This window comes from Vicia villosa, linkage group LG2 (assembly GCF_029867415.1).
Source record: "Vicia villosa cultivar HV-30 ecotype Madison, WI linkage group LG2, Vvil1.0, whole genome shotgun sequence".
Classification (NCBI taxonomy): Eukaryota; Viridiplantae; Streptophyta; class Magnoliopsida; order Fabales; family Fabaceae; genus Vicia; species Vicia villosa.
Window position 1 is genome coordinate 228,139,194 of NC_081181.1, and position 60,948 is coordinate 228,200,141.

Sequence of the window (60,948 nt, forward strand, 5' to 3'; positions counted from 1 at the left end):
GCTGAATTGAGAGACTTAACCTAAAAAGTCTTGCTTGAGGGTCTATATCGAAATCTAACTCAAGAGACTTAACGCCTCGTATATGAGGGACTTAATGTCTCATCAAGCATGCTCAACGTACAATATCGCCTAAAGGACTTAGAGTCTTATCAAATAGGCTCATATAAACCTCTTGCTTTAGCGATTAAGAGTCTATTCAAACAAGTTCCAACCCAAGTTCTCACCCAAGGGACTTGACAAAAACCTGACTCGAGAAATTTAACCTAAAAAGTCATGCTTGAGTGTCTCGATCGAAGTTTTGCCCAAAAGACTAAACACCTCGACTGGGGTACTTAAAGTCTCATTAGACAGACTCAACATATAATCTCTCCCTAAGGACTTAGAATCTTATTGAACTGTCTCATATATACTCCTTGCTTGAGGGACTTAGAGTTTCCTTAAGCAAGGTCCAACGTATGGTTTCTCCTAAGGGAATTGACTAAAGTTTGACCATTGAGATTTAAACTAAAAAGTATTACATGAGGGCCTCAACCAAAGTATTGCTTAAGAGACTTTACGCCTCACCTGAGGAACTTAGAGTCTCATCATACAAGTTCAACATACAATATTGCCTAAGGGGCTTAGAGTCTCATTAGACGAACACCCTCAATGCTTAATCAATTAATGTACTTCGCCCTTTATCAAGCCCCTATGTTTTAGGGACTATGTTGTAATATACTTGTGGAGGAATTACCAAGGGTGAAAGGATTGTGTCGCTAACAAGGGGCATTATTCTTACACCATTTGCAATTAGGACAAACTCGCCTTTAACGCCTCATGCTCGCCCCGTCGTGGGAAACATTGAAAAGACATGTCTCAATTAGAAAGAATCCAGAGTCAATAGACTGAATTGCGTCTTCCTAGGAAGTAAGAGTTCAATCGTCCAATACCATGACTAAATGGGTAATTATCATTCTTGAAAAAACCTAACTACAAGCCCAAAGACCTCTATAAATACCTTAATTATAGGTTTGATGAAAGAACTCTGATACACACGTAATACCACTAAGAATACAAAGACTCTCACCTCACATGAGCTTACTCTTTCTACAGACAAAAACGTCATCAAACAGAGTTTCACACCACATTGAGCAAGCTCTAAACCATAAAACATACTTAAAACATTTGACCACTCCTATCTGCACAGTGGTGCGACACATTATATATTTTTTGACAAGCACAATTTCAAAATTATTAAATTTGACATGGAAAAAATACTTGATAGATATTATTCGACTTAAGAAACTTGTTTTTTCATAGTTTCAATCACATGCTTTGTTATAAACGGGCCGGGCCTAAACAACAATGAAGCTTGGGCTCATACTATTCAACCTAAACCATTTGACCAACATATAAATACACAAAAACCCATTTTCTACAAGTCTCCTAGGGTTTACGAATCACTCGTCGTTGCTGCAACCTTTCCACATCTACAATGGTAAATCCATCCATCCTCCTTCTCCATTCATCAAATCCTTGGTACCGATTTTCTCTCTTGTGTATTCTAACATGTTTTTATTAACGAATCGCAGGGTAAGGGAACTGGAAGTTTCGGTAAGAGGAGGAACAAGACCCACACTCTCTGTGTCAGGTGCGGCCGCCGCAGTTTCCACCTTCAGAAGAGTCGGTGCTCGGCGTGTGCTTACCCAGCTGCTCGCGTCAGGAAATGTAATTCTATATTCTCAATTTGGTTTCAAATTAGGGTTTATTAATTGCATCAGGAATTTGAATTACTTTATTCAATTCTGAATTTGGTTTCAAATTAGGGTTTATTAATTGCATCAGGAATTTGAATTACTTTATTCAATTCTGAATTTGATTTCAAATTAGGGTTTATTAATTGCATCAGGAATTTGAATTACTTTATTCAATTCTGAATTTGATTTCAAATTAGGGTTTGTATTTAGTTTATTGATTGAATTTGGTTTTGATATTAGATAACTGGAGTGTTAAGGCAATCCGTAGAAAGACCACTGGAACTGGTAGGATGAGGTACTTGCGCAATGTTCCTCGCCGTTTCAAGAGTGGCTTCAGAGAGGGTATTTACTCACTCCGTTTAGATCCTTAATCGTTTAATCTGTATTTTGATTGATTTCATTGTTGAATAATTTGTTGTGTGTTTTGCTTTTCTTGAATTCAGGAACTGAAGCTGCACCTAGGAAGAAGGGAGCTGTGGCTGCTTAGGCTTTTTTGAGAGTTGTTGTTTGGTTGGGTACGGAGTTTATAGAAGTAGTTTGTTATTTGTGATTGGGGCAAGTATTTTTGAACTACTGTTTTTACAGCCTCATTGTTTCAGTTTTGTTTTCTATCTGTACTGTACTTTCTTGATATTTCAATATGATTATAAAACTATTTCATTGTTCATTTGTTTGGTTGTGTGGCATTGTTAGTTTTGAATAAGTTATGCTTAATTATGTTAAGTTAGTTTGAGTCTTTTGGTATGTTTCTACTTTCTATCATAAGGTTGTTCATTTAGTTTTGTATGCCATTCATATTTGAGGCAATGAGTATCATAAGAATGAGTTTCTTCAATCTTGATCTAGCAGATGTTGATGGCATTTTCATTACATTCTGTTGTGAATTTAGTGGTGGCATCTGTATATGTTAATATGTTATGGTATAATGAAATATCAGTTGCTAGTTTTTTGCCTTCTGCTTTGGCCAATTTGTGAAAACTGTTTGTCACATTGTTTTTGAAATGGCATGTTAAAATTGCAGAATAATAGCCTTTTACGGCGGCAGGCCATTTGTAATATTTGAATTAGTGTTGCTTCATTTTAATGGTTCAATTTTAGTCGAGGAATTCAATTTTTATACTTTCTCCATTAGAGTACTACTATATTGGTATAGTTCATATAATGTTAATGCTCTTTTCTCATTTCATCTATTTGAAGAGATATCTATATTAATGTAGTTCATATACTTAAATTCTTACCTTAGAATAAGAGAAGTTTGCCAAAATATTGTTTTTTAGCTACTAAATAATCATTCAGCATATTCAACTGTTGTTTAGTCTTTGTTTGAATCTCATCAGTCCGTTTTCCAGTCTCCTAAACTTGTCTACTATTTCTGTGACCATATTTGGTTGAGTGAATGAAAATTTGATCTAACCAGTCCCTAACATATTATGTGTATCTTTTAACTTTAAATTTGCTATAGACAATAAATATAGTCTAACTTTAAATTTGCTTTTTTGACAATAAATATAGTCTAACTGAATTTTGTCTTGTAAGTCTTGTTATGTACATCTTTTAATTTGAAATGTGCTTAATACAATAGATATGTCTAACTGAAGTTTGTTTTGGAAGTTTTGTTATGTACATCTTATAGTAATTGAAATATACTTAATACAATAGATGTGTCTAACTGATGTTTGGTTTGTAAGGCTTATTTTGTACTACTACGTCTTTTAATTTGAAATTTGCTTTACACATTAGATGTACTCTAACTGAAGTTTGTCCTAAAAGTCTGATAAATTAGAGGGATAAAAATGGATTGTTAAGTATTTATAGTGATGCATGTTCAAGAACGATTATAATTGTAATCTTGGTTGTTTCAAATGTTAGTGCCATATTTGTAAGGTGTTTTTATTTAACTTGGCCTTCGATGACCTAACACGATTGAATTGGTATACAATTGAATCAATAAGACTGATACAAAAACCATTTTTATGCTCATACACCGGTTTAATATTCAGATGTGTTATTAGTATTAACTGATGTATCAGTATTTTATTGTTTATTTTTAAAACTTTATTTTAATATAATGTTTGTGTCGTATATTATTGTTTATTTTAAATTTTATTTTAATATAATATTGAGATTAAAATATGTTAACATTATTTTTAAAAGTATTATTTTTTCGCTAATAGTTTTTATAATTATGTTAGTAGATGATGAGTCAACTTAGCTAATTATAATTGTAGTGGACTAAATTTTCTATTATATAAATTATATGGATTGATTTTAGCGTACATGTCTAGGTCGAGCAGACTCAATAGACAAGCATACCCAGTTTTGGGTTCATGCCCAATTAGGTGCACGTCACCTGATGACCGTTGGAGCGTTAAATCTACGTGCCTCACGAAGAGCATGTCGTCAACCTGGAGCGTTAAACCTACGTGCCTCACGAAGAGCATGTTGTCAACCTGCTAGCGGAAAACATGGTCCTTGACCTCTGAACCTTACGGTCGCTTCATCCAGGACGTGAGTCATTTGTTGAGTCTGTCCTACCACGTAGGATCCTGTCAGGCTCTAGCTTATCACGTAGGATCCTGATAGTTTTCTATTTCTGGCCCTCTAATAATTCAATCCAAAATAGGGAATCTTGGTCCAGTATTGGGGACTATAAATTCCCTCTTTTGCGAGAGGGTCGCTGACTCTGCCCTACCACGTAGGATTCTGACAGTTTTCTATTTCTGGGTCTCTGATAATTCAATCCAAAATAGGGAATCTTGACCCAACATTGGGGACTATAAATACCTTCTTTCACTAAAGGGTCAAATATTCTTTCTCACTCTACATCTAAGTATTTGCACTCTAATTTCTCTCTCTTCTCACTTTGGCACCGCCTCCCCGATTCTCAAAAGATCACTCATTGTTGATCAGGTACGATCAGTGGCGCCGTCTGTGGGAATTCTTTGCTTTCCCATCTTTTCCTAGTACAAGATCAAATCAATTTCAACCAACTTACCGATCATCATGGCCAACAACAACAATGATGTTGACTACAAAGGCGATCCTTTTCGTCTCACCGAACTAATTGAGAACACCACAGCTGCCAACGACCAAGACAACCCGAAGGAAGGGCAAACTACTTCTTCCTCGATGCAACCTTCTATGCGCATTGTCAACCCACAAGATGACAATCCGTCCACCTATCGGAACATTAGGAATATTAAGGTTCCTATGGCCAGGAAGTGAAAAGATCACTAGAAAATCTCCTATATCATGGAAAAGAGTTTGTGCCAAAAAGACACAAAGATGATTGAACATCATAGAACTGGAAGAACGGGACAATGTAAATATGGCAAAGTTGATATGGAATCTGAATGGTAAAAAGAATAGCCTATGGATCAAGTGGATCCATTGTTATTATGTGAAGAAGCAAAGCATCATGATAATGGATATAAGGAAAAGTACTTCATGGATTCTCAAAGCTATTTTAAAACAAAGGCAAACTGTTACACAAAGCTCTGTTTGGTTTAAGTTGCATGTTGACAAATTTCACACAAGGAGCATATACGAGGTTATGCAAGAGTCATACGAAGAGTTGAAATAAAGGAACTTGGTGATAGGTAATTTGGCAAGACCTGTAGCTGTCTTTATCCTGTGGTTGGCATGCCATGGAAATATGGCAACCAAATATCGTCTGCATAATTTTGGTTTGATACAGGAGGACAACTGCTGCATCTGTAGTGAAAAAGAGACATTGAACCACATATTCTTTCAGTCTAATGAACTTCGAGAAATATGGATTCAGGTGCTACAATGGCTCAATTGTGATCACTCCCCGGATGCTTGGGAAGAGGAAGTAAAGTGGATGATATGTAGCTGTAAAGGAAAATGAGGAAAAACAAGATTTATAAAATGTGCCATTGCTGAGATAATTTATGAACTATGGAACTTGAGGAATCAGTCTTGTTTTGGGAAAACTGCCAGTGCTCAGTCTATAGGGTCCAAGATAATTGATTATGTTGCGTTTAGATGGGTGAAAAAAATTTAGGAAACATTTGAGCAGCTAAATGATGCCTTAATATTAGGTTTTTTATAAGATATGAACTATCTGGTAAGATGGATTCTTTTGAACCGCTTCGTGTGTAATGTTTTTTTTGCTAATAAAGTAATTTTATTTCCAAAAAAAAAAGATTAAAAAAAAGAAAAATGATAAGCTATAAGTTATAAGGTAAAACACAATTTAAAATAGCGTTTAGAAAATAAGTTATAAGATCGAGATGAAAAAACGATTACCAAATAGGTCTAAATTATTATATGAGCCTATAAGTTATAAGTTATAAGCTCATAATTGTGTCGTATGAAACAGAGCCTTAAACTATTAGAGTCTGTTTGGTAAGACATATTTTTGAGCTTATAACTTATAACTTATAAGCTCAAATGACAATTTAGACCCGTTTGATAACAATCTTTTCATCACAAGTTTATTTTGCTAGCCTTTAATTTATTTTTCAGACGCTATTTCAAACAAAGTTAACTTATAGAGAGAAAAAAAATAAAATTAATTATTAAAAAATTAAGGATATTATAGACAAAAAAATAATAATTGTTTAAAAAGTAACCACAATTATTAATTGTCTTGATATTAAGAAAAAGTCAAAAAATAACACTTAAAAAAGAACTCAGAGAGTAGCCTGTTTGATTGAGTTTTGATTTTCTATTTTTAAAAATAGTTTTATAAATTAATTTTAAGAAATTGTTTTGAAAAAATAAAATAAAATAAAATCTGCTTGGTAGTTTTATTTTTAAAAACTACTTTAAGAATAAAACATTAAAGACTTATGAGCTTAAAGGTAAGTGCACTGACAATGTAAACTAACTTTACACATATAACCAATCAAAATTCTTACATTTGCCATGTCATATTAGTGTTTTTAAATTAAAATTGTGTTTTAATTGAATACATAGTTATGATTTTACACTGTCAGTGCATATCCCTTTTGGCTCTGTTAGGTAAGACATGTTTTCGAGCTTATAGCTTATGTCTTATGTCTTATAAGCTCATTTGATAATTTAGACCTGTTTGGTAACGGTCTTTTCATCACGAACTTATAGCTTATTTTATTAGCTTATAGCTTATTTTCCAGACGCTATTTCAAATAGCGTTTTAGCTTATGTCTTATAACTTATTATACTTTCTTCCTTTTTTATCCTTATTATTTTAATTAAAATTCATTTTTAACCCTTATAATTTATTTTAATTTAAAATAAAATAATTATATATTAAATATCTTTTATGTCATTTTACATTTATAAGTTAATTGAACCGCTAATTTTACCAAACACTTCAATGAGCTTATAAGCTATCAGTCTCAACCATCCGCTATAAGCTATAAGTCAACAGTTATCAACCATCAGTCATAAGCTATGAGCTATCAGCTAGCTTATCAGTCAACCACCATTTTTACCAAACAGACCCACTTATTTGAAAATATTGTTTCTATGTTTTAAATTTTACCAATCAACATTTTTAAGAACCTAAAATCTAATATTTTAAGTTATATATATATATATATATATATATATATATATATATATATATATATATATATATATATATATATATATATATATATATATATATATATATATATATATATATATATATATATATATATATATATATATATATATATATATGTGTGTGTGTTTAATTACTATGCACTGTCAGTGTAAAACTTTTTACATTATCAATGCATAATAGCTACTCAATTATATTACTTTTAAAAAAAATTAAAATAAAAATCAAACACTTCCAACAGATTAACGGTTGTGATTCACCGTTGGTTTAAAATTTCTTTACACCGTCAGTGTATTCCAATTAAATATATATATATATGGTCATGGCAAGAGCTAAACTTGTTGGAAAACTTACTTCTAAGAATTTTGATGTCAACATTCAGCCACGTTTGCCTAGAGTGTGCATTGATTCCATCTGTGTCCTCTTACTGTTGGGTGGATCAAATGTAACATTGATGGGACAACTGCTGGTACTCCACCTCTTGCTGCCAGTGGAGGAATTTTTAGAGATAACCATGCAAATCACATTATTAGCTTTTGTTTTTTCTTGGGTGAAAGACCTCCTCTCATGGCTGAATTCATGGCAGCCATTGTGGCCATTGAGAAAGCTAAAGAGATGCGTTGGTCGAAGCTTTGGATTGAAACGGATAGCCTTTTAGCTGTTAAAGCCTTCTCTAACCCTTCTTTGGTGGCGTGGATTATTAAAACTCGTTGGCTTAACTGTTGGAAGTATACGTTTGACATTGATTTTAAGATTTCTCAAAATTTTCTCTTGGTTTAGTTTTGTGTATAAGGACATTTTATCGGATTACTTGTTAGACAAGACGAGAACCCCTAGACTTAGGCTTTGTTCTTGAGAGGTTTTGACTTGGTCCCCCTCTTGTGTCTCTTGTATTCCTTTCTTTTGATTATTAATATTTAATTATTTTTTTGGTTTAAAAAAAATGAGATGAGTGGGTGAAAATAATTTATTAGTTATAATTTAATGCAAAATATGACATTTTAAAATTTTTACCGTACACTATAGAAAAAATAGTGCACCTTAATTATTAATCATTGTGGAGTTAAAATAAAATAAAGAATTAAAAGGACAAAACTTAGGTACAATTCTTTATGTGTGGTTTTTACTATTTTCTAATGAAAATACTATAAATATACTTAAATATCATTTAGTGAATGAAAATAGGAGAAATTTGCAGTAGTGTAAGAGGAAATTATACACTTATTATATTTGGAATAGCGTCTAGAAAATAAGTTATAAGATCGAGATGAAAAACGATTACCAAATAGGTCTAAATTATCATATGTGCATATAAGCTATAATTTATAAGCTCATAATTGTGTCGTACGAAACAGAGCCTTAAACTATTATAGTCTATTTGGTAAGACATATTTTTGAGCTTATAACTTATAACTTATAAGCCTAAATGACAATTTAGACCCGTTTGATAACAATCTTTTCATCACTAGTTTATTTTGCTAGTTTATAATTTATTTTTTAGACGCTATTTCAAACAAGGTTTTAGCTTATAGTTTATAACTTATCATTTTTCGTCCTTTTTACCCTTATTATTTTAGTTGAATCACAAATTTTATCAAACACTTCAATTAATTTATTAACTATAAGCTATCAATCATCAGTCACAAGCTATAAGCTATCAACTACTCCCTCCCTCTTTTCTTTTATAAGTGTCACTTTTAAAAAAAAATTGTTCCTTTTTAAGTGTCATTTCAAAATTCTAAGTAGAAATGATGATAATCTTGTCAATTTTACCCCTACTTATTTATTATAGAGAGAAAAAAGTAAAATTAATTATTAAAAAATTAAGGATATTATAGACAAAAAGTAATCATTGTTTAAAAAGTAACCACAATTATTAATTATCTTGATATTAAGAAAAAGTAAAAAAATAACACTTAAAAAAAACTCAGAGAGTAGCCTGTTTGATTGAGTTTTGATTTTCTATTTTTAAAAATAGATTTATAAATTAATTTTAAGAAATTGTTTTGAAAAAATGAAATAAAATAAAATCTGCTTGGTAGTATATTATATTTTAAGAAATCGACTCGTTAGGTTCATGAGTCAACTCGATTATATATGAGATATATTATATTGTATTTAAGAGTAGGTTTAAATATTTGTTCTAAATCTTAGTATCATATTTTATTTTAATCTAACGGTTTTAATTGATAATTTATATTCTCTAGTGACCAAAATATTTCTACAAATAATTATACAAATAAAATTAACATCGTATAAATTCCAATCTTATAAAATTTATTTTATTTCTATATTTTTTATTTAAAAAATGTTAATTTAAAATGTCAAATATATATGTAAAAAAATAGACTTTAAAAAATTACTTTTAAGTCCGTGAAATAAGCGAGTTGAACCTAACAAGCTAATCGAGATGTTCGTGAACTTCTAACAAGTCGAGTTTGACCTAAAAAAAAGTTCAAGATAAACTCGAACTCGAACTCAAACTCGACCAATTCTTAACGAGTCGAGTTTGAGCTGGAAAAAAAATTCGTCATGAACTCGAACTCGACCAATTCATAACGAGTCAAAATGAGCTGAGGCGAGTTCGACTCGACTCATTTCCAGCCCTACTGTCAGTGCACATCCGTTTTGTCAAAACTTATTTGAAAAAATTGTTTCTGTATTTTAATTTTTACCAATGAACATTTTTAAGAACCTAAAATCTAATATTTTAAGTTATATATATATATATATATATATATATATATATATATATATATATATATATATATATATATATATATATATATATATATAAAAAGTTTAATTACTATGCACTGTCAGTGTAAAACTTTTTACATTATCAATTCAAAACAACTACTTAATTATATTACTTTTAAAAAAATAAAAATCAAACACTTCTAACAGATTAACGGTTGTGATTCACCGATGGTGTAAAACTTCTTTACACCGTCAGTATATTCCAATTATATATATATATATATATATATATATATATATATATATATATATATATATATATATATATATATTGTTGTGAAAAACGATACCAATAACAAAGTATAATAGTGAATTATGGAAGAGAATAAGAACACAAGAATTGGTTATAACTGCTATTCTTTCACTTTCTCTTAGAACAAGATTACAAGTTTACAAGAATAACAAATAACCTCTCTCACCCTAAATTAGGATTTGCAGCTTAGCAATGATGAGAGACTAGTATGCTATTTATAATAAAACCTAACATACTAACTAATGGGCTTTTTCAGCAAGGCCCATTACACAAGCCAACTTAATAAACAAGCTAACTTAACAAATTAGGGTTTAAACACTAAAACCTAATTTAACATGCTAACAACCCTAGCATCTTCGACATCTGCATGCTAGACCCATCTTCGACTACAGCATGCACACTTCGACACCAGCATGTGAACAATCCTTCGACTTCATGCTTAACTCTGTCGAACTGTCGAACCAAGAAGCTACCCTTCGATAATACTAGAGTTCGATCCAATATCTCACAAATCTCCACCTTGGACCTAACTCTACAACGTCAAGGAACAGACTAGCTTTCTTCATGCAGCTTTATCAACTGCATACAGTGGAAAAACTTGCAACTCGGCAATGTCTTGGTGATCATATCAGCAGCATTGTCTTCAGTCGAAACCTTCAGCACTTGGACTTCTCCACGCTCGATTACTCCTCTGACGAAATGCAACCTCACATCAATGTGCTTAGTTCGCTCATGATAGGCTGAATTCTTTGACAGGTGTATTGCACTTTGACTATCACATTTAACAGTGATACCTCGACCTTGAAGTTTCAGCTCTTTCGCAAAACCTTCAAGCCACAATGCTTCTTTCACAGCTTCAGTGAGAGCAATATATTCCGCTTCAGTGGTTGATAGAGCAACAACCTTCTGAAGAGTTGCTTTCCAACTAATTGCTGTGCCAAACATAGTGAAAACATATCCAGAAATAGACTTTCTAGAATCCATACAACCTGCATAATCAGAGTCGACATATCCTTCTATTGCTGCTTTACTATCTTCACCCAAGGCTCCACCATAAATTAAGACTCTGTTTAGAGATCCATTTATGTACCTTAGAATCCACTTCAATGCTTGCCAGTGAGCCTTTCCAGGATTCGCCATGTACCTGCTTACAAGGCTTACTGCGTATGCTATGTCGGGTCTAGTACAGACCATAGCATACATCAAAGAACCAACTACATTAGCATATGGGATGCTATTCATATAGGCTCTTTCGACATCAGTACTGGGACACTGATCAATACTCAGCTTGAATTGAGGGTTTGTTGGAGTCACAACTGGCTTCGAATTCGACATACCAAACTTTTCAAGAATCTTCCGTAGATATGCCTCTTGAGATAGACATAACTTCGACTTCTTTCTATCTCTTCGAATGTCAATTCCAAGAATCCTGGAAGCAGCTCCCAGATCCTTCATATCGAACTCCTTATTGAGTTCAGCCTTCACCCTCATCACATCTTCAACATTGTTGCTTGCTATGAGAATATCATCCACATAAAGCAACAAAATAACAAATGAATTACCAGGTCGAAATCTGAAGTAAACGCAGTGGTCGAACTGACTTCTAATGAAACTTATGCGTGCCATGAACTTGTCGAATCTCCTATTCCACTGTCGAGGAGATTGTTTCAGCCCATACAAAGATCTCTTTAACTTGCACACATAATCTTCCTTCCCCTTTTCGACATACCCTTCAGGTTGCCTCATCAGGATCGTTTCATCTAGATCACCATACAAGAACGCAGTCTTCACATCCATCTGTTCCAGTTCAAGATCGAACTGTGCCACCATGGCAAGCAACATTCGAATGGACCTATGCTTCACAACAGGAGAAAACACATCATTGAAGTCGACACCTTCTTTCTGAGTGAAACCCCTTGCAACTAACCTTGCCTTGTATCTTTTCGACGTCACTCCTTCAATTCCTTCCTTAACTTTGAAAATCCATTTACAGCTGACTAACCTTGCCCCAACAGGTTTCTTGATCAGTTCCCAAGTATGATTATCATGAAGAGATTTCATCTCATCATCCATGGCCTTCAGCCATTCAGTCTTATTTCGACTCCTCATAACTTCCTTATAGTCTCTAGGTTCTTCGTCTAGAACCTCACTTGCAGAGATTAAGGCATAAGCTATAAGATCTGCATATCCAAGTCTCTGAGGTGGCTTGATGACTCTTCTCGACCTATCTCTCGACAATAGGTAGTCATCGTCAGTTTCCTCAACTTCAGCATCTTCTGCTTCTTCTTCGACTTCATCTGGGATATGCAATTCAGCATCAACATGCTCCACCTCAACAGGAATCTCTACCTGTTCCAGCTCTTCGTCTGATGTTTCTGTACTTTGACCAACATCATTAGTTTTCTTAAAATCCATTTCAGCTTCATTGAAAACTACATCTCGACTGGTGATACACCTCCTGTGACCTGGCTCTAGGCACCATAGCCTATAAGCTTTGACTCCTTCAGGGTATCCCATGAACATGCATTTCAGAGCTCTAGGTTCGACCTTGTCTTGCCTAATGTGAGCATAGGCTACGCAGCCAAATACTCTCAGTTTGTCGAGATCTGGTGGATGTCCCGACCAAACTTCTTCAGGTGTCTTCATATCTAACGCTATCGAAGGACATCTGTTTATCAGATATGTTGCTGTCGAAACAGCCTCAGCCCAGAACACCTTTGTTAACCCCGCACTAGTCAACATGCATCTGACTCTCTCCAAAATAGTTCGATTAAACCTTTCAGCCAAACCATTTTGCTGTGGAGTACCTGCAGTAGTTCTATGCCTTGCAATACCAGAGACAGCACAAAAACTGTCGAATGCTTCATTGCAAAATTCAAGGCCATTGTCGGTTCTCAACCTCTTGACCTTTCTGCCAGTCTGATTTTCAACCAGAGTCTTCCAACTTTTGAAATTCTCAAAAGTTTCATCCTTAGTCTTCTGGATGAATACCCATAATTTTCTGGAATAATCATCTACTATGGATAGAAAATACCTTGCTCCTGAATGTGATGGACACCTTGCAGGACCCCAAAGATCAGCATGGATGTAATCAAGGGATCCATGTGTTCTTTGTTTGCCTTTGTTGAACTTCACTCTGCAAGATTTTCCAAGTACACAGGGTTCACAAAACTTCAGCTTTTCGACTTTGTCTCCACCAAGCAGATTTTGTTTCCCTAATTCGACCAGACCCCTTTCACTGACATGGCCCAATCTCATGTGCCAGATTTCTGTTTTCGACAAAGGTTTCGTGGATGCAACATTTGTCGAACCACTTACAACTTCAGCCTCAAGGGTATACAAGCCTTGTTTCTTCACGCCTCTCAAGACTTCCTTCGAACCCTTCATGACTCTTAGGATACTTTTCTCTCCTTGGAAAACATATCCTTTCTTGTCGAATTCACCAAGAGAAAGCAAATTTCTCTTCAAATCAGGAACATACCTGACTTCAGTCAACAACCTTATTGACTCATCATAGAGCTTGAATCTCACAGATCCAACACCTGCAATCTTGCAAGCCTTGTTGTTTCCCAGCAATACTGATCCACCATCTTGATCACATAATTCCTCGAACAAGTCTTTGTTTGGAGTCATGTGCCAAGTGCAACCTGAATCCATAATCCACTCCTTCTTAGAGTCACTGCTTGAAACCACAAGAACATCAGATGATTCGAAATCATCTTGAACAATGGCAGCGTTGCCATTATCCTTACCTCCATGATATTTCAAGCGTTCAGGGCACACCTTTCTTGTGTGACCCTCCTTCTTACAATGGTAGCATCGAATGCCAGATGCTTCGCCACTGTAAGTCTTCGACTGGCTTTTGCCTTTCTTCTTGTCGAACTTACCATCCTTTCGTAAGAGTTTTCCTTTAACGGCCAAACCTTCGCCAACAGTCGAAGGTTTATGCTCCTTTCGTTCATTCAAGTCCTTAGAGTACAAGGCTGATTGAACTTCTTCAAACGTCAGGGACTCCCTTCCATACAAGAGAGTTTCTTTGAAGTGAGCATGTGATCGAGGCAAAGAACACAATAGTAACAGCGCTTGATCTTCATCATCGATCTTCACATCAATATTTTCAAGATCAAGAATCAGCTTGTTGAACATATCCAACTGCTCAGCCAATACTTTGTCTTCAATCATCTTGAATGAATACAAAGCTTGCTTCAGGTAGAGTCGATTTACCAGCGATTTGGTCATATACAAACTTTCAAGTTTCACCCATAACCCTGATGCCGTCGTCTCCTTTGATACCTGCCGGAGAACCTTATCACCAAGGCTCAACAAAATTGCGCTGTGTGCTTTCTCGATCTTATTCGTCTTCTCCGCTGCCGTCAATTCTGCATTCATGGCTGCCTCTCCCTTCAACGCTTCCAAACAACCCTGCTGAACCAGTAGAGCTTTCATCTTCAAGCGCCACATACCGAAATCATTCACTCCGGTGAACTTTTCAATCTCATACTTTGTTGAAGGCATCTTCTCCACGCTCACCGCACCAATTTGTTGTGAAAAACGATACCAATAACAAAGTATAATAGGGAATTATGGAAGAGAATAAGAACACAAGAATTGGTTATAACTGTTATTCTTTCACTTTCTCTTAGAACAAGATTACAAGTTTACAAGAATAACAAATAACCTCTCTCACCCTAAATTAGGATTTGCAGCTTAGCAATGATGAGAGACTAGTATGCTATTTATAATAAAACCTAACATACTAACTAATGGGCTTTTTCAGCAAGGCCCATTACACAAGCCAACTTAATAAACAAGTTAACTTAACAAATTAGGGTTTAAACACTAAAACCTAATTTAACATGCTAACAACCCTAGCATCTTCGACATCTGCATGCTAGACCCATCTTCGACTACAGCATGCACACTTCGACACCAGCATGTGAACAATCCTTCGACTTCATGCTTAACTCTGTCGAACTGTCGAACCAAGAAGTTACCCTTCGACAATACTAGAGTTCGATCCAATATCTCACATATATATATATATAATTGGAATATATAATTATATATATATATATATATATATATATATATATATATATAATTATATATATATATATATATATATATATGGTCATGGCAAGAGCTAAACTTGTTGGAAAACTTACTTCTACGAAATTTGATGTCAACATTCAGCCACGTTTGCCTAGAGTGTGCATTGATTCTATCTGGTGTCCTCTTACTGTTGGGTGGATCAATTGTAACATTGATGGGTAGGCTGCTGATACTCCACCTCTTGTTGCCATTGGAGGGATTTTTAGAGATAACCATGCAAATCACATTATTAGCTTTTGTGTTTTCTTGGGTGAAGGACCTCCTCTCATTGAGTTCATGGCAGCCATTGTGGTCATTGAAAAAGCTAAAGAGATGTGTTGGTCGAAGCTTGAATTCATGGCAGCCATTGTGGTCATTGAAAAAGCTAAAGAGACGTGTTGGTCGAAGCTTTGGATTGAAACTGATAGCCTTTTAGCTGTTAAAGCTTTCTCTAACCCTTCCTTGGTGGCGTGGATTATTAAAACTCGTTGCTTAACTGTTGGAAGTATACGTTTGACATTGATTTTAAGATTTCTCATATCTTTCGAGAAGCCAATTTTTGTGCGGACATATTAGCTAATATCGACTTAAAGAGCAAAATTTTCTCTTTGTTTAATTTTGTGTATAAGGACATTTTATCAGATTACTTGTTAGACAAGGCGAGAACCCCTAGACTTAGGCTTTGTTCTTGAGATGTTTTGACTTGGTCCCCCTCTTGTGTCTCTTGTATTCATTTCTTTTGATTATTAATATTTAATTATTTTTTTGGTTTAAAAAAAAGAGATGAGTGGGTGAATATAATTTATTAGTTATAATTTAATGCAAAAATAGTGCACCTTAATTATTAATCATTGTGGAGTTAAAATAAAGAATTGAAAAATGACAAAACTTAAGTAAAATTCTTTAGGTGTGGTTCTTACTATTTTCTAATAAAACTATTACAAATATACTTAAATATCATTTAGTGAATGAAAATAGGAGAAATTTACATTAGTGTAAGAGGAAATTATACAATTATTATATTTTCATTAAAAAATAATAAAAATCACACATAAAAAATTGTAAATAAATTTTATTCATTAAAAAATTACTAAAATATCATTAAGAGCACCTCCAACGGAGGTTTTTAGACTTGGTTCGCCAACATGGAATTCATAGAAACGCTGCTTTTTTAATAACGTGACCATTGGAGTTCGCCAGCATGGGAGACCGTTGCATTCTAATGCAACGTTGCTTTGAATAAAATAATATAAATAATATAAATAAAACAGTACATAGTTGTTTTCCAGGTTTGTTTTCATTTCCTTTTTCTTTTTGAGAAAAAGGGATATGCGCTGACAGTGTAAAGTTTTTTTACACTGTCAACCAATCACAATCATGTATCCAATTAAAACACAATTTTAATTAAAAAAAACTAATATGTCATGGCAAGTGTAAGAATTTTGATTGGTTGTATGTGTAAAATTTGTTCACACTGTCAGTGCACTACCTTTAAACTCTTTCTTTTTTATGTTATTTTAATATTTCTTTTGCTTTTATATTAGAATAATTTAAAATTGTTACATTTAAATATTTAAATTTAATTTTTTTTTAAGTTTAAAAAAATAAAATTTAAATAAAATATTAATATATGAAGTAAAGTTGTGGGATCCAATATCAGTTCTTTAAAGTTGCACCATTGAAGTGAAAATTAAAAGAGTTATTTCAAGATGATGTGTCTTAATTGGTCCCACAAAAAACCCAAAAATAAATTGCACAATTGGATATGCTCTAATGAAAACATGTGTTTTCCGCAAGTTTTCATTTTATAGATATCAAACAAAAAATTGAAACAGGAAACGGAAACAGGTTTTACAACTTTTCTATTTTTAGTTTTTAAAGCTGGAAAACAAAACTATTTTGTTAAAAAGATTTTATCAAACAAATTCTTCAGTTTTTACTTTTTAAAAATTGAAAAACAATTTTATTGAAAAAAAAAACCAGCTGATCGCAATTTTTCAGCAAACAGGCCCTTACTCTCTTAAATAATTAAAATTTGCAGAAAAAAATTAAATTAATTTTGTTACCCTTTTTTAAAATAATTTAAATTAAAAAAGTGATGTGTATAATGTGATTATGAGTCGTGTTGTAATTGTTGGGTTGCAATGATTGTACAGGTCATCATTTTGTAATTATCGTTTACTTCTTCATCCACCTGTCCTTCAACTCTTCTGCATCTCTAACTCCCTCCCTCCCACAACACAAAAACCAATCCCGATTCCCAGATTTTTCCAATTCTTCATCCATGGCTTCTCGCCGGCGCATGTTATTAAAAGTCATCATCCTCGGTGATAGCGGGTAAATTTCCCCTTTCCCCCTATTTTTTTCCAATTTGAATTCCATCAACAAAAATGGCTGATCAAAGATTAGGTTATTGCTACATTCGAATTTGGAATTATGGTTTTAGATTCAATCGATTTGTAGCTTTATGGATCACAATTGTTGTTAATTAGTTAGGTTTTGTTTGCTAATTGGTATTTTATTTTTGTTTTGTAGGGTTGGGAAAACTTCATTGATGAATCAGTATGCTGCAAAACTCTCTTTTGTTTGATAATGTTATTTACCATGATTTGTTTGATTAATATTCTTGTGTTGAAATGATTGAATATTCCTGTATGTGCTAGGTATGTGAATCGAAAGTTTAGTAATCAGTATAAAGCTACCATTGGAGCTGATTTTCTCACCAAGGAAGTTCAGTATGAAGATAGGTTGTTCACATTGCAGGTAAGATTTAGGAGAATGTCATGTTTCTTTTTCGATGCGAGAATATTTTTGGTGCATGCTGTTTTATTTAATAGTGCAATTTTACTTGCTTGTCATTTTGCTCTGCTATGCGTAGCCGGTCCCAAGACTGGATAAAAGGAGAGAGTTATGTTAGGTAGTCGATAGCCAACGTATAACTTTGTGGAATCTCTATGACATGGATCAACTAGGTAATGAGAGTAGGTCAGATGAAGAGAAGTCAAACAACTAAAGGTGGAGGAAGACCTAGAAAAACTGTAAGAAAAATTATTCTGAAAGACCTCGAGATTAGCGATTTGGGTAGAAGTTTGGTCTTGGATAGAACATTATGGCGAAAGTTGATCCATGTAGCCGATCCCACTTATTGTTGTTTGGACTTGGCTGGCTGTTTTATTTTCTTATTTCCTTATTACCTTGTATCTAATCTAAGTCAGTTTTTGTCACCTCAATAGCACGTTACGAGTTAGTTATATGACATGTTTTAGGATCTATAAAGGTCTGATACTTAATATGGTACATAGACAAGGCAACACAGATTCTGAAAAATTCTTAAAACTCAATATACAATATGTTTGAATAATTTACAACAACAACCTAGCCTTATCCCACTAAGTGGAGTCGGCTACATGGATCAACTTTTGTCATAATAATTTATCCATGACCATGTTTCTATCCAAATCATTAATTTCGAGATCTTTTTTAATAACTTCTCTTTTAGTTTTTCAAGGTCTTCCTCTAGCTTTAGTTATTTGACCAAGTTAACATGAATAAGTTAACATGAATTTTTTACATACATATCCCTTACTTAATGCATAATATGGGGATATTAGGTTGGTTTGGTGATTTAGGTGAGAGAGTTAAGGAGGTAAGGGATAAAGAGGTCGAGGTTCGATTTCCACCCCCAAAATAATACTAACATTTGCCATTTCATAAAAGAAACATAAATGCATATTGTTTGTAAAACCACCAATATTTCTAAGTAATATGTGAATTTTAGTTTATATGCACTATCTTCCGTTCTCATTTGAATGGGCTTTTTACTTCTAATTCTAAAATAACAACAACAACCATCATTTGATTAAAATAACGCTTGTTTTTTGATTTAGATATTGTGCTTGTCTGTTTGTTCAATTGAATACTTGCCATTGTGCTTGAGATGTGATGCCATGGTTGGGTTAAGTGCATACTTCTCTTTGCTGCATAAAGGAATCAATGCTTTAGTTTACTATGGACCATTACATTGATTCAATAACCAACAACAAACAAGCCTTATTCCACTAAGTGGGGCCGGCTAGATTGATTCAATAATCACCAATTTTTTTGATTAAATTGATCTTTTTTCTTAATATGTATACTATATGGGAGATCGTATTTTTTTGATTGCTCACAGTTCACTTTCATTTAGGAGAATTTATTATTTGTAATCATCCAAAATAAAGATGTTCTCCTTGTATTCGTAGATCTGGGATACTGCTGGTCAAGAGAGGTTTCAAAGTCTTGGCGTGGCTTTTTACCGAGGTGCAGATTGCTGTGTCCTTGTGTATGATGTAAATGTCATGAAATCTTTTGAAAATCTTAACCACTGGCGAGAAGAATTCCTTATTCAGGTAATTTTTAATCTGACTTTTGAGTGATCTTAATACAGTTTCCAAAGGACGGTGATTAACATTATATACCTAATTGATTTGATTTTCAGGCCAGTCCATCTGACCCTGAAAACTTCCCATTTGTGGTGTTGGGAAACAAAGTAGATGTTGATGGTGGGAATGGCCGTGTTGTAAGTCATTTATCGTCTCATAAAATAATCACTTCGGAACATATATAAAAGATATTTTTCAGAATTCAACCATGTGTAATTAATAGATGTTCTTCCCCCTGGAAAGGGGTTTGGTTTACACTGTGTATGGGAGATTAATTCTACAACTCTTCATTTCTTGTTATCCCTTCTGTTTAGGTTTCTGAGAAGAAAGCAAAGGCATGGTGTGCTTCCAAGGGAAACATACCATACTTTGAGACCTCTGCAAAGGAGGGATTCAATGTTGAAGCTGCTTTTGAGTGTATAACAAAGAACGCTCTCAAGAATGAACCTGAAGAAGAAGTGTGAGTCCTCGTAAAGTTTAGTGTTTTTTTAACGCACATTGTTAACTGTGAACCATCTATGAACTTTTATTAGCAGCATTAAGAATATTATAGATGGCAAGGGAGAGAAGGAAAAAAAAAATACTAGTATCTGATTTTAAGATATAGTGGCTTTGATTTATTTTTGTTTTTCATTTTACCAATATGAAAGAATGTAAAAGTTGCTATGCTATTTCAATTTGAGCACTAGCTAGCTTCAAGTAATTCTCTCTTAGGAGGATGGTTGGAGCGATGTCCTGGATATTTGATTTGATCACTGGTTGTTGATTATGACAGATACATGCCTGAAACGATTGACGTTGGTGGCGGTGGACGGCAACAGAGGTCAACAGGCTGTGAATGTTGATAAGAGTTCTTTGAATAGTCAGCTTCACATGCAAGATTGGTGCCAAAATACTGTTTCGATCAAATTGGTGATATATTCTGCATCCTCCAAATTGGTGATATAGTCTGCATTTTCATCAATGAAAAACCTAGGAAAACTTGTCCTTCTTGTATCTCACTAGTGGCTTAGATTTTCTTCTTGTATTTCAGCAATGATATTTGTAATAAATGTTGACATCTTATTTTTCATCAGTAAATATATGCTGAAACTTTCTTAAGTGTACCATTTTTTAATCAAGTATATTACTGTACTTTATAAAAAATTGAGGTCAAATATGTTACTTGAAAATGTATTATGTTCATTAGGCGCATGAGATTGCATTTCGTGAGTGATATGATACTGATGTGACAAATTTTCTTTCATAGAAATGTTTTTAATCACTTTGGATCTTCTCTTTTATTTCTTTCTCCTTCCTCTCTATCTCTCTTAATTTCACTGTCTCTCTTATTATATTTTTGTTTTTTTAATGATGAGTGAGAGTGTGATTAAGAGAGATAAAGAGTTTGGAGAGAAAAGAAGAGAAAAATGAATAAGATGATCCTGGTCCTATTTAATCATCATCATGACATGTTTGAAAGGGTTTGGGTCCCCTCATTTCTCTCTCTCTATTCTCTTAACTCTATCTCCTTCTTTATTTCACTCCCCTATTCATTATAAATGAGGGATATATAGAGTTTGGAGAGAAATACAACAAACTATGTCTTATCCCTCCAAATGGGTCGACTACATGAATTAATTTTTGTCATAATGTTTTATCTAGAATTATGTTTCTATTTAAATTATTAAATCCGATATCTTTATAAAAAGTTTCTTTTATAGTTTTTCTAAGTCTCTCTCTTTCTAATTGTTTAAATTCTCTCAATTTAATCTACTCTCCTTTCTACATAATTTATTGGTCTCCTCATTACATGTTCAAATCACTAAAGTTTATTTTTCAATATCTTTTTTTATTATAAGTGCTACCCCAACATTCTATCCCTTACAACACGCCAGATTTTAATGCAATCCTATAAAAATTTCCCTTCAACTTGGGTAGGACTTTTACACATGAAAACCCTGAAAATAAGAGATAGGATTAAAAGATATAAACCCTGAGAATAAGAGATAGGAATGGGAAGATATCTTTGAGCAATTGAATATTGACTCTCACTATTTGATGAGTTGGAGCTTCACTTTAGGATCATGCATCTCGTGTATTCATTAATTATTACGTCTGTTTAGATTTGATGGTTTCTCTTTACACTCAGTGCCGGTGTATGTGGTGGGGTTTGACATCAAATTTAGTTGTCTGTTTTATTTTGTGATAGAGACATCTACTTAAATTTTGGTTGCAAGTTTGACATATTTGCATGTATCATATGAATTATGTGTTTCACTTTCATTTACAAGAGTATTGTTCTTTACAAAACTTTTACACTCTTGTTAAAGAAATTTCCCTCTTATGAATTATGTGTTTCCGTCTTATGAATGTATTTTATAGGGGATGTTTTCTATAAGCTTTGAATGGAGAAATATGGACCAGTACACAGTTCATCACTACTCAAGCTTTTTGCCATTTTGCAGTGAACTAACTCTGAAAACAATCTAAGTTACATCTGGTTCACCCAAAAAAGAAGGGGAATCTGAACAAAGTTTGAAAATGCTCAAGTAAATTATCCTAATTTATATATTTTCCACAATGTTTCTTTTCTAGAAGTTAACTACTTTTCTCTCGCAACATTTTTCGTTTAATCTATAGCTCATCTTTCGCGACTTCATTCTTGACTTTTATGTGTTTCTTGATCAATGTGGCCAATTCTTTCAAACTAGCTTTTGTAGGAAGCTTGATCTGCATAAAACAAAGGTTGCGTTATAGAATCGAGGTAATTATATTAATTAAAATTCTATCATCAAAATCACGGTGCTAATAAGTAATTACCGGATTTGTCTTATCATTTGCTTTGTAAAGCAAAAGTGTCGGGAACTCATTCACCTGAAACATTAAAAAAAGTTAAACTCACTTTCAATTAATAAAACTTCGATCATAATTATTATCAATATTGTTCAGAGTTTTGTTTATCATTAAATAGAATAAAACTGAGACAGCAAATTTTTTAATGACACTTACTTGCAGTTTTGGATGTTCATTTACTGAAGCATCTATCCTCGAAAATAGTAGATTACTTGATCCTTTGTAGTGCTTTGCCAATTTCTCTACTTGCTTGCTTGTGTCCTCACAGTTGAAACACCAAGGTGTGAATACCTGTTTTACAGTAATGACTCGCGAGTTAAAATCAACTGATGCATAAGCAAATAAGCAATAAGACAGGCTTTTAATTGCATACGAAAATGCTCTTATTGAATTCTGTGAAATAGAGGTGTCTGCAAATTGATATGTGACAGAATTTGGACACGCGCGTTATTGTTTCGGTTAAGTGTACCATTTAATTCATTGAAGTGTTAACAATCGATGCATAGAAGAGACATAGAAGAGAATAAAACTTCACAAACCTCTAAAATCACGTCCTTCTCGCTGTTCAAAACTTCGTCATCAAATGTTTTTCCGACAACAACTTGGACACTAGCTTCAGTCTGCAAGTTGAAATGCCATTACCATATACAAATGAATGAAGCAGAAATATTTTACATATAAATCGATTTAATTGCTTAAATTGAAAGGCTAATAAAGAACCGCAAACAATGCAAAGGAAAACTATGCGGAAAAATGTCAAATGGTCCTCACGTTATCTGGTATTGGCTGCGACTTGAAATAAGTTGACAAAGAACCTTGCACAAGATTATTGCAGAACTCCTGCATAAGTCCATGTTAGCATTAATTAGATTCGTTCATTAGGTGATCGTTCAATGGGTGATTAATATGAACAGAAGATAATACTTCAATATTGCTTCGTGTTGGTTTTGACTCCAACAAAAACTTTGAGGTCATTCCTTTATCAAATGCAGCTACCACAGTATTTGTTGAATCTTCAAGTCCAAACATTGTTAGAAAGGGCTTTGCGAGGTCCTCGTCGTTAATATCAACATATATAAACATTATCTGCATTTGAAGGAAAAGTTTAGATCAGAAAGTTGCATGAAGGTTTCGAGGCTCCAAATCCAAATGCAGGTCAACTAACTAACTACCTTGGACTTGAAAGTTCTTGCTACTTCTTGAAGTGGATCAAGAAGATTCTTGAAGTCGTCGTTATTTGCAAAAACAAAAACCTAGAGAATAATAAAAAGTTAACTTTAGCTATTAATATTAAGCTTGAACATAAACATAAATGAATAAATAAGTGTAAATCATCAACCTGGTGCTTGATTGGGCTGGAGTAGACTCTGACAGAATTCATTTCAGTCATTTTTGTAACTAATGGAAATTTGTTGTAGCCTAAAAACTCGATTATTTCATCCGACGTGAAAGCTCCATCTGCAACATAACCAATAAAGTTTTTCCTATTTCCTTAGTAAGTCCTGACTATTTGGTTTCGATGTTTGGAGAAAATCAAGTGAAAGCAATTTTTTCATGGCGTGCATAAACAAGCATATTTCTATGTCTATGATCAATGTCATACAAATTCGACTAAGTTATACATTGGCTGTCAATTTGGTAAAATTTCAACTAGTTTTGTGTTGTATCGGTTTAGCTTTTATCTTTTAATGTAAAAAGACTAGAATTAATTTGAGTTAGAGAAGTAGCAAAGAAAGACTCACCATATGCGGTGTATCTTTCAGGTTCGCTCTTAACAATCCCAAGGAAGTAACCAGTAGGCTTTATATCTGGATAAAGAATTCGGGCAAGCTCCACCTTACTCACTTCAACAAATTGAGTTTCATTATCGGACTTTGCAGCACTCACAAATTCGTCGTATTCAGGGCCCTGGAGTTTTAATACAAAATATGCTATAATACAAAGTACCAAGTAACATAAATAATGTAATTTTGAAATTCAGTGTTTCTTTAAGAGAAAATATCACTTACCTCAAATTTATCAAACCGACCAATGAGAAAAGTGTGATACTTTTTCAGAAATTCCTCTGCTGCTTTCTCCGTACCTATCCGAATAACAGGCGCACCGGTCCTTTTTCTTGCCCATATGACTATATCATCACTGAAAGCATCATAGAAACACCTCCGCATTTAAACATTTCAAGTGATTCGCGTAATTTATTTCATAAATAGTTAAACAATTATCGGAGCATTGAGGTGTTGTTTTTCCGATAATGAGTTTTAAGACAATATTCGCAACCACAATTCAGGATGGGACATCTAGGTTTTTGATGTCTCTATAACCATACCGAGACAAGGATTAAGGTTGCATCAGCCACATATTGACTACAAATTTTCCTGGTATCAAAGATCGCAAGGTGACCTCAATTTAAGACTTTGATAACAAGGGCATCATCAAAACAAATCAATATTCAATAAACAAGTCTCTAGAAAGCACAAACCAACACTGCCACCAAGCACATACTAGTAGCAGAAAAATGTAAAATTGAAAGCACTCCTCGGACACCAAGGTGCATCACAAAAACATCTCAACATATAAACATTTCAAGAGATTCAAGCAATTTATCAAATAAATGGCTCAACATTGATCGGTGCCTTAGGGTCATTCTTTCATATAACAAATAGGGTTTAAAACAAGGGCCACAGCCACAATTCCGTCTAATCCTAGAGGACTAATCTCACCGTTCACTAGCAGGGTCCATTTTGATATGTATTAATATTAACTAGTCCAACACAAAGATTGTTTGCACCTAGCGGGATTGAACCTAAGAGGAAATCACTCTCAGGTTCCAAGTCTTCACCAACCGGACAACCCGTTATAAACCATGGTAATTAATGTAGAATTAAAATCAATGATCCATACACAGAACCAACAAGATAAATAAAGTTTAAGGGAAGAAAAATTAATTACCTTGTGAAACCGCCAGAGTAAGGCTGAGAGGTGCCATTAACAAAGAGAAGCAAAGTAGGGAACCCTTTGATCCCAAGAAAGGAACCCGATTTAGGATACCTATCAGCATCCACCTTAGCCAAAACAAGAGAACTCCCAAACTCCTTCAAAGAATTAGCAGCCTCAGCAAAATGGGGCATAAGTTCAGCACTTCTAGAACACCAAGGGGCATAACCCAAAACAAGAACAAACTCATACCCATTCACAATCCTCTCTGTGTTATCATTGTTAAGCTCATGAACGATCCTTTGAGCTTTGGTTAAAACCTCTGCTTCAGATGATTTCACACCGCTGGCTTCTGTTTCACGCTCTAATTCATCGTCCAATGCTAAGAGTTCGTCGAATTCATCCACATCGGAACATTGTGTAATGGTGTTGAAAGTGAGTAATAGGAGAAGGGTGAGAGAGAAATGGAGGAGGGATTTTGGCATGGTGAGATCAAGATCTGATGGGGTTTGGGAAAAGGTTAGAACTTTGGCCAAGATTTAACAAAAGAGAAGTGGTGAATTATGAATATATAGATATGAGTGAGTGTGAATTGAGGAGAAAAAGTAGTAAAACAGACAAACTATGAACACGCCTAAATTTCAGGGTCCCATGTTAACAAGATTTGAGGGAAGTGATTGTGTGCTCGATTTGTTGACTAAATAAAAGCTTCATTTTTAATTCAACTAAGTAAATACACATTTTAATAAGAGTTTAATAAATATACACCAGCAATGTAAAATAAATTTCAAAAAGTGGTGGTGCATTTTTAAAATAAGAGTTAGACTATGATGTTATTTATTGGACTTGAGACCTCACACACAACATAAGAGAGGAGGAATGATTTGTGTGGTATGGAAAAATTTAATTTTGAAAACTTTTGGCAAGTAGAATCAGAGATCAAAATCATTTTTAAAAACTAAGCAGTGGAAAGTAAATTGTGGAAATAAAATAGTTAAGGAAATAAGAAGAACATAAAAAATTATACAAGTTCATAAAAATTGATCTTGAGAGTTTCCAATAATAGTTGATAGCTTTTAATAAAAAAGGCTTACAAACCATTTTATATAAGGAAATGATGGTTGATCTTCAACCAAATATTACAAGATCATATATATGGGCTTTTGCGTCTTTTATCCAATATATTCCTGAGAGTGAAGTGGCCAAACTTCATTCTCAACGGTGGATTGAAGGGGTTGGTCTTCTTTCCACGAACAGAGACCTTGAAGCGGTTAGTCTTCAAGTTTCAAAATATCCGAGCTTAATATCTTTGGTTTTACCAGGACAAACCAAACAACCTACGAGAGTTTGTCAGACCTAATCTCTAATCTATGAAGATTTTAATACCAAGCTAATCTTCAGTCTATCTTGGGTTTGACCATGCTAACCAAGAACCAATGAAGATTTTAACAGTGGCTAATCTTCAGCCAAAAATCTAGGACTGATCACACAATCTCCAAACCAAAACTTTTATCGGACTTAGCTTAGAAACCATAAATAATCCTTAATTGGGAATTATTCAACCAAGGTGTATACAAAATATTCCCTTGGTGAAATTTACAATTCTACCATTTTCAAAATTACAAAAGTATCCTCACTTATAGAAGAATTTTTCTCACAAAAGCATTTGACTATAATATCTAGTGAGAGAAAGTTAAATAAAACTTTAGAGAGAGAGAAAGTGTGTGTGTGCGCGCATGAGAGATGGAAGTGTCAAAACATGATTCTGGATGGTTTGAAATGATAAAACGAGCCTCCATTTATAGGCTTAAGGTTTGCCAAAAAAAAACGGAATTTGCAATCAATGCATTTTGTCGTTAGCTGGTCGATTATAAAGCAAAATGCTAATCGATTAGATGTTTAAAAACTTATAAGTTCTCGAAATGGAAATTTAAGATATATAGTCGTTGTATAGAATCAAGGTTCGTTCAAACTAGCGTGGGCTTCAAGTTTGTGCATTTTTAATCGATTGACTTTATGATCTAATCAATTAGAAAAGTCAAATTTCGCCCATGACTATTTTGACTGCTCCCAATTCATCGATTACAACTTCCATATGTTTTTCAAAGTGTTTTATTTTGGTAAAGCATTTTGAAAGAGATTTTAGTGTGTGTGCTTATAATCTTATACTTTTACGGAAAATCTCCTTTGCTTACATAAGTTCACTCACTCACTTACTAAATTACGAGATTAACTTCTTTTCTACAAGCCCTTTTGTCAGATACTATCTTTTGTGTTAACACTACTTGAGATCTCTCGAGGCTTTAGATTATTTTCATTTTTTTTTGTCTTCTTTGGATAGTCAAAATCATCAAACCATAACACTTGAGTTTGCACTGTGCTTAACTTATCATTAGTTGTCCTTATAGTTGTCATCATCAAAAGCTGATATCTTAGTTAAAAGTCTATCACTTGCAAAATAAAGTTCCACAGTGCGTTCTCATGCAAGCATGCTTATGAAGTATGAGACAAGGTGCCAAATCATTTTCATTCAAAAATTAAAGCTTGAGTTCACCAATTAAGAGCAAAATCAAATAGTAGCAAGTAAGGTAATTGTTCAATCTCTGAGTACGTCCTTCAAATTCAAGCTACAGTTGATTCTTTGTTAGTTATTGGAGATCCTATATTTTAAAGGGACCAAATAGATGGAGTTATTCAAAGTTTATTTGAAGAATACAATTCTTTTATTACGATGATCTATGGAAAGGTGGAACCAATTAATATATATATATGATGTTGATGCATTTCTATATGTTAAAGAAGCACAATTGTACAAGTTTCACCAAGAACATTCAAGTCCTAGTGTAATTGGAAATGTTGCTCAAACCATAACTATCATGGTAGAGCTTGGTGTTGCTCATACACATTGAAGTCCTAGCTTGGTGTTGCTTGTATGGTTTATTGATGATAATGAATTGTACTCCTTCAATAATCTAGCTTTAAAATTCTCAAATAAAATCATTTGTAGTCAGTCTCATAACTTAGGTCCTATTGTAAATAACATTAGTGCTAGTCTTAGGCCTTATAATGCAATTTGAGTTTCTAATAATGTTGCCATTTGACACTCTAGGTTAAGGCATGCGAATCCTAGACCCATACACAACATACTTGACTTGTGTACTATAAATGTGAGTAGTAAAAACTCTTTTGATTTTTGCAATTCTATTTTTCTTGGAAAATATCATAGTCTGCATGCTCCTATGTCTCAAACTAAGTAAATTTGTTCCTTTGAACTTATTTATACCGACTTGAGGGGGTCATCCTCTACTCCCTATAGTAGTGGTTATTCCTACTATATTACTTTTGTAGATACATTTACAAGATACACTCGGGTTTATCTACTTAAACAAAAAAGGGGATGCTCTATCTGCCTTCAATTTGTTTCAAAGCTATGCTAGGACTCAATTCAATGCCAATATCAATGTTGCCCAATCCGATTATGGGGAAGAATTAAGGCCTTTCACCAAGTATCTTAATGAACTTGGCATTGTGCATATGCTAACTTGTCCTCATACTTTTCACCAAAATGGAACAATGGATATAAATCACAAGAAAATAGTTGAAATGGTCTCACCTTGCTTGCTCATGCATCATTGCCAATCAAATTTCGGGATCATAGTTTGACAACAATTGTTTACCTGATTAATAGTCTTCTTACAACCGCCATGTTTAAGTTCCCATCATCTTTCCTTACCTTTCACAATAATTTACCTGACTATAAGTCACTCAAAGTGTTTGGTTGTGCATATTTTCCACTTCTAAGGTCTTACAACCAACATAAACTGCAATTTAAGAGCTCTCAATGTATATTTTTGGGGTGTCTCCAACACATAAAGGTTATAAATGTATGTACAAGAAAAAAAGAATTTTATATCAAGAGATGTGGTGTTCAATGAAACTGAGTTTCCTAATTATGACTTCTATCTCACAACTTTGTGTTAGGAAATTCATAGCAAGCTCAAAGTAGTTCTACTTTACCTCTATCTTTGTGTAGAACACATTACTTTGCAGAACAGGCCCTACATAAAGAAAAACCTAAACCTGCATAAAAAAAAAACACACTACCTCTTACATTAACACAATCAATTACTTAACCCTATAATGGCCAGTTTCCTAAACTGAGCCAGCTGGTCCAAACCAGGATCTACATGTTGAAAAAACTCATGAACTATCAAACATTCCAAACAATTCTCAAACTGTCATAAGTAGATCTACTCATAATGATATCACTGCACAAAATCCTAGCCCATCTTGGTCTGCACATATCCTAGTTCACAAGTCACCTCAAGAAAGTGAAAGTACTTTCTCTTTCTGTCACTAGTTCACATCTCAGTCCACTAAGTCCTATCTTCTTCTTTTCACAATCAACCTCCCAACAACTAACTCTTTGTCACTCTTTGTCAGTAACCATTATATGCTTACAAGAGCAAAAAATGGTAAATCCAAATCCTAGATATTCCTTGTTCACTCAAAACTTAGCACCACAAAGCAGGCTTTACTTTAACCTGAGTGGTTTAAAGTCATGAAGTTGAGTACAACTCACTTATAAAGAATGGCACTTCAACCTGAGTGGTTTTGATTTTCATGAAACCTTCTCTTATCGGAACTGCATTTTGAAAGTCAGTTAGGATGGTTGTAAAGTAGTTAAGAAAGTTAGTTAGAGTAACAAATTATATGGCTTGTACCTAATTCTATGACTTGTATATATAGTCTTGAACCATTTATATACTTTGTAATGAACTAATCCATCAATACAAGAATACAAGAAAATATCTTGTACAAGCTTTCTCTCTATAATGCTACATAGTTCATTCATTGAACCAATATTAAGAAACGTAATAAATAAGTGAAAGATAATTGTAATTTTATTAAACTTCATATACAATTGATTGAGTGAAAGAGGGAGTATAAACATAAAATTGTACATGCACTTATTTGCACAAAACTCACATGAGTAAAATACAGATTGATTAAGAAACCCCTCTTGCAAATGGAGTTCCTCAAGCTCAAAAACACTCACAAACTATATGTTACAATCTCATCATCATACATGAACTCTCCCAAAATGAACAAACCAAATCACTCATATGTGCATGAATCCTTCTTGAACTTAATAGGCTTTGTTCCTGAAGAATTAATAACCAAAGGACACGCGACTTCCTTATGATGCGTCGTCCTTACCAACTTCCCAACAACATCTCCGCGCGAACTGATTTCAAACTTCAACACAAGTGCTACTTCAACGCTACCCGTTTGCGAAACTGTCATGCTTGATCCAGCTCCATAAAGTGGAATCTTGTTACCTTCCAAGTTCACTGATACCAACCGGTGACTCTTTCGTGGCTGATAGTGTTTCTTCAACTGCAAAAGTAGACGAAAACTTGTTACTTGCGTCCCAAGAAAAGCATTACTTGAATTAGTTAATGTAGATGTTAAGAATGATCGATCTTACCTCGCCGGTTGCGATACTGATTTCTGAGTAAACAAGATTGATGGGTGAAGAGTGGACATGGATGCCAAAAAATGTAGCAGGGTTATAGATGTTCATGTGCATAGTGCTATTGAGTGTCAGAATTTTTGTTGGCACACCAGTGAAATCTGTACCCTCCCAAACATATAGATTATGTACTGTCAAGCTCTGCATGATTAATTCATAATCACAATGTCAAAGAAGATTAAAAGTGGCAAATATATACTACAATACTAATCAAAGCCGTTTCAAGTTTTTGGAGGCTCTGTGTAACTTAGCCGCAGTTTATGTAACTGTGACAAACTTTGGGTCATGTGCGGTAGTCCGGCTTATACGCTCTCAATGTTGGCACTGATACTAATTTTATTGAAAAGTGATTTCTCCAAACAAAACAGTAGAAGTATATTATGTGTGTTGAAATACAGATACGCAATATTACTATTGTGTAAGAAAAGTCATTAAACAGATTCTGAATTAGCATTTATTTGCTCTTGATGGCTTCATCAGAAAGTTGGTCCCCAAAGGAAAGTCACAACTACTTATGTGGTTCATGTTTAAATGGGAAAGTAGAGAAGAATTGAATGAAGCCCTCTTTAGATAAACACCTTAAATAAGTGCTTATAATATAAGCACTTATAAAATAAGTGCTTATACATAGGCTCTTTCTTAACAAAATATATAAAAAAAGTAAAGCTGTTTTCATATCAGTATTATGAAGAACTTATAGAAATAAGTTGAAAATAATTTATAGACATGCCATAAGCTGTTTTCATAATAATCTCTTTCAAACAGGCTTAAGACTAACAAAACTGCTTACCTTGACAGTAACTTCTGCTTTGTAAGGTCTGCTAGCACCCCAAATGATCAAACAAAACACAGTAAAAACAACCACAAAAGTAAACACTGCAATCAAAGCTTGAAACCGCCTCGCGAAAGCCTTATCCTCGAATTCTCGATAAGAACCTTCTTCAAGAATCACACCACACTCCGGCCACCCTTTATCATTCCTCTTCCTACCGCCTTTCCTACTCGAAGACGACCTGAAAATCCCCGAAAACCTACTACCGGATGAGTTTCTCGAGTGACGCCCGAACGAAGGATGTGAAGGCGACTCCATAGGACTATTCGATATTGGAGTAGCATGCATGACAGATGACTTATCTCCATCATGTGAGTCTCTTGAAGGACTTTGTACATAGTATACAGGTCTCTTTGGAGATCTTGATGGAGATGAAGGAGCTAAACTAGTTATATCAGATTCTGATTTTGCAGATTGCATAGTTACTTATATATAGTGTTATAATTATAACGTACACACTGTGACACACTAAGAAGTTTATGCATGCATGTGTGTGTATATATATATCAGAAAAACTTAGAAGTGGAAACAAATGATGTAATGAAAGAGAATAATGCATAAGTGCTTATGGTTTAGAAGGGTTGGAACTTGGAACCAAACATCACTGGCAGATGAAAGTGTCGGCAGATTGTTTTTATTATATTTTTTTTTTCCAAAAAAAAGTGAAAAGAAAGTTATTATATATGTTGTCCTTTTTATTAATGTGGGACACTAGCACTTCTGGGTGCTTCAATTATAGGAGTTGGTGAAATTACCTAATTGGATTCCAGGTATTACTGTTTTTTTGTCTTGCTATGCAAATTGCAGTGTGTGTTTGATTTGTTGTGTGTATTTTTTAGGTAGGTTTTATGATGTATGGTTGTGTTGGATTAAAGTATAGTGATAATGTTTAATGAATGAACAACCAAATAATAAGTAGATGTTAATTATGGTAGACTTGACTTGGAGTTGATTTAATTAATATAATGGCTTATAGAAGAATAGTATGTAATGATTGTTGGTTTTGTCTAACCGACAATTTTCTATACTGTTAGAGATATTTTCATACCCGTGATAAAATAAGATATGATAATATAATCGAAATATGGTAATAGAAATCATGGAAGAATGTAGTGTTGTATTTTTTTGATCATGCAGTGAGTGATATGATATGAAATGAAATGAAATTCATCATAGACACTGCTTGTAGTCCTTCTCTTCCTTATGTGTGGTGTGGATGTAGGCAAAATCCATATAAAAAAAACAGGTAGGTTTGAGTGTTTTACCAAGAATTTTCATATGGAAACACACATAAATTTATATTTTTAAAAACATCAAATAAAAAGAAAGAAAATTTAAATTTTTATTTAAAATTTAATTTTTTTTAATTGAATTTATAGGAGAGGAAAATTTATTTATTTATTTTTTAATTAATAAAAAGTTGTGATTGGTTGTGTGTAAAACAAGATGTTATGGTTGTGTCTGTCTAAAAATTTTCCGCTTTACCAATCTCTTACTAAATATATAATCTTTTGAATTAAATTAAAAAATTTAAATTATATTAGAAAATAATTTACATTGATCAACGTTTTCGAGTTTTTTGTAGTTCATTATCTATATTTCGTTCTTTAACGACTAGAATTTGATTCAATACTTCTAATTTTTTAGTCATCACTTCTTTCTCTATTAATTTTGTCTACAGAGTAATTAATACTTTGCAGAATAAACTAGCAGAGAATGGAGTGTTGGTCGAAGAACTAGAAGCATTGAAACAAATTGACAAAATATTCATTTTGGTATCTTAACTATCGGTCATGGTTCACTTTAGTCCCTTATCTTTTTTTCGTGCCAAATTGGTCCCTTAATTTTCAAAACGATGCAAACAAGCCCCTTCCGTCAACACCATTAGTCAAAATCTGTTAAAAATCTACGTGGCAGTGATAGGTGGATTTGACCAACTATTGTGATGGAGTTAGTGTTAGAAAAACGGATGCTAAAAATTATTTCTAGAATTATAAGTTTAGTTCTTAGTCATCTTCCTCAAATTAACTTTCCCAAATCCAAAACCCCACAACAAGATCTATGCATAATAAAAAAATATAATAAAATCAAAGATGCAAATATCAAACAACTTTTTGTGATGAAATTTGTTTAATAAAAATGAGGAGAAATCATAGAGTTTGTAACTGCATCACATATTCAAACATATCACCATTGATCAATACATCTCATCTGATATAAAACCAGCCTTACCACTTACCTTCACTGAATCACACATCAACTACTCCTTCAACCAACAAACTTGAACCGCACCATACAACAACCAGCAACCGCTTCACACCTGCGATTCAACACAACAAGCCTCCAACAACTTTAAGCAACAACCTCAACACTGCAAGTTTCTAGCCACATGGCTCTCCCATCTGACATACTCTAAATATAAGGACGATGGATCAAAAGGACAATGACGGCGATGACCTGTATACGGTGTCCAGATGACATCATCCAGCGTCAGAGCATCCAGCCTCCGTCTGTACTCCATCAAGGGTGACTCTCTTGGAAGGGTCTTCCTGGCCTTCCACCTCATTGCACAAGAGTTATCAGTCGCACAACGGTGGGTCCTCCGCTCACAGATGCGAGATAAGTGCTCGTAGATCCAACACTGCATAAATAAAAATAATCAAGCCCATGTAAAATATAATAAAACACAAAAAAACCATGTAAGAATACATACCTGTAGAAATCTTAGATAACCAGCAAGCTATTTGGCGTCAGGACGAGAAGCGACATCAAGCGACGTGCATAACATCGTCAGAGCAGCCACTCCTCAAGCCCAACACGGGGTATCAAGGTTGCTGAAAAAGAGTCAGATAGCGGACATCTGTATAATATGCAGACTTGTCCGCAAAGAGAGTACATGCCACTAGATGTAGCATGTACGCCCTAGCGGCAGCCTCGTACCTCCCCGCATCGACAAGCTGCTGATAAATCTTCCTCAACCAAGACATCTTGAGGTGAAAGCCCCAAGTGTCACCGAACTCCTTGAGCACAACCAGCTGATCAACCTCAAACACATCCCTCACCATCTGCACCACCGTCGCGTGGTCTCTATGAACTGGTGTAAAAAATGTACCAACTCTCGGAAGGTGAAACAGGGCACTGACATCATCCATAGTCACCGTCATCTCCCCGAATGTAAGATGGAAGGATGATGTCTCCGGGTGCCATCTCTCTATAAAATCTGATAATAGAGGGGCATCTAACATCGTCAAGGAGCATCCACCAAAGTCCAACAAATAGAACTCCCGAACGATCCTCGCCACCTCCTCAGACATCGGTCCCTCGGGGAATTTCTTCAACTTCGACCCGTGAGAAGTGAGCTTCAGCACTAGACGCTCCTGTAACAAAAAAAAATGCAATTAAAAAAATACAATTAAAATACAATAGTATAAATCAAATTGCATAATAAAAATGAAGCAATGTTACATACCTCGCCCGACCATATCCTAAAAGCGACATGGTCATCATAGCCTGTCAAAACGGACCTGTCAAAAGGTACTCCTGGAAAAGTCTCATCAGTGTGGATTGTTGGCTCTGTAGATGCACTTGTGGTGGTGTCCGTATCATGCACACCACCTCCTCAGCAACTCTCCTCATCAGCCACAGTCACCCGCTCCTCAACCACCATCCCCTCATCAGCAAACATGTACCTCCAACTCAACCCTAGCAACCACCGGCTCAACCCTACCAACATCCTCCCTAGCATCCTCACGAACAACATCCCTAACCCTAGCAACAACCTCAACCCTAGCATCCTGACCAACCTCATCCTGCCCGTCCGCAGTAGTGGAAGTTCTACCACCCCTGCGCCGAGGTGCACATAACCCCCTACCCGCCTGCGCCTCCTCGGCCCTCTGTTTCCGGTTAGAATTGGTCGGAGCAACGCGCCCAACAAGTAAGATTGACGTACCAGCCTCATCAGCATCAGCCCGAGCAAGAACCTCGGCTCTATCGATGACCCGACCCGCAACTGTACCATCCCTGCCTCTAGTCCTCACTGGAAAAAAAATAAAAATATAAGAAAAATATAATTTTATATAAAAAACAAACTATCAGAAATTTCAAATATTTCAAAATTTCCAGTACTTGACAAAATACCAGAAATTTCAAAATTTACGGTATTTTTAAAAATTTATAAAGATACCGGAAATTTTGAAATTTACGGTACGAAATACCGGAAATTTCATAAAAATACCGGAAAATTACTTGTTTTTGCAAAATTTCCGGTACACTGCTCAAGTTTCCGGTATCACCCTAAAATTTGAAAAATCCGGTACTCTTTGCAAATTTCTAACAATGGAATAAATGATTTTGGTTGGGTATTTTGGTCTTTTCAATCTTTTGGGGGGTGCCATGGTTAATTTTTGGGGTGACAAGTAGAATTCTCCCCAAAATAGAACCAAGTGTTAAATTGCGAAAAAAATTAAGGAATTTTTTGGTACACTCATATAGGGTGAAAAGCATATATGAAAATTTCAAAATACTATTCGGATTTGCATATTCAAACGCACCCCAAAGAAATTGGGGATAGGGGTGAATTTGGATATGCATATTCGAACTTACCCCAACGAAAATTTGGGATATCGGTTAATTCAGATATGCATATCCGAACTCATCCCAACGAAAATTTGAAATATTAGTTAATTCGGATATCTGAACTCATCCCAACGAAAATTTGGGATATTGGTTAATTCGGATTAACCAAAATCTCAAATTTCATTTAATTTTATTATAAAAAAATATTTATTTATAATATAATTAAAATGAGTTATTATTAATAAAGAATAATTTAAATACAAATTGTTATAAATAAGAAATAAAGAGATTAAATTCAATTTTAATTTTGTAATAATTTATTTGTCACAAATTATAAAAGGATTTATTTTGTAAATAACTACTATATTATGCATTATAATTAATAAAATTATATGTTAAAAATATCCTTCAATTAAGATTATAATTTTTAATTTATATTGAGTTTTTTCTTTAATTAATTTTATATGTAAATAATATGTTAATTTAAATATTTAATAGGTTGATATTATGATTATATCTTGATTGTAATGGTATATATTTAATTATATATTTTGATTACTACAATTAATTATACTGTTAATACAATTGATTTACCTTGATTTTAATTTTTTTTAATAAATATTAGGTTATTTCAGATATACATAGCAGAAAAATTCCAACACTAAAAAAAAGTGTCTTTGAATATGGGCCCGTCACGCTTTCGCTGCGCCACTCTGATTTATTATTTTAAGAAGTTCATTTATCTAATCACGTCATTAGAACAATATTAAAACTTAAAAAAAAATGGTAAAAAAATATATAATAAAAGTTATAATAAAAATCATCTGAATTTTTGTACAAGAACTAGTAACAATCACGTGCATACGCATGGATTTTGGTTTGATACGCGCATTTGTTTACATAATATGTTTATTTTAAATTAAAAACAAAATTTGAATCTAAATTTTTAGATTATAAATATCATTTTTTGTATATAAAAATATTTAGATCAATAATAAATTTTTTTCCATATACAAGTATCATTTATGTTTAGGTATCATTTAGAAAAATATTTGGATCAATAGTAAATTTTCGTATATAAAATATTTAAATTAATACTAGATTTTTTTCACGTTATACCATTTTTTAATCAATTTTTTTTGGATGAACATACCATTTTTCATGTATAAAAATATTTAGATCATTAATAGATTTTTCCCATATACAAATATTATTTATGTTTATGTATCGTTACATAAAAATATTTAGATCAATAATAATTTTTTTCCGTATATGTTTTTTGAATAAAATATTTTTGGATCATAAATACCATTTTTCGTATATAAAAATATTCAGAATAATAATATATTTTTTCCAGTATACAAATATTATTTTTGTTTAGTTGTCATTTAAAAAAATATCTGAATCAATAGAATTAGATACTAATAGAATTTGACAATAAATAATATTAGTATGTTACAATTGAATAAGTAATACACTTTTTTTTCTTATATATATATATATATATATATATATATATATATATATATATATATATATATATATATATATATATATATATATATATATATATATATATATATATATATATATATATATATATATATATATATATATATATATCTTCCATAAGAATGAGAGAGCAAACAAATTCTCCATTGTCTCGGCAAACCAAAATCTATTCAAAATTAAGTGTTCAAGCTCCACCTTAGTATTTTCCCTCAATATGTTAAACATGGTTGACATGTTTTTGTCAGTATCAGTTTTGTCCCCTCCAACAACATCATCCAGCTGTTTCAAACACAAAATAAGCAACGTTAAATACCAAAGTACTTGGAAGCATAAAAAACACTAGAGGGGTGGGTACAATCAAATTTTGAGCCTTTATCTTTTGTTTCTTAAACCGTGAACCAAGCCACGTTACAACCCTTGAAAGTCCTAATTGAAGCATGGTTAGTTCGAAAGCATACTGTTACCAAAAGGGTATCCTGACTCCTTAAGGTTTACCATAAATGCCGAGTTGATGTCACATTTTTACAAACGGCACATTGTTATAAATATCATGTTCCTACAAATGTCGTGTTTTTACATCTCCTGCTTTAATGTTTTTCAAAAACTCAAGACAAACGTATGCATCGCATCTCATGAATTCATTATTAAACATATTCTGCTACATAATTTCAAATGTTAGCGTCAGAAAGAACTTGTAACAGGGTACAACTAATGACTGAAAGTTATCCCGACAGACAAAATTACTCCAAGGAAGCCATGTCTCTTACGTATACAAGGGGCATGACATGTTTCGTCCAATCAATCTGGGGCAATCAACTCAAGATTCTGAGAATCTCTCAAGGATGCCAAAACAATCAGGGGCATGCATCCAAGCATATCTAAAGCTACTCCCCAATCAACGCGAGACATTGTCATGAGCCTATAATTACTGGGGGCATATTGCCCATAGTGTACATCTCACAAAGACCTCGTGAGGCGAATCTTTCCAAAGTTCCTGTTAACTGGGGCAAATCTATGCAAGTCCAAGTTCAACATCTTGATCAATACTCAGTGGCGTGTCCTGAATCAAGTAGTAAGTTACTATGATACTGGGGGCAATTTTCCAGACACCCACATCTCCCCACAAAACCACGTTCGTAAGATCATATCCCCACAGAGCAATTCTCAAGAAGATATCTTCAAACATACTCGTCTCAACAAAGACATGACTCCCCAACAGAGTTTACATCTTCCGCATTACCGGTCATCCAATATGTTGCTCTTCTCCAACATGGCTTATCTCCAAAATCAGGGTACATCAAACTATTAATCATCCCCAAGCAGAAACCATAAATCACCAGCTGAGCATCTTCAAGACAAGATCCGACAATAAAATCACAAGGATATAGAGATTTATTTTCTCAATCAGGACAACATAAATCATATTCGCATATCATATGTCATAAACATATTCATACATTGCATACATCACTTCATGCAAGTTTCTCATTTATTTTGAGAATCCCATCTCATTCATTACATGCATCATGACATTGCATACTTTGTTTTCAGGTTCCGCCTCGACAATCATTCCTCTCAGATATAATCGAGCTGGAGATTCATTCTGACAAGCCTTTTTACATTCCAAAACTTCGTCAAATAACTCATCAACCCTAACAAACAAACATTCTCTATCAGATATGGTCTAATATACGACCCGTTCCGGTATCCATCAGATATGGTCTAATATATGATCCGTTCCGGTATCCATCAGATATGGTCTAATATACGACCCGTTCCGGTATTTTTAGTCAGATATGGTCTAAATGTATGACTCGTTCTGGCATTATCCATCAGATATGGTCTAATATACGACCCGTTCCGGTATTTTTAGTCAGATATGGTCTAAATGTATGACTCGTTCTGGCATTATCCATCAGATATGGTCTAATATACGACCCGTTCCGGTATTTTTAGTCAGATATGGTCTAAATGTATGACTCGTTCTGGCATTATCCATCAGATATGGTTTAATGTATGACTCGTTCTGGTATTCACCTTCAGATATGGTTTAATGAATAACTCGTTCTAATATCCCTCCTCAGATATGGTCTAATGTACGACTCGTTCTGCTATTTCTCTTCAGACATGGTCTAATGCATAGCTCGTTTTGATATTCCTCTTTAGATATGGTCCAATGTATGACTCATTCTGACATTCCTCTACAGATATGGTCTAAATGTATGACCCGTTTCTCTCATCACAAACAACGCTAACACGATCAATCTCTAACAAATACTTCTCAAACGCTCCAAACCGAATCTAATGCATGATTTACTGGATGACATCTTCAAGCCCATCTCCGACAAAAGTCCCTACATCAGCTAGGGCAAATTTCTTGGTATTCTAGTGTTCAATCATCTTCCACCTTCAGATACCGACTGGCCTACAAACCACTCTACATCTTCAGGTCTAAGATAATTGAACAGGGGCAGCTGTCATACCCCAAAATTTGCCCATACATTTTCTCCCATTCCAATTCAAATAAATAAATAAAGCTCCTAGACACACTCTCCTATACAAACTAGGGTTTGGCTTAATCAAAGAAAAATCAGTGAACCAATGGGCTCAAGATATGAAGTTACAACGCGTCCATGGGCCATATGAAGACTCTTAGACCATTTATTTTATTTTATGATATTTATTTTTATTTACTTGAAGATTTATTCAATTAAATATTAATAAATTAATTAAAATACAAAATAAATTGTTCTAAATCAAATATTTGATCTTATAATCAATTTCAACTATCCAATATGTCAATTATATGAGCCAAAATCATGGAAGGAGAGATTGGAGAGATATGATCAAAGTTGAGCTAATTTTAGAAAGATTCAAATCAAATTTCAATCAAATAAATTGTAGAGATTTGGTGCATTGTTACTGACCTAATCCGAACCTTATAAGTACTTGGATCTATTCTGAAAAAAGGGGACGAAAATTGATAAGGGTTGGCAGCCTCCAAGGGTCCTAACCGAAATCACATTATTTCAAGAAAAGTCAAAATTCGATTTCCAACTACAGCCGGATTCAAGGCATTTGGAAGGTTGAATCATATTCCCTGAAGTTCACGAGAGCTACCTGGATATTTTTCAACGCCGGATATACTCAGAATCACAGCCAATACGTCGTGGTTTGTGAATTTCTAACTTGAATCAATTTGCGTTATTCATGAATTCACTGATGTTATTAATTGCATAATTACGTTTGCATTGATGTATAGAAGGTTTCTGGTTCGTTTAATCAAGTTTTAAGCGCAGGTTGTGTGTTCCGCCATTGTTAGGTTATAGAGCTTCGAATTAGGGCTTTCAATTTGAAGCAAAATTGGGGCAAAACATGGACACTATCGTGTTCAGGGGATCAAAACAAGCTGATCTATGGTTTTCATTTATGTTTCTATGGTGTATGTCGCGATTTGTGCTTGGCAGGGGCTATGGCTACAACCCAAAACCGTGGGTATAGCTTTGTGTTTTTTTCTTCAGAAAAGATGAAGAAGACAAGACGTGTCTTCACGTGAATGGGCGGTTTGAACTTCTGGGCCCGCGCGCGTTTTTGAGATATTAGATTTTCTTTTTTTCATATATTACTTTTGCAGAGGATTTGGTTAACAGAAATTCAGCGGCGGCGTAGTGGCAACGCATGTTGGTTATCGTCCGAAGAACCTGGGTTCGATACCCAGGTAGAACACTTTATTTTTGGCAAACTTGGTTCTCTGATCCAGTACACAGGGATCCATGCGCCCAACCATAGTCTTTTTGATCGTCACCTTTGGATCTACAAGCAGTTTCATCCAACGCATCCGAACATGCAGGCGCATCATGAATACGCGAAGCCTTGCCACACTGAAACAAAAGTTAAGATTTTTAGAATTTTTTTTATTTATTTTTAATTATACAGTCCCTTTTATTTGTTTTAATATATATACATATGTTATTTTCTTTAAATAAAATTGTTTTATATATATATATATATATATATATATATATATATATATATATATATAAATTATAAAAGTTTTGTTTTTTTATACATAAATTATTAATACTTATTATTCGTTTTACATAATATTTAATATGTGTATTATTTATAAATAGTTATTTAAATTGGTTCAATTATTAAAAACCTTTAATTATTCATGAAAATTATTTTTACCCTCGGTTTAATTTTCTTATCTCGATTTAATTAATTAGGTCTGAGACCAATAATTAATTAAATCAACCTACCATTATACTCCATTTGAATCCTAATTAGGGTTTGCCCTACACTAAAAAATCTTCTTCTTCTGTGCCTTTTTCAGGGTTATCTTTTCAAACGCCTTCCGACTACGCGCCTTCAACAAACCTCGAAGTTAAGTAATTTAATTCTAATTTAATTTAAATTATATCTAGATTATTTTGATATTAGGGTTTGTTTTGCTTTCATCCCTTCTGCCTTGCCTTTTTCAGGATCAACCCTAAAGGCACCTTAGCAACCATATCAAATCAAATTCAAAAGCTAAGTATTATCTCGTATCTAATTCAAATAATCGTTTTTTTTATTTTATTTTATTTTGTTTCCTTAATAAATTAGGGATAAAATTAAATATCAATGAACTGCCTATACACTCACGCCTTATTTGTTTCTTTGCTCATTCCTAATGGTCAGAGTCGATGCTTCTGGCAAACCTTTGCCCTCAACCCTGTCAGGCAAATGCCAAGCTAAGTACCTTCTCCCTATTCTATTTTTAATTTATTATTCTATTTTCTTTTGTAGTTAATGAGGTTTGCCCTCGAATTTGATAATGCACTCACTATATGTTTTCTGTCTTGTCTTTTTCCTTTTCAGGTTTATCAATTGCCAAAGCTACGTCATTGGTAACCCTAAACCTCATTTTATTTTATGCCTTTTATTATTATTACTTGTGTCAAACCCTGATAAGGGATCAGCTGGTTACAATTTCCCGCCCCCTTTATTGCTTTATATTATTGCGTGGTTAGTAATCTTAGGGAGTGCAAGCCTTAAATCAATGTAGATAATTAATTATAAGATAATTTTCTGAATATAATCACGTGATTGTTGCACACACGCACGCTTTTGGGGTAACCTCTCTGTTGCCTTGTTGCCTGTTGCCTGTTGCCTTTGTGTTTTTTGCAGAATAAGCCATGTCCCTCGAATATGAGGATACCTCAGCCATGTTGCCTCGATAAAAAGGTCACGACCCTAAATGATGCTGCCTTCGATACACAAATGACCTCGACCCTCGGAAGTTGCCTACGGAAAAAGGCTGAGGTATCTTCTGGTTGCCTAACGAAAAATGGCTTATTCTGATCCTTGCCTTAGATTACCTGCCCTTCTATGGCATGGGACAGTCTTATGGCAAAGGATGCTTCGACGACCCTTCAACCTCCAAACGAAAGGCTTCCTGCCCTCTTATGGCAAGGATAGACCCTTTTATTCTGAAAGGCTAAAAAGAGACTTATCATCTGAGTTTAAGGTAATTGCCCCTAATTGCCTTGCAATGCTCAAACTTTCATTATATTCTTTCTCATAATTTTTCAAAAGGGCAACGCGTCCCTATCTCTTTCATCTACATTTTCTAAACAAACGAGCAAGCAAAGCAATTAAGAGCCCATGGAAAACCATGGATGCAAAGGGTGCCTTACACCTTCCCTTTGCATAAATTACCCCCCGAACTTAGATTTCTTAAAAGGTTTTTTCTGTTTCTTTTAGCCTTTCCGAATTTGTTTGGATAAAATAAAAGTCGGTGGCGACTCTTGCTTAACCGCGACATTTCGATCGATAAAAAAGTCAGTTCACCGTATTACAGAACTGGCGACTCTGCTGGGGATTTAAATTCGATGAAAGAGGGGTTACCTTAAAAGTTTAGGATTCACTTTAAAATGTTTTCTATTGTTTGTTTTGCTTGTTTTAATTTTCAAGGCTGTTTTAGGTATTCTACTGTGTGAAAGATCCTACACCCGGATCTAGTGTACCTTAGGTATGTGGCATGAGACCAGGGAGGCTGTACGACATGTATCGTTATGGTTGAACTGGTGGCCACCATTAGTGCGATGCTTTGGTTTGTCCTGATGGCCCTTGAATATGATCGAGGAGACATTTGGCTACCGCGTGGTGTCATAAGCACTAATTCGCCCTTAGAACCCTAGTTGGACTTAACTTTGGCCTATAGGAAGTAGCGAGATAGCTGGCTTTGGATTCCTGACTGAAGCCGGTTGATACTCGATGCTACACTCATTGAGATTGGACTCTAGGGATGCTTTTGGCTGGCCGATCGAGTGCCATGTTGAGACAATGCCCGCGAGAAAGATCAGGGATATGAGCACCATAGAACCTGGTTACTTTTTAGGACAGGTTGAACCAACTAAACGAAAGAAAGAAGGGTATATACCTATGAACTTCATGCAAGCCTACCCTTAAGGCAATTGTGTGACTTGTGTGACTTGTTTGTGTTTGCTACTAACCTTCGTTTCCCCGCAGGTTTTGTTGAAAGGACTTGTTTGTCCTTACCATCGCACACTAAGTCTAACGAATTGCATTTGCATAACATCATGACATCATGACATCATAAGCATAACATGATTTAACTAACCCTTTCAAGGATCTTAGGAATTTAGGACGCACAATTTCAGGTGCCTTTGTCAAAGACTGAATTCCTATCAAGGGGCAAGAAGATTTATTTTCCTCTGGCCACATACCTTCCAATTCAAAGACACAATACCAATCAAGGGGCAAGAGGATTTATTTTCCTCTAGCCATGCATTTTCAAATTCAGAAGTATCCCGAATCAGAGGCGATGACCCACTCGATATGGTGAGCTTGATTCTCAAAGAAGGACGTTCAAAGACAGAATTTAGAATCCTTCGAACAAAGACGTGACCAACTCATTTTCTAATGCTGCTAACTAGATTCCTAAAGATCCTTGAAAACATTTCATTTGCATTCATAACATTGCATAACATGTTTCCTATGATGGATTTCTCATCCTTCCTCGCTGTTTATTTCAGCATCATGAATCTCGAACAATCAGTTAAGGATCTCCAAGCTCAAAACACTGAGTTCCAAGCCTTGATTCTGAATTTGTCCAAGGGGCAAGAAGAGCTGAAAGCCATGCTGACTAAAAAGAAGAAGAAGAAGGGTAAGAAGACTCAAGTGAAAAAGCTTAGACCGATCTTGCAACTCAGGGATGCTGAAACCTCTGAAGACAGTGATGAGGATGAGCAAGGTGATGATGCTAGTATCAAAACCGAGGCAAAAAGTAACCATGATACTGCCAAGCCTTCTGAAGAAGATGAAGACTATCACCATGAGAATGAACATCCTGATGATAAATACAAGCTGCTTGAAGAACGTATGAAAGCCGTAGAAATTCAGAAGATACCTGGACTGGATTTTGAAGAATTGGGACTCGTTCCTGGAGTCGTCATTTCCCCAAAGTTCAAAGCTCCTGCTTTTGCTAAGTATGATGGGGCATCCTGTCCCAAGATGCACTTAAGGTCCTATGTGAGGAAGATTCAGCCTCATACTGCTGACAAGAGGCTATGGATCCACTTCTTCCAAGAGAGCTTATCTGGAACTCAACTCGAATGGTACTATCAACTGGAAAGTACCGACATCCGTACATGGGAAGATTTGATGGGTGCCTTCTACCAACAATATCGATACAATTCCGACCTTGCACCAACTCGCATGCAACTACAAAGCATGTCTATGGGCTCTAATGAAAATTTCAAAGAGTATGCTCAAAAATGGAGAGATCTAGCTGGAAGAGTCAAACCCTCCTTAACTGACAGAGAATTGGTCGATATGTTCATGAATACACTGACTGGACCTTTCTATAGTCATTTGCTGGGAAGTTCACAATCTGGATTCACTGAACTCATACTGATTGGGGAACGTGTTGAAAGCGGTATTCGAAGCGGTAAAATTCAAGTGGCTACGTATGCTAATACCTCAAAGAAAGCGCACAATGAGAGGAATGAATCTAATACTGTGGGGACGGTCCTAGCCTCCAATCAAGTGCCGACACAACAAAGGAAACAAGGTGCATCTAAAAGGCAATTCACAAAGATCAACATAACTTTGGCCGAAGCGTTACAACAGTTGCTTAAAGCAGGGTTGATTACTTTAAAGGATCCTCCTCTGAAGCCCAACACCTTATCTCATCAATATAATCCTAATGCAAGATGCGCTTATCACTCTGATAGTATTGGGCATGACACAGAGAATTGTTGGCCGTTGAAGAACAAGATCCAAGATATGATCGACGCTGGAGAAATTGAGTTCGACACACCCCTGCAATTCCTAATGTGATCACTGCTCCCATGCCTAATCACAACAAGATTGCTAATGCTATGGATGGCTAGAAGGATGAACTTTTTAGATCATTAGATTTACTTTCATTTGCAATTTCTATTCTGTTTGTTTAAACATTCGAATTATGATAGACATTATCTGTTTTAATAATTATCATCAGTGCATTGCATATGTTTGTCTTGAGTACATTATTTCGTTTATCACTCATTTTAAATTGCGTATTTACTTTGCATATGTTTTATGTTTATTCAACTCTTGCTAAGCTGTAAGCCTTTTGAGGGAGGATGACGAAAACGATACCGCAACCTCATATAGTATGCTTTTTAACAGACTATGCTGACGATGTACAGGCATTGTTTCAATTCCTAAACAGTGGAGATATAAGGATGTTAATCCCTCGTTAACCCCTTTGAGCCTAAGAAGTAGAAGTTTTCTTTCTTGTACTAATTAAAACCCTTGATCATAACCTGGGGTAGGGTAGTTCTCAGTTAATTTGGCTGTGCATTCTATTTTAAGAGAATCATTCAGTACACCTTTCAACAAAGGTTTCAACTACAAGCGTTCATCCGCACACATCAAAGAAGTGCTAGAGATATCAATCAAAAGCCAATGATGGTTCATCAATCATTAAGCAAGGCAGTCAAAATCTTTCAAAAGGAAAAAAGATGAAAAAACATATATACAAAGAAAAGCCTGCTAAGTCAAATTCAAAAAATGACTTAGGCAAAAATCAAGGCATCCCGCTGACTGTAAGCTCAAAATAGACAGTTCAGGCAAAAGTTAGGGATATAAAAAAGATGAAAAAAGAAGTCAATAAATTCTTGAACAACACAAAGTTGTGACTACCAAAAGGAAGAAGTGACTGCCATCTCAAAAGTTCTTTTTGCTTGTGAACCATCATCGTTATCAGAGGTGCAAATCCAAAAGTCTCTCGGAACCCGAATGCATAAGTTGAATTAACTGAGCTTAGGACTGAAGATCATCACGAAGAGGGGTGGGTACAATCAAATTTTGAGCCTTTATCTTTTGTTTCTTAAACCGTGAACCAAGCCACGTTACAACCCTTGAAAGTCCTAATTGAAGCATGGTTAGTTCGAAAGCATACTGTTACCAAAAGGGTATCCTGACTCCTTAAGGTTTACCATAAATGCCGAGTTGATGTCACATTTTTACAAACGGCACATTGTTATAAATATCATGTTCCTACAAATGTCGTGTTTTTACATCTCCTGCTTTAATGTTTTTCAAAAACTCAAGACAAACGTATGCATCGCATCTCATGAATTCATTATTAAACATATTCTGCTACATAATTTCAAATGTTAGCGTCAGAAAGAACTTGTAACAGGGTACAACTAATGACTGAAAGTTATCCCGACAGACAAAATTACTCCAAGGAAGCCATGTCTCTTACGTATACAAGGGGCATGACATGTTTCGTCCAATCAATCTGGGGCAATCAACTCAAGATTCTGAGAATCTCTCAAGGATGCCAAAACAATCAGGGGCATGCATCCAAGCATATCTAAAGCTACTCCCCAATCAACGCGAGACATTGTCATGAGCCTATAATTACTGGGGGCATATTGCCCACAGTGTACATCTCACAAAGACCTCGTGAGGCGAATCTTTCCAAAGTTCCTGTTAACTGGGGCAAATCTATGCAAGTCCAAGTTCAACATCTTGATCAATACTCAGTGGCGTGTCCTGAATCAAGTAGTAAGTTACTATGATACTGGGGGCAATTTTCCAGACACCCACATCTCCCCACAAAACCACGTTCGTAAGATCATATCCCCACAGAGCAATTCTCAAGAAGATATCTTCAAACATACTCGTCTCAACAAAGACATGACTCCCCAACAGAGTTTACATCTTCCGCATTACCGGTCATCCAATATGTTGCTCTTCTCCAACATGGCTTATCTCCAAAATCAGGGTACATCAAACTATTAATCATCCCCAAGCAGAAACCATAAATCACCAGCTGAGCATCTTCAAGACAAGATCCGACAATAAAATCACAAGGATATAGAGATTTATTTTCTCAATCAGGACAACATAAATCATATTCGCATATCATATGTCATAAACATATTCATACATTGCATACATCACTTCATGCAAGTTTCTCATTTATTTTGAGAATCCCATCTCATTCATTACATGCATCATGACATTGCATACTTTGTTTTCAGGTTCCGCCTCGACAATCATTCCTCTCAGATATAATCGAGCTGGAGATTCATTCTGACAAGCCTTTTTACATTCCAAAACTTCGTCAAATAACTCATCAACCCTAACAAACAAACATTCTCTATCAGATATGGTCTAATATACGACCCGTTCCGGTATCCATCAGATATGGTCTAATATATGACCCGTTCCGGTATCCATCAGATATGGTCTAATATACGACCCGTTCCGGTATTTTTAGTCAGATATGGTCTAAATGTATGACTCGTTCTGGCATTATCCATCAGATATGGTCTAATATACGACCCGTTCCGGTATTTTTAGTCAGATATGGTCTAAATGTATGACTCGTTCTGGCATTATCCATCAGATATGGTCTAATATACGACCCGTTCCGGTATTTTTAGTCAGATATGGTCTAAATGTATGACTCGTTCTGGCATTATCCATCAGATATGGTTTAATGTATGACTCGTTCTGGTATTCACCTTCAGATATGGTTTAATGAATAACTCGTTCTAATATCCCTCCTCAGATATGGTCTAATGTACGACTCGTTCTGCTATTTCTCTTCAGACATGGTCTAATGCATAGCTCGTTTTGATATTCCTCTTTAGATATGGTCCAATGTATGACTCATTCTGACATTCCTCTACAGATATGGTCTAAATGTATGACCCGTTTCTCTCATCACAAACAACGCTAACACGATCAATCTCTAACAAATACTTCTCAAACGCTCCAAACCGAATCTAATGCATGATTTGCTGGATGGCATCTTCAAGCCCATCTCCGACAAAAGTCCATACATCAGCTAGGGCAAATTTCTTGGTATTCTAGTGTTCAATCATCTTCCACCTTCAGATACCGACTGGCCTACAAACCACTCTACATCTTCAGGTCTAAGATAATTGAACAGGGGCAGCTGTCATACCCCAAAATTTGCCCATACATTTTCTCCCATTCCAATTCAAATAAATAAATAAAGCTCCTAGACACACTCTCCTATACAAACTAGGGTTTGGCTTAATCAAAGAAAAATCAGTGAACCAATGGGCTCAAGATATGAAGTTACAACGCGTCCATGGGCCATATGAAGACTCTTAGACCATTTATTTTATTTTATGATATTTATTTTTATTTACTTGAAGATTTATTCAATTAAATATTAATAAATTAATTAAAATACAAAATAAATTGTTCTAAATCAAATATTTGATCTTATAATCAATTTCAACTATCCAATATGTCAATTATATGAGCCAAAATCATGGAAGGAGAGATTGGAGAGATATGATCAAAGTTGAGCTAATTTTAGAAAGATTCAAATCAAATTTCAATCAAATAAATTGTAGAGATTTGGTGCATTGTTACTGACCTAATCCGAACCTTATAAGTACTTGGATCTATTCTGAAAAAAGGGGACGAAAATTGATAAGGGTTGGCAGCCTCCAAGGGTCCTAACCGAACTCACATTATTTCAAGAAAAGTCAAAATTCGATTTCCAACTACAGCCGGATTCAAGGCATTTGGAAGGTTGAATCATATTCCCTGAAGTTCACGAGAGCTACCTGGATATTTTTCAACGCCGGATATACTCAGAATCACAGCCAATACGTCGTGGTTTGTGAATTTCTAACTTGAATCAATTTGCGTTATTCATGAATTCACTGATGTTATTAATTGCATAATTACGTTTGCATTGATGTATAGAAGGTTTCTGGTTCGTTTAATCAAGTTTTAAGCGCAGGTTGTGTGTTCCGCCATTGTTAGGTTATAGAGCTTCGAATTAGGGCTTTCAATTTGAAGCAAAATTGGGGCAAAACATGGACACTATCGTGTTCAGGGGATCAAAACAAGCTGATCTATGGTTTTCATTTATGTTTCTATGGTGTATGTCGCGATTTGTGCTTGGCAGGGGCTATGGCTACAACCCAAAACCGTGGGTATAGCTTTGTGTTTTTTTCTTCAGAAAAGATGAAGAAGACAAGACGTGTCTTCACGTGAATGGGCGGTTTGAACTTCTGGGCCCGCGCGCGTTTTTGAGATATTAGATTTTCTTTTTTTCATATATTACTTTTGCAGAGGATTTGGTTAACAGAAATTCAGCGGCGGCGTAGTGGCAACGCATGTTGGTTATCGTCCGAAGAACCTGGGTTCGATACCCAGGTAGAACACTTTATTTTTGGCAAACTTGGTTCTCTGATCCAGTACACAGGGATCCATGCGCCCAACCATAGTCTTTTTGATCGTCACCTTTGGATCTACAAGCAGTTTCATCAAACGCATCCGAACATGCAGACGCATCATGAATACGCGAAGCCTTGCCACACTGAAACAAAAGTTAAGATTTTTAGAATTTTTTTTATTTATTTTTAATTATACAGTCCCTTTTATTTGTTTTAATATATATACATATGTTATTTTCTTTAAATAAAATTGTTTTATATATATATATATATATATATATATATAAATTATAAAAGTTTTGTTTTTTTATACATAAATTATTAATACTTATTATTCGTTTTACATAATATTTAATATGTGTATTATTTATAAATAGTTATTTAAATTGGTTCAATTATTAAAAACCTTTAATTATTCATGAAAATTATTTTTACCCTCGGTTTAATTTTCTTATCTCGATTTAATTAATTAGGTCTGAGACCAATAATTAATTAAATCAACCTACCATTATACTCCATTTGAATCCTAATTAGGGTTTGCCCTACACTAAAAAATCTTCTTCTTCTGTGCCTTTTTCAGGGTTATCTTTTCAAACGCCTTCCGACTACGCGCCTTCAACAAACCTCGAAGTTAAGTAATTTAATTCTAATTTAATTTAAATTATATCTAGATTATTTTGATATTAGGGTTTGTTTTGCTTTCATCCCTTCTGCCTTGCCTTTTTCAGGATCAACCCTAAAGGCACCTTAGCAACCATATCAAATCAAATTCAAAAGCTAAGTATTATCTCGTATCTAATTCAAATAATCGTTTTATTTTATTTTATTTTATTTTGTTTCCTTAATAAATTAGGGATAAAATTAAATATCAATGAACTGCCTATACACTCACGCCTTATTTGTTTCTTTGCTCATTCCTAATGGTCAGAGTCGATGCTTCTGGCAAACCTTTGCCCTCAACCCTGTCAGGCAAATGCCAAGCTAAGTACCTTCTCCCTATTCTATTTTTAATTTATTATTCTATTTTCTTTTGTAGTTAATGAGGTTTGCCCTCGAATTTGATAATGCACTCACTATATGTTTTCTGTCTTGTCTTTTTCCTTTTCAGGTTTATCAATTGCCAAAGCTACGTCATTGGTAACCCTAAACCTCATTTTATTTTATGCCTTTTATTATTATTACTTGTGTCAAACCCTGATAAGGGATCAGCTGGTTACAATTTCCCGCCCCCTTTATTGCTTTATATTATTGCGTGGTTAGTAATCTTAGGGAGTGCAAGCCTTAAATCAATGTAGATAATTAATTATAAGATAATTTTCTGAATATAATCACGTGATTGTTGCACACACGCACGCTTTTGGGGTAACCTCTCTGTTGCCTTGTTGCCTGTTGCCTGTTGCCTTTGTGTTTTTTGCAGAATAAGCCATGTCCCTCGAATATGAGGATACCTCAGCCATGTTGCCTCGATAAAAAGGTCACGACCCTAAATGATGCTGCCTTCGATACACAAATGACCTCGACCCTCGGAAGTTGCCTACGGAAAAAGGCTGAGGTATCTTCTGGTTGCCTAACGAAAAATGGCTTATTCTGATCCTTGCCTTAGATTACCTGCCCTTCTATGGCATGGGACAGTCTTATGGCAAATGATGCTTCGACGACCCTTCAACCTCCAAACGAAAGGCTTCCTGCCCTCTTATGGCAAGGATAGACCCTTTCATTCTGAAAGGCTAAAAAGAGACTTATCATCTGAGTTTAAGGTAATTGCCCCTAATTGCCTTGCAATGCTCAAACTTTCATTATATTCTTTCTCATAATTTTTCAAAAGGGCAACGCGTCCCTATCTCTTTCATCTACATTTTCTAAACAAACGAGCAAGCAAAGCAATTAAGAGCCCATGGAAAACCATGGATGCAAAGGGTGCCTTACACCTTCCCTTTGCATAAATTACCCCCAGAACTTAGATTTCTTAAAAGGTTTTTTCTGTTTCTTTTAGCCTTTCCGAATTTGTTTGGATAAAATAAAAGTCGGTGGCGACTCTTGCTTAACCGCGACATTTCGATCGATAAAAAAGTCAGTTCACCGTATTACAGACATCAATAACAAATAATTTTTTTAATATTTAATTATGCAAACATTATTTTAATTATATTAACTTTATTAATGAAATATATTAATATAATAATATTTTGAATCATATAAATTAAAGTTAATGATAAGTGAGACACATTTTTATATTTTATCCAATAAAACACCTTTTTAAGTATATTTTTAAATTTATTTTAATTGAAATAATTTTTTTAAATTAAAATTATTATTATTTTCTTAAAAAATATTGTATCTTAAAATAAAAATGGTTTCTAATTATATTTCTTCGTTATTAATATTCAATTATTAAAGTTAATTTTTAAAATTAAATACTATTTTAAATGTAAATTAACAATCATTTAAAATGATCACAATAATCTTTTTATTAAAGAATAATTTATTAAAATATTTTGATTAATAATTTATTAGAAATAATAATAATAAAGTAATAAAAAGTGAAAAGTGAAAAATGAAAAAAAGTGAAAAGTGAGTTGGAAAGTAAAAAATGAGTTAAAAAAAAATAACAAAAAATATTTTTGCTCTTAAATTATTAATTTAGACTAAAATAATACGAGAATATATTTGTGATTTTCGGAAAAACAACTTTTCTTATATATTTATATATATTATATAAACTTTTCCTTTTATTTTTGGCCTCAGCAGCTTTATCATTTCCAGTTCCTTTGAATTTGGACATCAATTTCCTCATAAAGACAAAAATAAGTCACGACAACGACCATGACAAAAATCATACGAAAGTTCTACACAATCCATCAATATAAAAAGGCTAAAAATCTCTCTAACAAAAGGAGAAACAAAAACACTAACACTAGACTAAAATCACAACTCTTTAGCCTTCAAAATAGAAAGAAAAATAAAAATCTAAATATCAATGTTTAGATCTTATTTGAGGGCTAAGTAGCAAGAAGTTGTTGAAAGATGTTGGAAGGTAAAGCTATGATAGATGACACTGACATGCCAAATAAGATGCAGATTCAAGCCATGTCTTATGCTTCTCAAGCTCTTGATCTTTATGATGTTCTTGATTGTGAATCCATTGCTGCTCACATCAAAAAGGTATACAACAATTTCACACACAATACCATGAACTTGTTCTAATGTTTTTTTTGTTTGAATTTTATAGGAGTTTGATACAAGATATGGTTGTGGATGGCAATGTGTGGTAGGTTCAAGTTTTGGGTGCTTTTTCACTCATTCTAAGGGAACTTTCATATACTTTACACTTGAGACTCTTAATTTCCTCATCTTCAAAGGGGCTTGACTACATGCACATCATTATTTTCTTGTTTGCATTTGTAATGTTCATTTTGATTTTGTATGTATGATGGATATTTTCATGATAAAGTTCTCCAGCTTATCTTACTGATTTGAGCATGCAACCTTATCCTGATTTCGTGGATGTTGTTTGTTTTTTTCCTTCCCATCCCTCTTATACCCATAGTGTGGTAGTCACAAGCAGACACAAAACAAATACATGTTCTAAATAATATTTTTATGATTGGCATCTGTTTCAAGTATATCAGAATTTGTTTTAAAAAAAAGAGAGAAATTTGTTATTATTAAAAGTTGTATTAGTCCATAAATCATATCTCAACTTAAAAAAAAAAATTGTTAAGTTATATGCCATCACCAAATTCGAATCTGAACTTCAAGATTGTGTCCGTAAGTTTTTAGAGGTTATATTAAAATAAAAATAATTTTAGTATTAATTACCATTTTATAATTAATTATATAATTTTTAAATTTTTTTTTACTATTGAACTACTCCCTCCGTCTCAAAATAAGTGTCTCATTTGCACTTTTTTTATGTCTCAAAATAAATGTCTTTTTAAAATACTAATGCAACATCTATTATTTTTTTCCACTACTATACCCCTATATATTAACTTTCACGTTTTTCAACAACTCCACTACCTACCATAAATAAGGGTACTTTAGTAAATTATATAAATTTTATCATTAAAATCAACACATATAATTATTTTCTTAAGAACCGCGCAAAGCTCAAATAAGACATTTATTTTGAGACGGAGGGAGTAATACTTATGAAGAGCAAGAAAGTCGATGAAATTGGATGGAAAGAAAAAGAAATGGAATCAAAGGTAGGCAATACGTAATTGAGTCAAATTGATGATATTATATTTTATATCAATATGATTGATGAGTGGGGTCAACTTTTTCATTTTAAGTCCTTGATGTGATTTAATGTTATTAGTACTTTTACTTTTCTTTTTCCATTTACTCTTCCATTTAAAAGTAGAATTATGTTATTTAAACACTTAACTTTTGATATAGTATATAATATCGTAACTTTTGACATAGTTATCTTATCTAGGGGTGGCAAAACGGGCCCGGCCCGCGGGCAAAGCCCGTTTTACCCGCATTTTTTCGCGGGGCGGGACAAGGTTTTAGGCCCGCTCTCTTGTATGTGCCCGTCCCGCCCCGCCCCGTTTTTTTGCGGGCTTCTGCGGGCATAAGCTTTTTCATACAATTTTACTATTTTTAGGTCTAAAAGGTTTAATGCCCGCGGGCTTTCCCCGCCCCGCCCTCACTTTTTTGCGGGGCGGGACAAGGTTTTCGGCCCGCACTCTTTAATATGCCCGCCCCGCCCCGCCCCGTTTTTTCGCGGGCTTTTGCGGGGCGGGCCTAAACGGGGCGGGCATGCCCGTTTGCCACCCCTAATCTTATCTATCTTCTGTTTTTTTATTTAAACATTTTAATGAATTTTAAAATTCACTAATACTCCTAAAAAATAATAATGCGCCTAACTCAATCTTAGAGCATCTCCAGACTCCAATGGTGTTATTTTTTTAATTTGTATGACCCATCAAGCCACATCATCTTGAACCAATTCATTCAATTTTTCACTCAAATAGTACAACTCTAAAGAATTTATATTGGATCCCATAATTTTATATTTTATATTAATATTTTATCATAATATTTTACTCATTCATTTTTATCTCATATTGAGTCCCACAATATATATATATATATATATATATATATATATATATATATATATATATATATATATATATATATATATATATATATATATATATATATATATATATATATATATATATATATATATATATATATATATATATATATATATATATATATATATATATATATATTTTAAGGAGAAATAGTCCAATGCAACGTTGCATTGTGAATGGTTTGACAATTTTTTTTTCCATTTTCCAATGCAACGTTGCATTGTGAATGGTTCTTCAACTGACATTTTTTTTTTCCATTTTCCAATGCTACATCTATGTTCCATGCTGGCGAACTGTGTCAAAGAACTGCCGGTGGAGATGGTCTTATAAAACCGATTTGTAGGATGAGAATTGCTCCCACTTATAAGCAGATGTTCAAATTATATATTATCCGATATGAGACTCTTAACAACTATCACTTTCTTTGATTGTTTGAGGTGATTTTGTGAAGGGAGAAGTAGATGAAAAATTACTCTTCTTTATTGGTTGAGTAAGGCGGAACAATAGGTCGATTTTGGGCCCAAACTTAAATATGACGCAAATTGTAATTTCATTCTAAATTAGTGATTTGATTTCGACCGATAAAATTTTATTTTTTATAAACTTCAATTAAATTGATTTGGTAGATAAATCGGGTGAATTTAATCAATTTAATATTTATTGCGTTAAACCATAAAAAGGTCCACTTCTTTTATTTATAAAATTCAATTAAATTGATTTGGTAGATAAATCGGGTGAATTTAATCAAATTTAATAATTATTGGGTTAAACCATAAAAAGGTCCATTTCTTTTATTTATAAAATTCACAAACATTCATTTTTAAATTTTTTTTTGTAAATAATCAAATAGTTCAAATAGTTATTTTTTATTTTAAAAAGTTATTATTACGTGGTAACATTTTCAATACCGTTTAGCATTGATTTAGATATACATGTAAATTTAAAATAGGTTACTTAATTGTAAAATGATCAATATTAATATAAATTCAATTATATTAAATAATTATTAAAAAATCCGTGAAATAGAGAAATTAAAAAAAGAAATTTTAACATTTAAAAATAATTATTTTTTGTCTTATATAAAAATATTTGTTAATTATAATAAAATATATATTTTGCTAACAGTGACCCGTGAGAAGTGTCATATTTGAGCAATACGCAATTCTTAAAAATTGATATCAAGAGACTAAGGTTGGATCGTGAAATTAGAAAAGACTTTAAAATGCAGTTTATTTTTTCAAATTTGTTACAATTCCAAAGGAAGACAAGTTTTGCAATGGTGAATTCAAGCAATTTTTCACAACCAACAATTCAAGATTCAAAGACTTCTACAGTCACTGCTCCATGTTGATGAAAAAATTTATACGATCTAAAGATGAACAATTATCATATTTGGCAGTATAGATAGGGTCATTTGAGCTTCAAAGGACTAAACACTTTGACTAAAAAAAGATATGATAAAATATATGTCTTACTTTTGTAGTAAGAGACATCACACCAGAAGATACTTGGAGTGGGATGAAAACTTTAGTGCATAATTTTAGGATTCTTAGGTGTGTAGCATAATGTTCATGTGCCTGATAACTTATGAAGGAAACTTGATGGCTAGGGCATAGAATGCATTCACTTGGAATTGAGTGAAGAGTCAAAGGCATATAAATAACATGATCCAACAAAAAAAGATCATGATAAGTAGGGATATGTTGTTTGAAGAATGCAAGAAATGAATTTGTGAGAAAAATGAAGTAGAACAAATTACAATTGACAAATAAGCTGGTAAGTTAGACAAGGTAGCCTGTAACACAAGATATCATAAGGGATATGAGAGCGAGCTTGATTTGAACATAGATATCAACTTGATATTATAAAGATTACCCAAAAACAAGCATTGCAGGATCTGTGCCAGAAGACATTAGTGAAGAAAATCATGAACTTGGAAAACGGAAAATAAAAAGGCTTGTATATCTCCATGTGTTCAAAATCTTCACAACTTCGGAGTATTCAATTCCAGTAAAGATCCAACCATGATTTTGAAGGTAATCAACACATAGAGATATACAAGACTAATTACAACGAGAGTGAGAAATTTGAAAAACAAAAGCAATATTGGTGGATAATGAATAGTCTTAAAATTACGGAGTGGACTTTGATGGATTTTTTGCACTTGTGGCAAGATAGGACACTATAAGAGGCATTCCAGCCATAACTGTTTGGAAAGATTGAAATGTATTTATGCTCTATAATAAGAATGCATTCATCCATGGTAAATTAGATGAAAAATTTTATGTTCACTTCCATTAAACTGTCTAAAGGGAAACAAGGAGACCGTATACAAACTAAATAATTCTTATATGGGTTCAGACAAGCACCAACAACAAGCTATAGCAAAATATAATCATATTTCGTTAAGAAGGATCTGTAATAAACTCACTTTATTTTTCAAACATGAAGGCGAAGTTATGATCATAATTGCAAGCATGTATGTGGAGGATTTGATATTTACAAGAAATAATAAAACCGTGTTTGATGAATCCAAACACTCCATGAAGAAGAAGTTTGCCATGAATGATTCATAAAGGATGATACATTTCTTAGGAGTTGAAGTCTAGCAAGAAGTAATTTAATTTGCATCCATCAACAAAATAATATTAAGGAGGTCCCTCAGAGATTTGGCATGAACAATTTCAACCCGGTAACCAAACTTGATCTTTCCTACTAAGTTTGTTTGATTGTAAGATAAATGAAGAGACTAACAAAAATCCACATGAAATTTGTGAAAAGGATCCTTAGGTACCTTAAAGGAACAATCATCTTTGGCATGTATGATAAAGGAAAGAAATGGAAACTAGTTACTTGGAACAATCATCTTTGGCATGTATACAAGAGACCTTTAGGATAGAAGAGGCACCTCATATTGTGTTTTTATGCTTGGATCAATAGTTATCTCACAGTCACCTAAAAAACAACATATTGTAACTCTTTCCACTACAAAATATGAAATTATAGCGGTTGCTAGTAGTGTTTGTCAAAGTGTATGGTTGAAATTACTTGCATTGCAAGCAAAACTGTTAAGAGTTGTCAATATTCTGTTTAAATGACAGTTGCACATTTACACTTGTATTGCAGCCTATTAAAAGATCGTGACTAATGAAAAAGGAACGTTTGCTAAAATTATGCAACCCATTTAAGACATCATTTGAGATGTTGTTAATGTTACATATTTTTTCTTTACATACAAGAACAACAAAGAAAGACAAGCTTTATTAGAATACAATCATGCTAGAACACCATAACTTGTGTACATTGGCACATCATTATTCAATTATACCATTTAATCAATAAAATCACAGGATAGGAGTCAAAAGCGGCTTGCCACTAAAGTGAGCCTCCAAGTTTGCAATCACAAGATCTGCCATATCTTTGCAAGTTTCTTCAGTATCACTTCCTACATGAGGAGTGAGCACAACATTCTCAAGGCTCAATAACTCCTCAGGAACATTAGGCTCATTCTCAAACACATCAAGACCCGCTCCACCTAACCGTCCTTCAACCAAAGCAGACACAAGTTCAGGTTCGTCAATGATCGGTCCACGCCCAATGTTGACAATAACCCCTTTTGGGCCCAATGCATCAATAACTCCACGATTCACAATGTGTCGCGTTTGTTCAGTAAGGGCACACGCAACAACAAGTACTTGAGAGTTAGCTGCCAAATCAAGGATGTTAGGATAATACTTATATGATCCTGCCTCTGGTTTTTGAGATCTTGAATGGTAACTAATTGGACACCCAAATGCTGCAGCTCTCTTTGCTATTGCTGAACCTATTCTTCCCAAACCAACTATTCCAACTTCTTTACCACTAAACTGAAAAATACAGGAAGATATTTATTCACACAATTATATAATTACACTATACAAATTAAATTAAACAATTTGTTTTTTAAAAGAACAAAAGAGCCCTGAGCAATAATTACAAAACAAAAAAATATATTTACAAACAAAAAATATTTAATAACCATATATAATAAAAAAAATATATATAGAATTAAGAATAAGGACCTTAGTAGTTAATGGATAATCAGAATGTTTCCAAAGCCCATTCTTAACAAACCCATCACTATTCGGAATCTTCCTGAACACAGCCAAAGCAAGACCAATAGCGAGATCAGCCACGTCATCCGTCAACACATCCGGCGTATTCGTAACTCGAATTCCTCTCTCTTTACATTTTCCGATATCAATTTTATCAAATCCAACGCTGTAAGTGGAAACAATCTCTAGATTCGGAAGAGCGTCAATAGTTTTTGCGTCGGCTGCGGATTTGGCGTCGCAAACGAGTGCGCGAACTGAATGAAGTGAATCGGCGTGCGTTTGGGAGAAGGATTCGATGGAAGGATGGTTCCAGAGTTTGAAGAGGTTGAAACGAGTGGCGAGTTTTTCGGCGAGGTTGCTCGGCATTGGGATGGTCATTAAAACGCCGATGGATTTCATTGCGACGGTGGTGGATGAAGTTAACGGAGAGAGTTAGGGTTTAAGGGTTCAGTGTGTGTTGCTGTGTGAAATGAAATGCAGTCAAACTCTGTTGTTGACTAATGTTGTATATTTATTACAATTGATACGGTGCTAATATTGGTAAATTCTTGTCCAATTTATGATCCGGAAAATTTATTTTTTAATTTCTTGAATAACTAATGTATTCGGTAGGTATATTAATTATTTAAAGAATTTAAAATAATTTTTTTTATAATAAATAGAATCGAAGGTAGGCTGAATGGAATTAAAAAAATGCAATTTAATTAAAAAATTCAAATAGATAATTTTTTTTATATCCAAAACAAAAAAATTGTATTTTATCCCTGTAATATTAGGGAATTTTGTTTTACCCCTTCATAATAAATACTGTAGTAAAATTAAAAAAAAGTTTAAAAAAAAAAATTAAAAAATAACAAAATCCACATGGATTTAAAAAGAAAAATTCACGTAGACATGCCACATCAATAAAATTGAAGATTGTATGTCACTCGATCAATTGAGGGGCTAAAGACATTGAATCTTA

At 34.0% G+C, this 60,948-nt stretch overlaps 6 protein-coding genes across 6 annotated transcripts; 3 read left to right on the top strand and 3 right to left on the bottom strand.

Annotated features, from left to right (window-relative positions):
* The first annotated feature begins 1,339 nt into the window (after positions 1-1,339).
* On the top strand, positions 1,340-2,403 carry LOC131648404 (large ribosomal subunit protein eL37x-like). Its single transcript, XM_058918167.1, has 4 exons — positions 1,340-1,477; positions 1,572-1,707; positions 1,977-2,078; positions 2,180-2,403. The coding sequence occupies exons 1-4, from the start codon at positions 1,475-1,477 to the stop codon at positions 2,221-2,223; spliced, it is 285 nt and encodes a 94-aa protein (XP_058774150.1). The 5' UTR covers positions 1,340-1,474; the 3' UTR covers positions 2,224-2,403.
* Positions 2,404-17,529: 15,126 nt separating this feature from the next.
* LOC131654137 (ras-related protein Rab7-like) lies at positions 17,530-21,003 on the top strand. The gene is made up of 7 exons (XM_058924561.1): positions 17,530-17,734; positions 17,933-17,959; positions 18,061-18,160; positions 19,639-19,785; positions 19,875-19,955; positions 20,133-20,278; positions 20,594-21,003. The coding sequence occupies exons 1-7, from the start codon at positions 17,682-17,684 to the stop codon at positions 20,661-20,663; spliced, it is 624 nt and encodes a 207-aa protein (XP_058780544.1). The 5' UTR covers positions 17,530-17,681; the 3' UTR covers positions 20,664-21,003.
* A 1,236-nt stretch (positions 21,004-22,239) lies between these two features.
* Positions 22,240-26,278, bottom strand: LOC131654136 (protein disulfide isomerase-like 1-6). Its single transcript, XM_058924560.1, has 11 exons — positions 25,603-26,278; positions 24,663-24,792; positions 24,396-24,561; positions 23,993-24,111; positions 23,826-23,906; positions 23,578-23,739; positions 23,425-23,493; positions 23,193-23,273; positions 22,810-22,944; positions 22,621-22,674; positions 22,240-22,530 (listed from the first exon to the last, which is right to left on the bottom strand). Exons 1-11 carry the CDS (start codon positions 26,070-26,072, stop codon positions 22,435-22,437), a joined length of 1,563 nt encoding a protein of 520 aa, XP_058780543.1. The 5' UTR covers positions 26,073-26,278; the 3' UTR covers positions 22,240-22,434.
* A 4,187-nt stretch (positions 26,279-30,465) lies between these two features.
* Positions 30,466-32,580, bottom strand: LOC131654140 (uncharacterized). Its single transcript, XM_058924563.1, has 3 exons — positions 31,914-32,580; positions 31,079-31,264; positions 30,466-30,987 (listed from the first exon to the last, which is right to left on the bottom strand). The coding sequence occupies exons 1-3, from the start codon at positions 32,373-32,375 to the stop codon at positions 30,706-30,708; spliced, it is 930 nt and encodes a 309-aa protein (XP_058780546.1). The 5' UTR covers positions 32,376-32,580; the 3' UTR covers positions 30,466-30,705.
* Positions 32,581-53,631: 21,051 nt separating this feature from the next.
* LOC131654141 (uncharacterized) lies at positions 53,632-54,247 on the top strand. The gene is made up of 2 exons (XM_058924564.1): positions 53,632-53,941; positions 54,009-54,247. The coding sequence occupies exons 1-2, from the start codon at positions 53,804-53,806 to the stop codon at positions 54,144-54,146; spliced, it is 276 nt and encodes a 91-aa protein (XP_058780547.1). The 5' UTR covers positions 53,632-53,803; the 3' UTR covers positions 54,147-54,247.
* Positions 54,248-59,051: 4,804 nt separating this feature from the next.
* Positions 59,052-60,492, bottom strand: LOC131654138 (glyoxylate/hydroxypyruvate/pyruvate reductase 2KGR-like). Its single transcript, XM_058924562.1, has 2 exons — positions 59,952-60,492; positions 59,052-59,756 (listed from the first exon to the last, which is right to left on the bottom strand). Exons 1-2 carry the CDS (start codon positions 60,381-60,383, stop codon positions 59,235-59,237), a joined length of 954 nt encoding a protein of 317 aa, XP_058780545.1. The 5' UTR covers positions 60,384-60,492; the 3' UTR covers positions 59,052-59,234.
* Positions 60,493-60,948: the final 456 nt, after the last annotated feature.

Bases quoted from the DNA above. Each gene is read 5' to 3' on its own strand.
- LOC131648404 (XM_058918167.1), top strand. The intron at 1,708-1,976 runs GTAATTCTATAT...TTTTGATATTAG, and splicing joins AGCTGCTCGCGTCAGGAAAT to ATAACTGGAGTGTTAAGGCA. The intron at 2,079-2,179 runs GTATTTACTCAC...TCTTGAATTCAG, and splicing joins CAAGAGTGGCTTCAGAGAGG to GAACTGAAGCTGCACCTAGG.
- LOC131654137 (XM_058924561.1), top strand. From the start codon at position 17,682: ATGGCTTCTCGCCGGCGCATGTTATTAAAAGTCATCATCCTCGGTGAT. The intron at 17,960-18,060 runs GTATGCTGCAAA...TGTATGTGCTAG, and splicing joins AAAACTTCATTGATGAATCA to GTATGTGAATCGAAAGTTTA. The intron at 20,279-20,593 runs GTGAGTCCTCGT...TGATTATGACAG, and splicing joins AATGAACCTGAAGAAGAAGT to ATACATGCCTGAAACGATTG.
- LOC131654136 (XM_058924560.1), bottom strand. From the start codon at position 26,072: ATGCCAAAATCCCTCCTCCATTTCTCTCTCACCCTTCTCCTATTACTC. The intron at 23,907-23,992 runs GTTGATGATTTA...ATTATTCTCTAG, and splicing joins CCAGCCCAATCAAGCACCAG to GTTTTTGTTTTTGCAAATAA. The intron at 22,675-22,809 runs GTAAGTGTCATT...TTAATGTTTCAG, and splicing joins ATGAACATCCAAAACTGCAA to GTGAATGAGTTCCCGACACT.
- LOC131654140 (XM_058924563.1), bottom strand. From the start codon at position 32,375: ATGCAATCTGCAAAATCAGAATCTGATATAACTAGTTTAGCTCCTTCA. The intron at 31,265-31,913 runs GTAAGCAGTTTT...TTAATCATGCAG, and splicing joins AAGCAGAAGTTACTGTCAAG to AGCTTGACAGTACATAATCT. The intron at 30,988-31,078 runs GTAAGATCGATC...CTACTTTTGCAG, and splicing joins TCAGTATCGCAACCGGCGAG to TTGAAGAAACACTATCAGCC.
- LOC131654141 (XM_058924564.1), top strand. From the start codon at position 53,804: ATGTTGGAAGGTAAAGCTATGATAGATGACACTGACATGCCAAATAAG. The intron at 53,942-54,008 runs GTATACAACAAT...TGAATTTTATAG, and splicing joins TTGCTGCTCACATCAAAAAG to GAGTTTGATACAAGATATGG.
- LOC131654138 (XM_058924562.1), bottom strand. From the start codon at position 60,383: ATGAAATCCATCGGCGTTTTAATGACCATCCCAATGCCGAGCAACCTC. The intron at 59,757-59,951 runs GTCCTTATTCTT...TGTATTTTTCAG, and splicing joins ATTATCCATTAACTACTAAG to TTTAGTGGTAAAGAAGTTGG.